We start from the raw sequence: 69611 nt of genomic DNA, 5'->3' as shown, positions 1-69611 counted from the left end.
CAAGTGCCGCTCAGAAAGTAAGCCCCTCGTAACTGAGCAAAACATTACTAGCCAAACAACACCTCCCTCTCTCTCTCTCTCTCTCTCTCTCTCTCTCTCTCTCTCTCTCTGAAACAGACGGGCAGGCATTCTCAAAGTACAACAACTCTCTCTCTCTCTTTCTCTCCTCCCCGGACAACAAGAGTGGTTATTTAAAGCTAGAGTCGCCCTGACACGAACATTAGCGCTCCCTCCTAAAGGGGAGGCAGGTAGGGAACCGAATCAGGAGCGAAGGCCGGTCCTCGAGAGACTCTAACCCAGGACCCGTTTTTACTTAATGGTCTGCTTTCTCGTCTCTCAGCGGCAATGGGAGAGCGACAGACCCACTAAAGGCACCTCTTAGCACTCATTACCGGTAATGTCCTCTTGTTCACCGGCACCCACGCACAGCAGCAGCCCCCGAATTTATCTCAAGTTGAGCGCACTAATGGCGTGTTACATAACGCGCTGCTGTCTAACTCAAAGTACGGGCCCAAATGGGTAATGGGAATAATCCTCTGTGCTATGTGGGCAATTTATACAGGAGCACGAGGTCTGAGTTTGCCGGAACGTGTCAGTTGTTAGATATTTTTTAATTGCTCAAAGTCTCGCAATGGGGATACAGTGAAGGTGGGCGCGTCTGAATAAAGTTAACATATTGAATCACTATACCGCTTTGTAGTTTTCCGTATATTTTCAAAAACACATTGAAAAAAAAAAAAGTGACATTTCCAAATCTAAACATGAAATACTCACTGTACCACTATTATGACTTCCGGTAGACTTTTGCGATATCATTTTGTAGTTTATTTGATTACATGATGTTAAATAAAATATCTATTAATATATATATATATTAGCAGACGCCCTTATCCAGGGCGATTTACAATTGTTACAAGATATCACATTATTTTTACATACAATTCCCCATTTATACAGTTGGGTTTTTACTGGAGCAATCTAGGTAAAGTACCTTGCTCAAGGGTACAGCAGCAGTGTCCCCCACCTGGGATTGAACCCACGACCCTCCGGTCAAGAGTCTAGAGCCCTAACCACTACTCCACACTATATATATATATATATATACATAATTTTTATATATATATATATATATATATATATATATATATATATATATATATATATATATATATGTCTCGATTCAAAATTCTAGGTGATGCTAAACACTTGTCGAGAGCTGTAGTGTTTTTTTTGTTGTCTGTTTGCCGCGCCTGTGTTCTCCCTTCTGAAACGAGTTGGGACAGATGGCACAGTTGGAGGAGCCAGACAGAAGCAGATGATTTCACATAGCAAGCCGGGGGGGGTGTGTGGGTGTGATCCATACAAACGGCTCAAGAGCTTTAATATCTTCATACGTTCAGATACACCGAGATTACAACAGCTGCTTTTGTGTAGGAAAAGAAAAAAAAAACTCAACGGAAATATGACAGACAAGCCTCAAGGTCAAGATTTTCAACAAATGATTTTCCTTTTTTTAAAAAAAAAATGTGTCTGTCTGTCTGTCTGTCTGTACCTACACTGTGAACTCGATAACTGCCTTGATTTTTCATCACTCTTCTTATCCTTTGCTCCTCTGCCCGTGTCGGATGGCATCTGGCTAGAATCCGATGGACTCTTAATTATTTACAGCTTGTGTTCTTAACTGACAACCCGAGCTGTCAACACATTTTCCATTAGAAATCGAGTTGTAAAATAGACCACTGATCTGTTTCCAGCAATTCAGTTGTCGACTAGAATTGACAATAGAAATTGCTCGTGTATCTCCGGCCTAAGGAATGGTATGTTAGGACTGTTATTTTTATTTTTTTAATTTTTTTATAAGCCCATTTTAAATGATTAAATCAAGTTTGTAGTTAATGAAAAACATTTGGATTGAGAGAATGTTCATTTTAAAAAAGCAGACCTCTAAAAAGCATTCTTTATTATTTAGCAGACGCCTTTATCCAAGGCGACTTACAGAGACTAGGGTGTGTGAACTATGCATCAGCTGCAGAGTCACTTACAACTACGCCTCACCCTCTGGCTTGCTCAGGGTCACACACAGTGAGTCACCGCAGCCTCCCTAAAGGTTTATAAATCGGCCCAAAATGTTTAAACTCCAATCAGGTTGAACAATTTTATTTAATCTATTCGTGCGGGCGATAGAAATCCGTCTTCATCGGTTTTAACTCTTAGATCAAAACCAGCTCCCTGCGAGTCATCTTTAACAAATAACAAATCCAAACGGCCGCTAGAGGTCAGCATTCGAGTCTGCAATCTGGCGCAAGGACCGCGATGCATGAATCAGATACGGCACAATGGGCTTGCAGCCAGCCCAGCGCTTCTAAAATGCCTTTGAACAGACGCTGTAGCTTCAAGCAGCAGGTGCAGAACTATTCACCACCCCTGCATTAATGACGCACTGTGTGCAGGAGCAGGCAAAGTGTTTGCGTGTAGCATCCTGGGGGCACTGACCCCTGGAACAAATTACACAGATTAAAACGTGCAGGGGTTGGAACGCGCTTGGGTACTGCAACCGCAACGGCACTTCCGTTTCATCTGAAACTAATCGCTTCGCAATCACGTGAGCTGCGATTAGTCGACTACCAGTTTCTGACGTCGACCGTCATGAACCAACCTATAACTTGCCTATAGCTAACTTCCTGGAGCGAGTGACATTTCCCAATGCCACGATGAATGAAAGCAAAAGACAGTCCGTCCCCTGAAAATAAACCTTGTTTGCCGTCTGAACAGATAAACAGACTAATGACAGGATCCCTGTTTATCTGAGCAGATAAACAGACTAATGACAGGATCCCTGTTTATCTGAACAGGGCAGCAGTGTGGAGTAGTGGTTAGGGCTCTGGACTCTTGACCGGAGGGTCGTGGGTTCAATCCCCAGTTGGGGACACTGCTGTTGTACCCTTGAGCAAGGTACTTTACCTAGATTGCTCCAGTAAAAACCCAACTGTATAAATGGGTAATTGTATGTAAAATAATGTGATATCTGTATAATGTGATATCTTGTAACAATTGTAAGTCGCCCTGGATAAGGGCGTCTGCTTAGAAATAAATAATAATAATAATAAACTGACTAATGACAGGATCCCTGTTTATCTGAACAGATAAACAGACTAATGACAGGATCCCAGCCTCCCTCTGTTACATATATATATATATATATATATATGTGTGTGTGTATTGAATGTAATTTTTCTTGACTTTGAAGTGATTGTAGAGATTGAACCGCGTTTATAAAGGTTTGAGTTTTGTTTTTTTAAAATATATTTTTGCTAGCAGCTGAAAAGCCTCGGAAATAGAGGCGAGAGTGTAAAAATGAGAGTGAGCAACCAACGCTCTGGGTTTTTGATCAGCGTAATTATCACCGCATAATTGAGTAGGCCTGTTGAAATGTAAAAGCGGACATTGGGGTCAGCTTAGAGGAGGAGAGAGAGGTCTGTGCAAAATAAACGTGGAAAGAGTGATATTTATAATGAACAAAACTGCAGGCTTACACGGGGTTTGAAACACGTGGGGTGGGGGGGATAAGGATGCGACAATATATCCTTTTATTCCTGCTTATCCCAGTTCCATTAAAGGCGACAGAACATCCGCAGTGCATGTTTTGGTCCGTACTATTAAAAGAAACGATTTCAGTGATGTATCTCCTGGAGACTTTTAATTTACCAGGTTGAGCTAATGTTCTTTTTTTTGACAGAGCCGGGTGATGATTTAGAGTCATCGGCAGACCAGGGGGGAGGTTTAACTCTTAGTAAAGATGTCCAGTCCATCTCACGCTAATCGATATAGCCATTCACTGTATTGACTCGACACACAAACCTCGAAGAGAACAATATGTCACCGATTATTTCCTTCTAAAAAAAAATAACTGCTGCCGCCGCAGTAGGCTGTGTGAACAATTGTCCTTAATAAATCTACAACAAAAATAGAGAGAACAACATTCCTACGTTATAAATTATAAATGGGCAGCAGTGTGGAGTAGCGGTGAGGGCTCTGGACTTTTGACCAGAGGGTCGTGGGTTCAATCCCAGGTGGGGGACACTGCTGCTGTACCCTTGAGCAAGGTACTTTACCTAGATTGCTCCAGTAAAAACCCAACTGTATAAATTGGGAATTGTATGTAGAAATAATGTGATATCTTGTAACAATTGTAAGTCGCCTGGATAAGGGCGTCTGCTAAGAGAGAACTAATAAATTAAGCAAAGCGGTGGTTCTGTCAGGGAACTCGCTTTGACCTCTGAACAAATCGTCCGTCGAATAGCTAGTATCTTATTTTTCCATAAACATTACGTCGAATGAGCGACAAGGAAGGGATTTATCGCTTGCCTCGATCCATTACGTCACCGCTGCGCGTCAGAGTTCGCCTCCTCTTCCCCAGCTTCCATCTGTGTTTTTTGTCTTCGTCTAACTGGGGAGGGCAGCTATCCTGTCCACCTGCCCATGGCCTTCCCTTCGGTCAGCCTCTCCACTTATCTGCGAGTTCATATATGGGTAGGGGAACCTCAAAGGCGAGACCAAAGAATACAGCGTCAAATAGTCTAGTCTGTGTTTTAATAAATAATCTATTGCACGGGTTTAGTAACTAAACTTTGAATACCATTGTGAAGATTGCGTTTCTGTTTTTTCTCCCAATTAAACATTGCATGGGGCAAAGACATATATTATTTATACTGCCTTTGGCCGAGGTCATAGACTCCGAGATTAATTTATAAAACAGTATTGTTATCTCTGTATATCTCTGAATGATTTGCCATCTCTATTACATATTGTATTTAAAATCTTGTTTGGCGTCAGATATTAAGGAGTGTAAATGCGAGCCCCAGTCATATGTCACCGTGTATTTTCCTTCATTCTGCAGACTATCCTGTGTTTTTTCCAGGGCTTCAATGATAAGAGTCTGATTTCCACATTGATTTTATCATTTAATTTCTGCTGGCAATTTCCAACTCTCTTACCCAGTTTGTTTCTAGTACCATATTTATCAGTTTAACTTAATATGCTTTACAATGCTTCCCTATGCTTTACCAGACCTCTCTGTGCTTTACAATGCTTCCCTATGCTTTACCAGACCTCTCTGTACTTTACAATGCTTCCCTATGCTTTACCAGACCTCTCTGTGCTTTACAATGCTTCCCTATGCTTTACCAGACCTCTCTGTGCTTTACAATGCTTCCCTATGCTTTACCAGACCTCTCTGTGCTTTACAATGCTTCCCTATGCTTTACCAGACCTCTCTGTGCTTTACAATGCTTCCCTATGGTTTACCAGACCTCCCTGTGCTTTACAATGCTTCCCTATGCTTTACCAGACCTCTCTGTGCTTTACAATGCTTCCCTATGCTTTACCAGACCTCTCTGTGCTTTACAATGCTTCCCTATGCTTTACCAGACCTCTCTGTGCTTTACAATGCTTCCCTATGCTTTACCAGACCTCTCTGTGCTTTACAATGCTTCCCTATGCTTTACCAGACCTCTCTGTGCTTTACAATGCTTCCCTATGCTTGACCAGACCTCTCTGTGCTTTACAATGCTTCCCTATGCTTTACCAGACCTCTCTGTGCTTTACAATGCTTCCCTATGCCTTACCAGACCTCTCTGTGCTTTACAATGCTTCCCTATGCTTTACCAGACCCCTCTGTGCTTTACAATGCTTCCCTATGCTTTACTCACACCTCTCTGTGCTTTACAATGCTTTCCTATGCCTTACCACACCTCTCTGTGCTTTACAATGCTTCCCTATGCTTGACCAGACCTCTCTGTGCTTTACAATGCTTCCCTATGCTTTACCAGACCTCTCTGTGCCTTACAATGCTTTCCTATGCTTTACCAGACCTCTCTGTGCTTTACAATGCTTGCCTATGCTTTACCACACCTCTCTGTGCTTTACAATGCTTCCCTATGCTTTACCAGACCTCTCTGTGCCTTACAATGCTTTCCTATGCTTTACCAGACCTCTCTGTGCTTTACAATGCTTCCCTATGCTTTACCAGACCTCTCTGTGCTTTACAATGCTTCCCTATGCTTTACCAGACCTCTCTGTGCTTTACAATGCTTCCCTATGCTTTACCAGACCTCTCTGTGCTTTACAATGCTTCCCTATGCTTTACCACACCTCTCTGTGCTTGACAATGCTTTCCCTGTGCTTTATTACACTTTCTCTCGACACCAGGATGATGCCAAAACTAATCTGCTAGTAGCCAGACAATATAGATTGATACATTCGTTTGAGATTTTAATTATGAATATAACCGCTGGGTTTTTATTCTAAAAAATGTATTCTGTTTTAATCATGTATTCCTTATTATGTATTTATGACGTAAAGCCCTTGAGTTTAATTATAACAATTCAACTGAAACAGAAGGGCTCTAATAATCGATTGAGTTCCTTTTAAAAAAATGCTGCTCAGATAGATAGATAGCGATTTCAGCCTCAACAGCATGGCTAGGCGGCCCATCCCATCCCCCTCACCGCTCTCTGTGTGAAGAAGTGTCTCCTTCCCTCTGTCCTAAGTCAGTCTCCAGCGAATTTCCTTCCTTTCCGAGCTATGGTCACTGTTGCAGAAGGCAATGTTATTGGGTTGGGAACTTGGCTGAGATCTGACTTCATGCAGCTACTCGTGTAAATGGTTAAGGATGATGTTTGATTGATTGAATTGCCCCCGCAGGTCCCTGTGAATTAAGACCGTCATTAGTATACCGTCACTATTAGTTCTGAGAACGCTTGAAATGAAACCGAGACAACACTAATGGCCATCAGGAAACAGCACCGGAGGGGAAACAGATTAGTAATCTCACGCACAGACAGATACAGCACACCTCCACGCTGTACAGAGACCACACAACGGATCTGCAAGAAACGCCAGAGACTATCATCATATAGTGGATGTATTATTAACAGTGGAATGGCTTATACAAAGAGTCTGAACTGCGTCGTATATAAGGCCAAGAGTGGTTAGCTGTATGTTATACGACAGCATCCATTTCAGCCTCAATTATTATTTTACCATTGTGTCCTATTCAGAGTTCAGGGTTGGTTTTTTTAAAATTTATTTACTGTTACCTTTTACCCATATATAATTCCAAGAGGCTCATTATTATTATTATTATTATTATTATTATTATTATTATTATTATTATTATTATTATTATTATCTTAGCAGAAAACCTTACCCAGTATTGTGTGTGTGTGTGTGTGTGTGTGTGTGTGTGTGTGTGTGTGTGTGTGTTTGTTTTTAATCGTTTTATATAGCTTTCAGCTCTGTCCAGGAGCTGTTCTTTAGTTCTGGATAGTTGCCATAGACAATACAGGCTAGATCAGACAAAAGTGTCTATGTTAGTAAACCGCAGCGCCATCTAGTGCACAACTATATATTGCCAGCAATACAAAAGGAAACTTCATACCAAAGTAAAGCGGGGGTGTGTCATTATGTACCGGGCAGACAGCTGGAACAGAAGAGCAATACAGTAGCTGCAATTAAAAAAAAAACTCTTAGAATGTTTACACGTCATAAAAGGGTAAGTAAAATCCCAATTCGAAGCTACTTCCATCCAGGGCTTAATCACTAAATACCAGACCACTCCAAATGTTAATTCGGATTGCCGTAAGCAGCGCGTAACTGGAGTCTGAAAGCGGCGCATGTCGGATTAGTGATGTAGCTGGCAGCGCAGGGATCGGAATATCCGCAGGTTACAATGCAATACTGCACGGTGCTGTGAGAGGATAACACAGTATGCGAAGAGACAGCGAGGCGGAGAGAGGGGAAGAGTCGTGAAAGAGGCGGCGCTGCAAAAAAAATATCTGGACTATAATAGAGAGAGAGAGAGAGAGAGAGAGAGAGAGAGAGAGAGAGAGAGAGAGAGAGAGAGAGAGAGAGAGAGAGAGAGAGAGAGAGAGAGAGAGAGAGAGAGAGAGAGAGAGAGAGAGCGTGACAAAGGAGGAGGAAGATGAATTGAAGTCAGTTTGCTGTAGGCGCAGCAGGAGTCCTTAATATTAATTACACTGTGAAATTGTATTGCTTACCATTAGTCTTACAGGTTCCAGCTTTACACACAACTCGCTCTCTCCCGATCCAGAACACAAAAGAGAAAGGCGTTTTGTTATTCTGATTTGGGTTGTGCTTGTGATTATACTGTTTTGTCTCTGCGCCGACAGATGTGATTCGGAAACACTGGTGCGGACCGTGGGCGAAACGGCAACCGACGTAGGAGACACCATCTCCGGCTAGAGCTTTTCTGAACACCCGGAGACGGACAATCTGCCGGGGCAAGTTTATAGAGACCAGCGGGCTATTATTGTGTTTAAAACTAACGGGAAACACCCAAGGACTGGACGACCGGCTCTTTTGTTCACGACGCGGACTTTAATACAACGTGTTTATATATATGTCCTATCCCAATAGCATATCTTAAAACTTAAACTCGCAATATAAAGTGAAATTCTCAAAAATATATATATATAAATGTTTTTCAACTTCCTTAGAAGGTCGTTTTTTTTTCTCTTCTCTATACCAGAGAGGCGTGGATATATCTGACTTATTCCATCATTAGTTCATAAATCAGCCTCTCGCGTCTGTTTTCACAGAAGCTATGCTGCAGAATATCGCCTGAGAAATAGGCACGCTTACGATTTGGAGAGCACGTCCATCATAAGGAAGCAGGTACAGTAAAGACTACATTACATGAATTGCATTATTATATGTGATATCGAGGTTTTGTGATGTGGGTGCAATGCGCGTGTTCATCATTTTGCATAGTTTGCTTTGTGAATATTTCACTGCGTACCCGAAACACCGCACTCTGTTGTCGGCAATGATCTGGAAATCGTTCCCCTGACTCGTGCGTCTCGCTCGGTGCTGTACTGAACGGGACGGCGGTACAGAGCCCGGAGCGGTAGCGCTCTGGTGTGTAGATGAGATCCACATGTTACAAACAGTGTTAATGTGTGATGATAAACTATGCGCACTGGCAATACTGTAGGGTCGCTGGACAAGCAATTAAGACGTAGATAGATAGATAGATAGATAGATAGATAGATAGATAGATAGATAGATAGATAGATAGATAGATAGATAGATAGATAGATAGATAGATAGTCAGTCAGTCAGAAAGGCGTTGAATTCGTGTACTGGAGATTAAACGTTTAGGTATTAAACATACATCTTATGCAATGGATTCTAAACATTTTTTTACATAGTAAAAAAAAGGGATTGATTAAATTATATATATATATATATATATATATATATATATATATATATATATATATATATATATATAACGGTATTACGCGTTATTGATGCGTTTAAAAGAAGAATGAAAATAAACTAAACTCCGAAATCTTTCGCCAGTAACCCACCTTGGTTGATGTTTGAAATTTCATGACCCATATATAATTTTTTTAACAAATTGTCTCCCAGCAAAACCACACTAATCTAGAAACAGTTAAACGCGGGTGAGATAAAAGTCTCCCTTCACGTCCGCTCTTTAATACGCGTTAATGTATTAGCTTGCCAACTCCGTGCGGCCTCGCATTATAAACTCATTATAATTTATTGTGAAACGGGGAGATGAAAGACAGGCTATTTATTTTGTTTAATCCGCTGTCTGCGCTTATTAAAGTCCTGCCCTGAAGACTCGCACCGGCATCTCCGGGACACGTTGTATATCATTTTAAAGATTTTTTTTTGTTTTTTTAATAGTTCAACTAATCATTTTTCATCTTGTGTTTAGAACATACAGCTTAAACCTCCTCTTATTTGAGAAATTTGTCATTTTTTGGCGTTTTTTTTTTTTTTTTAACTGGCATCTGCCTGTTATGATACCTTAGGCTAATTTTTTGTTAACCTGCAAAAGTTAAGTCTAAATGCTACCTCTGTTATTCTGCAAACGTACCCCTTTCAGATGCTTTTAAGACGCCTTAATATCAAATTAAGCGCAGGGGCGGTCAAAGTCAACCCTTCCAGACCTGGTCTTCGTTCCATCCGTGTTCTAAACGGTTTAATTGAACCAGTTCAGCCACCATCGAGACCCTGAACTCGTGCATGATCCCACTGTACCTGTTAAACAAGCCTGGGGTGGAGTAATGTCCCGCCAGGTCCGGGATTGATTGGGACACTCCTCTGCCTCGCGGGTGCGTGTCCATCACATTCTTTCTGTCTCAGTTGCAGAGTTCGGGAGGGTCCTGCACGCAGAGATGAGCAGCGTGAAGGGGTTCACGGGGCAGGGCGTGGAGAACCGCAGCGCGAAGCTGTCCAAGCACTGGGACGCCCCCAAGGAAAAGGTCAGCCTACAGTCCTGTGCACTGCCTCACCTCTCCGAATAGAAACCAGCTCCAGCCGTACCGAAAACTACCGAGACCGGCACTGCGCAGGTCACCATCGAGCGGTCTGTACGCTGCAGCTGCTGTAATAGCTCAGGGTGTGCAGCAGTGTAATAGAAAACAATGTTATCCAAATAAACCAAATTTAATTTAAATGGTAGAGAAATAAATCACTGGGCTGCAGTGTGGAAGGCAGAGAGTAGCTTAGTGGTGTGTATATATATATATATAATTTCTTAGTGGACGCCCTTATCCAGGGCAACTTACAATTGTTACAATATATTACATTACATACAATTACCCATTTATACAGTTGGGTTTTTACTGGAGCAATCTAGGTAAAGTACCTTGCTCAAGGGTACAGCAGCAGTGTCCCCCCACCTGGGATTGAACCCACGACCCTCCGATCAAGAGTCCAGAGCCCTAACCACTACTCCACACTGCTGCCCTGTAGCCTATATATACACATACGTACATGACAGCGCCCCCTGTCTGTGTTTCAGGTGCCCACGAGCCGCACGCTGGTGGTGGCGGGCAGCGGCGATCCCGGGAAGAAGCGGCGGCAGCGCTACGTGGAGAAGGACGGCAAGTGCAACGTGCACCACGGCAACGTGCGCGAGACCTACCGCTACCTGACCGACATCTTCACCACCCTGGTGGACCTGCGGTGGCGTTTGAACCTGCTGGTCTTCACCTTGGTCTACACCAGCACCTGGGTCTTCTTCGGCTTCATCTGGTGGCTCATCGCTTACATCCGTGGGGACCTGGATCACACCGAGGACCACGAGTGGACGCCGTGCGTGAACAACCTCAACGGCTTCGTCTCGGCTTTCCTGTTCTCCATCGAGACCGAAACCACCATCGGCTACGGCTACCGGGTCATCACGGACAAGTGCCCCGAAGGCATCGCCCTGCTGCTGGTCCAGGCCATCCTGGGCTCCATCGTGAACGCCTTCATGGTGGGATGCATGTTTGTGAAGATCTCCCAGCCCAACAAGAGGGCCGAGACGCTGATGTTCTCCCACAAGGCGGTGGTGTCTGTGCGGGACGGGAAGCTGTGTCTCATGTTCAGAGTGGGGGACCTGCGCAACTCTCACATCGTGGAGGCTTCCATCCGGGCCAAGCTCATCCGGTCCAAGCAGACCAAGGAAGGGGAGTTCATCCCTTTGAACCAGACGGACATCAACGTGGGCTTCGACACGGGAGACGACCGCCTCTTCCTGGTGTCGCCGCTCATCATCTCGCACGAGTTCAACGAGCTCAGCCCCTTTTGGGAGATCTCGCAGGCCCAGCTGGAGAAAGAGGAGTTTGAGATAGTCGTCATCCTGGAGGGGATGGTGGAGGCTACGGGTGAGTGAGAAACCATTACTGCTGTACCCGGGGACGGGAATAAGACTCCATTCGCGGAGCAGTTCGATCCATTCCTGGATTTACTGAAGACACACCCGAGCTTGTTATCTATACAGCTGTGAGCAAAAGTTTTGCATTGCCCTATAGAATTAACCAATGTTGCTTCATAAAGTCGAATGAAACCTGATGAATGATGTTAACATATTGAATTAATATTTTTAAAAAAAGCTAATTTAAGAGTGAAGAAACACTTTGAAAACTTGGCTCTGTGTGTCTCTAAAACGATCCTTAGCATGGATTTGTAAGAAAGAAAATCAATCGTGTCTGTTTCCTAACCCGTGTGCTGCGGGTTGTATACAGCATACTGAAGAAATTAAACTATTGATCACTAAGGTCTTGTAGTTTGGCGGGGGGTGGAGCGCTCCAGGGCTGTAATTAGACCTGACGAATCGATTCTAAGCATCTTTACGCAGGATTTCTGAACGGCTTTTTTATCGACCAGTTAAGTCTTTTTTTAAAACGGTTTGTTTTTTTCTCCCACGTGACAAGTTCTGGGTTTGACGTCTCATGAGACGCAGATCGGCACTGTGTTAACATTATTCACACTGGATTGATTACTGCTAATTAATCGTTCAGCACCACTAGTGTGTGAGAGTACACTAATAACAAGGGCGCTCAAAGGAGAGAGAAAAAAAACGCTGGGCTGCAGTGTGGAAGGCAGCGGGTTTGAGTAGCTCAGTGGTTAGAGAAAGAGCTGGGCTGCAGTGTGGAAGGCAGTGGGTTTGAGTAGCTCAGTGGTTAGAGAAAACGCTGGGCTGCAGTGTGGAAGGCAGTGGGTTTGAGTAGCTCAGTGGTTAGAGAAAGAGCTGGGCTGCAGTGTGGAAGGCAGTGGGTTTGAGTAGCTCAGTGGTTAGAGAAAGAGCTGGGCTGCAGTGTGGAAGGCAGTGGGTTTGATTTATATGGGGAAAGAACCTCATTATTTTCACATTTAGATTTCTGATTTAGCTGACTGCAGTTCTAAATAGAACCACAAGGTGGCACAAAGCGCCCACTCCTGCTACAGCATGTAATGTGGGGAATGGATTTTGATCTGCTGTTTGTCAAACTTTGAAAGCGTTGAGAGAGATTTACAGTCGAAACGTTTGTTTTGTTATTTATTTTAGTGTTTCTAAATTTAAAACTATTGGGAGTGTTCAATAGTTTGGATTGATTTAGTCAAATCTCCAGGGGCCGGTTTGTCAAAATTTGTAATCTGAATAACAAGTGATCCGGATTTTGTAAACCTATATTTTGTGGTTCAGATTACTTTTCAAAAACCGGATTTCGTAAATCGTAATTTATTTATAATCTGGATGCATGTAAAAAAAAAAAAAAATAACAAAACAAGACAAACAAATAAAATAAAAAACAATGATCCAGATAAAAATAAACTCTTTCACAAACTACATGATTACAAATTTTGAAAAACCGCCCCCTATTAAAATACAATTGGACCAAATAATAATAATAATAATAATAATAATAATAATAATAATAATATATGTTAAAGTATAGCATTTTTTTTAAGATATGAAATGTGCAGTTTTGAAAGAACCACATATACTAGGTAAAGCAAACATGTATTTTACATTTTAAAACATGAGATCTATTACTACAATAGGCTAAAAAAAAAATACTCCGTTTACGAGCCGTGCTTTCAGTTAGCGTGGCGCTTCCTCCTGGGTGACTGCCCCACCCCTTCAATCAGACGATTCCCCTCTTGACTGACATGCTTTGACCCAGGTGACACTGCTAAGGTTTGAAGACCCAGGAAGTGAAGCAGCAACAGAAGGCAAGGCTAGCAAATCTTGATCTCTTTAGCCTCGTGTAGTACCAGATGTCTGTTGCAATAACAGGTACGATTCGGGGGGAATTATTTTGTCGGCTACAATGGCTTTAAAGGGAAGGTTATTTTAGCCACACTCCAGTGCCAAAGCGCTCAGTCACTCATCTTCTACTCGTATAACCTGAAAGATCTTGTAATGCAGCTTTCTAAAGTAATTGGTTTTTGAGGCATCTTTCAAAGGGATTCCTGACGCCACTAAATTGGATTTGGAGATATCCTGCAGTCCATTTCCTCCATCTGTAAATGAATTGCAGTCATCTGGAATGGAAAGAAAAGTACTCTTGCTCAAATTATTTATGAAAGGAACATACAGCGAGTGATGTGCTGGAGTTGTATCTGTCTGTTCACATATGTGTGTTGGTTTGTATGTATCTAAAAGCTGCCAGCGTCCCACAGTTATGTTCTAAAATACATTGACAATTCTGTTTAAAATTCAGTATGACCCTTATAAAAGTTTTCCCATAGTTATACCTCTGCATTTACCATGCTTTACCAGACCTCTCTGTGCTTTACAATGCTTCCCTATGCTTCACCAGACATCTCTGTGCTTTACAATGCTTCCCTGTGCTTTACCAGACCTCTCTGTGCTTTACAATGCTTCCCTATGCTTTACCAGACCTCTCTATGCTTTACAATACTTCCCTATGCTTTACCAGACCTCTCTGTGCTTCACAATACTTCCCTATGCTTTACCAGACCTCTCTGTGCTTTACAATACTTCCCTATGCTTTACCAGACCTCTCTGTGCTTTACAATGCTTCCCTATGCTTTACCAGACCTCTCTGTGCTTTACAATGCTGATTAGTCAACTACCAGTTTCTGCCCTTAAAGCTAACCGCAGAATTTTTTGCGTAGTATTTTTGTAGTTCTCCCATGTGTGTACCGTAGTTTGCCCTGGTTTGCCCTGTTTATTAATATGCTTTACCACGCCTCGCTATTCTTTACCATGCTTTCACTGTGCTTGATTACACTTTGCTGTGCTTTTACTGTGGGGAAACTTTTTTGTTTATAAGGGTTAGTTTACCCCGGCTTGTTATTTTTTTTATTATGCTTTAGCATACCTCTGTGCTTTCACTGTGCTTGATTACACTTGGGCTGTGCGGAGGCTATGGTTGCTGTGTTTTGTTCTTGCCCTCGGTTATGTAACCCTCTGTGCGCGCTGTCGTTGACAGGGATGACTTGCCAGGCGCGCAGCTCCTACCTGAACTCGGAGGTGATGTGGGGGCAGCGTTTCATGCCTGTGCTGACCCTGGAGGAGGGCTTCTATGAGGTCGACTACGACACCTTCCACAGCACCTACGAGACCCCCACCCCCTCCTGCTCCGCCAAGGAGCTGTCCGAGCTGGACGCCCCCCCAGGGAACCCCCCTAGACTGCCCCGCAGCCAGGAGGAGGCAGAGAGGGGGGACACCCAGGACTTCATCAACGGAGACGTCAACAGAATGGAGAAAGGACACCCTGAATGAGACAATGCAATACAACACAGTATAGCACAAAACAATACAGTACAATGAAAATGTATTTTTATTCACCTCCATGGCATCCCATCACGCTGTACAAAAGAGCTCCTTTGCACAGTACACTCCGGCTGCAGCTGGTTATAGTAAAGCACATGTGAAATAAAAATGTTTTCGTAAATTAGTTTTAAAACAATCCAATGTTTCAACCTGCCTAACGATGTGAACCGGAATACTTCTCAACGGATATATGGAGTTGGTAGTACTTGGAGACAGGATGGCCCTAATCCAGGAAGACCCTGATCAGTTTTTACGTCAAAACACTCAAATCAGTTTGGTAGCTCTTTTGGTAACCCATGTAAGGGCCTGAGCACTGGAGCAGCGTGTTGAGAACGATAAGTGTGAGAAAGCAGTCTGGGAGCTGCCGTTGTGTTATATATCAGGGGTCTCCAGCCCTGGTCCTGGAGAGCTTACAGGGGCTTCTGCTTTTCATTTTCAACCAAGCTTTCAGTTACTTCATGAACCAGTTATTGGCTGAATCAGTCAAGATGAACAGGTGCTCCAGATCTTTAGCCATTGATGATGTAAAGACAGCTTGAAAACCTGCAGGACTGGGGCTCTCCAGGACCAGGACCGGTCACCCCTGCTGTACGGGAACACAAGAGATAATGTATAAACAAGAGGAGGCCGTCTGAACCGTCAGCGCTCGTCCGGGTCTGAGCAGCTGATCTGAAACAGGATTCCCAAGATTCGGAAGATACCTTAAGACTTCGGTCTAGTTTTATCCACAGGACTTTAAAGACCATTAAGGTGTGACGTAGTTGAAAGGTGATTAGGGTATCGTGTGCCTTTCTTATGATTGCCCTTATTAGAGTTGCTGTGCACATTTCTATACATTTCTGGACAACAGATGCAGCTTCCTGCGTTAGATGCTGCAACGTTATATTTAGTTTTATTGTGGTGACAGGCAAATCAAAGTTATCATTACATAAACACGCAGACTTCCATTGATTTTTTATAGCTTGCTGTACAGTACGAACTAAAACATGACTCAGACGTACCGGCAGTTTGACAAACTGTAATTTTCAATTTTCTTCTCTGTGGTAGTATTGTTTTACGGTGTGACAGTGTATTTTCTAACAGGGCTGTTCTGAAGCTAGTTTGTTTAGAGCGCTTCCCTTTAAGAAACGTCAGTTCACGGGGCCTCAGTACAGCAGCCAGAACGCCAGCGTCTCCGGGTGCGAGGAAAATTCGCTTCCACTTCGGCTTTAAAAAAAAAAAAAAAAAAAAAATCGCTCAATGCAGAAGTGACTTGTTCGTCGCCATTGCGTGGTACTCGATTGTAAAGGTGAGGGAAGGACAGGTTTTCTTCATTTTGAAATCCACATATTAAAAAAGCAGCATGTTTGGGTGTATTGAATACCTGCTGACAGTGCTGGTTAAGCCAGTCCATTTAAAAAAAAAAAAAAACCCTGAACTGTAAGGCTTGCAAAAAGCAGCTGTTTATTGTCCCAATTATTCTCGACTCCCCTGCTCGTCAGCGGTGGCTGGAATTGTCCGCAGGGATCGTTTTGAAGACATTTCCTTCTTAAATGAATAACAAATGAAAGCACTGTAAGAGCACAATGCTAATATCGGAGCACCGCTGAGGATGCTGCGAAAGCTAATAGGAGGTGAGAAAATGACTTGCCAAGCTTAGGTTAGTCCAATTGAAGTAGATTTAGTTTCCACTTCCTGCAGTCTCATCTGATGGTATAGCAGATTTTAATGGAGACCAAAAAAAAAAAAAACACCTTTGTTTTGACAAGTATTGTGCAGCATTTACCTGTGTGTGATTTTACAGCTGTGGTGTTCACTGCTCATTATATCAAGAGCTGTACTATAGGTCTGTAAATAAACTGTCCCATTAGCATCGAAAGACACTCTCTCATTGCGCGCTATGTTGTGTTTTTGTAGCTGTTTTTCTTTCTTTTTTTTAAATAAAAGGTCAGTGAAATGTGTCTCATTTATGTTCCTGGATGGATGTCAATGATGGCATAGTTGACCTCTGTCAATTACACTTGTAAAATAAGATCACCGTTGCCGACTGGATGGGGAGGGGGAGGAGACCCTGACACCGTGCAGAACTGCCCAACTGTCCATCAGTCTGTCCAACTGTCCATCAGTCTGTCCAACTGTCCATCAGTCTGCCCAACTGTCCATCAGGCTGGTTTTCATGGCGTTTCTTTGAGCGGCTCACACTACGTACAACATATAAACCCAGTTGCATCTCCACTAGGTACTCGTTGCTGGGGGAACAGGCGTCACCTGCCGCTGATAACGAAAGGACGCTCTTGAGTGTTCAACAACCAAGGTTTTCATAGAGAGAAAGAGAATTTCGACTTCAACAGCATCAGTCTATCTGGCTATTTCTACCACCTGAAGAACACAGTAGCTGAAATGGTGCAGCTCGTTAATAATATGGTGAGTCAGACAGTTTATCAATTACATTGTAGATATATAGATGATGATGATCTATCTATCTATACAAACTTAATTATAACATTTTAGAAGTAACTTGAAATCAGCAACTTTTTAAGAGCTGACAGCAATCACAAAAGGTCTAATTAAGCAAACGATCAGTTCAATTAAGGGTCTAGTTAAGTAATTGAGAGCTCAGTTGGAATGAAACCCAGGGTTGAGAACCACAGTCCCAGCTGATATGAAACCTGGGCTATGCCATCCACTCTCGTATAGTGATCTAGTCGTGTGCTGGTCTGCCACTCTGTACCAAGTGTTGCCTTGCTGACAATACACAGCGGGGCATGAGCTGGGACTGATGGATGCTTCTACAAGAGACACCTGGGCTGATTGAACCGCGGATCCAGCTGGAACTGAAGATCAACACCTGAACTTAGAATATATCAAAAAGTTACAAACATTTAAAATAACGAAATGACTGCAGATATAAAATAATAATAATTAGAAGCTGTAATTTGATGCTACTTAACACTTTAAGAAAATGTATAATTTACCACCTGTTACCAGTGGAGGGCACTGTCGGCCCTAAAGTAATTCAGTAAAAATACTTCAAATTGAAGCTTTAAAATGAACCCCCGAATTCCCCTCAACACACCTGGTGCTCCAGATTCCTTTACTTGCCGACTGTACCTGCTGCAGGCCAATCACAACACCTTGCTTTTTGTGGAAATGGCTTTTTTAAGAACATCACAGCTATTTAAAAATGAACAAGCACTTATTTTTTAACCCTGCACATTGATGACACGACAACACGGTGCTGGCTTGTGATGGATATCCTAGGTGGCACACACGCACGCTGACGCACACACGCACGCTGACGCACACACACTGACACGCACTTACAGCTGGCTCCCTGACTATTCTGCAATATATATTATATTATATATAGCTGTTGTTGATCAAGATTAACGGAAAAGGCTAAAGTCTTTGGGTTGCATGAAAAACTAATACAATGAATTAATACAAAATAAAACAGAAGGGAAATAAAAGGAAATATCAATAAAAAGTTCAGAATCAATACTATAGTGACTTTTTTTTTCTTTCCTTTAATTTTTTTCTGGGGAAAAACAAAACAAAAAAAAAACTACAAATAAAAGTTAAAATGGCTCTTGATGTAGCTCCCCCCTCCCTCCCTCTCTCTTCATCCAAATAAAATAAAAAATAAAAACAGCAGAACACGATTCGTTTTTTTTCTTCTTTTTTGTTAAATAGTAATAAATACATGAGATGCAGTGGTTGTTTTTGTTTTGTTTTTTTTTAAGCAGGAGGGTTACAAAGTTTTTTTTTTCTTTTGTCTAGCAGCAATCCCGACATTGTTGAGTGGAGTTAGCAGCTTGAGAGAAACTATATATATCAGAGAGAGAGAGAGAGAGAGAGAGAGAGAGAGAGAGAGGACTGAAACACTCTAGAAAGAAAGGGAAGAATGAACAAGAAGTATTTTTTTGTTGACAGACGACAAAAAGTGGGTTCTTACACCCCCAAAAGTGACAGCCAGGAGTGAGGCCTGTCAATCAATTTACTGTTAACCAGTCCGTCCGAGCAGGAGAGAGATGGCGGGAGAAGAGACAGAGAAAAAAGATAGAAAGAAAGAAAGAAAGAAAGAAAGAAAGAAAGAAAGAAAGAGAGAGACACAGACCGACAGACAATATAAACCGGAAGCATTTGGTTTTCTTCTTATGAGAAATGTTTTAGTTTTTTCTGAAGCGATTCATGATGACAGGTATCCCCCCTCCTTCCTTTAGTAGTTGTTTTTTTTTTTGTTTTGTTTTTTTATAAGCCAGTGTGTAGCGAGAAGTTAAAAAAAAAAAAAAAAAAATTGAAAAAAAAAAAAAAGGAAAAATATTAGAAGTCCAAGAGGTTATTTCTTCTTTCTGTATCAATAATAATAATAAAAAAAACACCCTGCTGTTTCTCCTTTAGTTTGTTTTCTTCTCCACACGCAGGTCTCGCACCTCATGTAGTGATTATTAATAAATTAACAATTTACAATTAAACACCTAGACTTCAGAAAAAAATAACATAATAATAATAATAATAATAATAATAATAATAATAATAAAACAAACAGGGTTCTTCCTCCTCTCACAGAAACCCATTTCCCACCCGCCACACGTCGTCCATTTAATTTAGACCCCACCCCCCCCCCTCCATTTGTCCTTCTTGAACAAAAAAAAATCTGAATAAAAAACAAACCTTAAAAACTCCCCTCCCGCCCCCGCCCTGCCCCGCCCATGCAAACAAACAACTTGCTAACTTTCTCGTCGTCTCTGTAGATCTGCGCGTGTCTCTGTTTGTTTTATTCCATCATTTTAAACTGTATGGCTTTATGCAGTTGTTCAAGAGTCATCAAGAGCTAGCGGACGTGCCCTGCGAGGGGGCGCCGCCCCCCCCGCACACTCCCACCATGGCCGATTCCTCCGAGTCGGAGCGGCTGTTTCGGGGCAGCCCCGTCAACGCGCTGCCAACTACGCCACCATGTGGAGGGTTGTTGTTGTTGCTGCTGCTGCTGCTGCTGCTGGAGCTGGAGTAAGGGGGGTAGCTCAGCCCGGAGGTGGCCACCACACTGTCCTGGGGAGGGGCTACTACTGTCCTAGTCCGGAAGGCGGAGAGACCCAGGTGCAGGTTGGAAGAGCCGTACTGGCTGGAGTCCAGGCTGGGGGGCAGGGTGGGCGGATGGTGGATGGAAGACGGGGCCAGGTGGTGGTGGTGATGATGAGCGAGGCTCAGCTCGATGGAGTCTGGGATCTGAGGGGAAGAGATGGGCATCAGCTGCTGCTGCTGCTGCTGCTGCTGCCGGTGCTGCTGGAGCTGGCGCCCGTTGCCGTGGTGCCCGTAGATGGGGTGCGGATGGTGAGGCTCGATGATGGTCAGTCCTCCTCCACCGCCACCCACCAGCACAGAGGGGTAGTGGCGAGGCTGCTGGGTGGCGGCTGGCTTGTGCAGGAGAAGCTGGGGGTAGGAGTCGCTGTTAGGGATTGGCCCGTCACCGCCCGGCCACAGCCTCATCTGCTGCTGAGAGGGAGCCTGAGAAACGAGAGCCAAGCAGGGCCATCAGCAAAAGCTGTACAATAATGTATACACAAGCTCTGTTCAAAAGGGTTAGCACCACCTTGTGGAATTAACTGCATTTTGCTTCGTAAAGTCGAACGAAACCTGCTGAACAATGTTACGTTAACATACAGAATTACATGCCGCTTTGTAGTTTTCTCCATATACTTCATGAAAACCTGACCAAAAAAAAAAAAAAAAAGTCTAAATCTAACATGAAATACTACTGTACTACTATTATGGCTTCCGGTAAACACTGGCGATATCATTTTTGTAGTTTCTTTGACTACATGATAAATAAAATACCTAAGTTATGTTCATATACTTGTTTGTTTTTATGTCTCAATCCTAAAATTCTAAGTGATGCAAAACACATATTGCTAGATCCAATTTTTTTTTAAAAAAGCCCTCTATTAAAAAGTGCTGTTACTTTTTATTATGAGGCACTGCAATATTAATGTGCAATTGAGTTACATCGTTTTGATGCCGCACCTAGGTCTTAATAGAGTGGCTTTGATGCATTTGAGGCTGCTGAGGGCAGCTTTATAATTATTATTATTTATTTATTTCTTAGCAGACGCCCTTATCCAGGGCGACTTAAGTGAATAGGAGGAATTGGCCTTAGTGAGGTTTGCTTTACTGGCCGTTTCCTTTGCCACCGATCCTGAACAGAACAGAGCAATGAAACCCAGATGAAGGGCAATAAGATTCTGGGACAAGCCACCACCGGTCAGGTAAGCAGCTGTCTCGCAGGGACACATCCTAATGGATTCATCTGACTATGGAAACTGAACTGCTTATTCAATACAAAATCTTCAGATTGATACACATGGAATTACATGCAGGAAAGGTATACTGGTACCTGTGGGCTCTGCATCTCATAGTCCGTGTGAGTGACAGCGCTGTTGTAGTATCGATTACTATACCGGTAATTCCGGTTATCATTGGAAGAGCCACTCGATCCACCTGCAACGAAAGCGGAATGAACTGAGGCGGTCAAGGGAAGCCACTTCACAGAAAGACTTACTGAGGGTAACTAATATTACATTGCTTCACATACAGAAGAATACACACATATTGCTATAATAGATTACTGGTGTTTTTCCAAGTCATCATTCCTATCTTTCAAGAGGGTCTCAAATTTCCAGTGGAGTTCTTTGCGATTTTGAAAAAGGGTTAAAGTTAGTTAGAGGCACTGGCCATTCTATATTCTGAAGCCTCAATTTGCTATATAGCGACTTACAATTGTTACAAGATATCGCATTATTTTTACATACAATTGCCCATTTATACAGTTGGGTTTTTACTGGAGCAATCTTGGTAAGGTACCTTGCTCAAGGGTACAGCAGCAGTGCCGCCCACCTGGGATTGAACCCACAACCCTCCGGTCAAGAGTCCAGAGCCTTAACCACTACTCCACACTGCTGCCCACATGCTGATTTATCAAAGCCTTTACACCAAATCGCTGTGAAAGAATTTGAGGAAAAAAAAAAAAAAAACTAGTAACACGCAACTCTGAAGTGTACTCTAGGGATGAAACCTGAACTAGCCCTGCACCCACTCCTCGGTTTCAGAAACTTCCTTGGTTAAGGTATTATTATTATTATTATTATTGAAATGTAGGGAGCCAGGCACCAGGTAAACTGATCATACTTATCACAGCAAGAATACATGGCACCTGAGCCTGTCTGCTTACCAATACAAGCTGTCTGTACAGCTATAAGGGGGAAGAACATTTCATTAAACAAAAAAAAAAAAAAAAAAACTCCTGCTCCTTTAAATGATATACCTAACTGAAGGGATTTCTGAAACCCAGGCCTGAGTTTCAAGCCGGGAGCCAATGATATTTTGATGGTTCCCGTGGTCTGCAGCATTGTTACCTGAGCTGGAGACTGAGCTGGTGGTACTGGTGGAGTGGCTGTGGTCCATGGCTGGACTGGTGGAGGTGCTGCTGCTAGTGTTCGTCCCTTCGTCGGTGGTCTTCTTGAAGAAGTTATGCTGCAGCGCGTAAAAGGGGGTGATGCGGGTCTTGGGGTCGTAGTCCAGCATGCGCAGGATGAGGTCCTTGAATTTCAGGTAGTCGCAGGGGGCGTGGCCCTGTTCCCCCGCCCGTCGGCCCCCAGGACCCCCAGTTTCCACACCCAGGATCTCGTGCAGCCTGCGAGTGGCTGGCGGCTTGTACTCCTGAAGAGAGAAAAAGAAAGAAAGAAAGAAGAGAAAGAAAGAAAAAGAGAGAAAGAAAGAAGAGAGAGAGAGAGAGCGAGAGAACTTGTTAAGACTGCAACACTACAGCTATGGCCAATGTTTTGCATTACCTAGAATTTTAGGACTGAGTATTACAAAAAGAAAAAAGACCTCTCTGTATATAGATGTGAATGAGATGTAATGAACACCAAACCACTATTAAAAAACTGAGACACATTTAGAAACATTAAAAGAGGCGCGATACATTTCTAGCGTTTCTGAATACCAAAACGCTCCCTCCTCCTTCGCTTCGCTCTTAATTTATAGCTCGGTATCTGTGTGACGCAGCGTTTATTTCAGTTGGCTTTAAGAGCAGATCTTTTTTTAGTTGACTTATCACCGCTACACAGCACGTCTCTAACATGCCATTTCTAACCTTCGTGAAATGAAGAGGAGTGTCGCTATATAAATACCTGAATTTATTTTGCGATACAGCAATAGCTGTTCATAAGAATTCATTTTCAACCCGGTAAAGGAGAACAAAAGAAAGGACACACAAATATACACATGATATAGAAACATGCATACAGACATACATACAGCTCTGGCCAAAAGTTTTGCATCGCCCTATAGAATTAACTAATTTTGCTTCACAAAGTCAGATGAAACCTGCTGAATGATGTTAACATACTGAATTACATCCCGCTTAGTAGTTTTCCATACACTGAACGAAAAACTGACAAATTGACAAGGTGTCTCAATCCTAAAATTCCAGGTGAAACTTTTGGCCACAGCTGTACATTCATACATACAGAAGGGTTCAAATGTTGCCAACGGATTCAACTGCCCCAGCTATGCCCTTATAATCCACTTAGTGCAAAGTGAATTAGACAGGCTGGGTCAGAACGATTGCAGCTCCTCTCCTAATCCCTGCAGGTATGAATTAAAACAGCGGTTTCTCCACCACAGGAGTCACAGCACCAAAGCAGTCATGCGAAACTGCTGGTCACCATTTGAACCCCTGCATGTAGATTTTTTTAACAGAACCACGACAAGTACGCACGGCATGAAAACTGCAATGATTATTGCAACCCTGCCCAGCAGAATATCAGGATCAATCCAGTTAGACAAAGGTCCGAATCTTGATCATGTGGTATACAAGCCCCAGGTATTGCATGAGGAGGCTAGTCCTGCTGGCATTTTGTAACAAACTGAAAACCATTTCCTTTCAATGGTTGCCTGGATCTTTTTCAGCAGACATGAACTGAACTTTTTTTTTTTTTTTTTTTTTTTTTTGTAAAATCACAAAATCGGGTCAGGATACAAGGTGGCAGTCTCCACTGCTGCTGAGGTTTCTGAGTGCAAAGGGTTATAATAATGCAACACTGGATCAGCAAAAATCAGCAGGCAGTTCATACATACCTGTGAGCGGGGGAAACAAAGAAGCAATCCCCCGGAGCAGCAGGAGCCTCCGTGAGGAATCTGCTTCCCTGTGCTCCACTTGGGAGTATGTATCATCTTTCAGAACAGACAGTACCGCTTCTCTTTGCACGCTGGCTCTGGTTTGCGATTTGAATTTCACGGATTTCAGCACAGCTTCGACGCGGTTTGTAAGTGCTTGGTGTGCAAGGTGGCTCTTCTTGTAGAACTGATGTCATCTCAGGCAATTCGGGCAAAGCTTCTCAATGCACACACGCAACGTATGAACCTACTATTACAGCGATGGAGGCTCCCGTTGCATAGCAGGTTTGATCCATTTTGTTTGATAAGACACACCCGAGCTTGTTACCTTTCCACTGGGGCTAATCAAGCTTGTAGTAAAACCTGGAATGGGTGAAACTGCTATGCAGTATGAGTCTTATTACCATCCCCGTTGTAAATCGCAAAAAACGATCTTGTACTCCACCGTCACCCTATTAAGAGGGAGGAAGCTGTGCACCCCTAATTCAATAATGATGGGATTCAGCGCCCTCACTGGGCCAAAGTAGAAATTGCGCAGTCTACCTATCAAAATTTCATGTTTGACCAATAACCTGTTGCTGTTTATTCATAGCCAAGCTGTACAACAACATACCGAGTCTATACACGAGTGCAGTTTCGCATATTCTCTGAAAGCAGCACAGCCAGAGCCAGGAGAACGATACTGTTTGTTACAGGAGAAAAGAACAAGGGGAGAGGTCTCCAGTGTGGTGATGAAAGGGGGGAGTGGGGGAGGAACGGAGAGGAGGAGGAGAAGAAGAAGCCTGAAGAAGTTACTCACGGAGGGCGACGGATAAAGTACCTTCTTTATGTCCTTATTCTTCTTGACCGTCCAGAGGCCTTCGGTCAGCTTGTCGAAGTACTTCCTGGCTTTGGGGGCCTGGTCGAGCATGTGGGAGGGAGGGACTCCCAGGACCTCCACTATCTTATTCATCTGATCCACCTGCGAGAGAGAGAAGGGAGATCAGATACACGCAAGGGGGCACCTAATACAAACTCACAACCAGCTGGCTCTACACAACACACTGAGGGCAAATTGTCCAGGTACTACATTTACTATGGATGGGGTGATTTGCCTAAAGGGAAAAATAGAGACCTGAAACATTTTAAAAGTATCCACGTATTGGTTTTCTTTGTACCTCGTTGGAACCACTAAAGAGGGGCTCCCCTGTGTGCATCTCCACCAGGATGCAGCCCAGAGACCACATGTCGATGGCCAGGTCATAGGGCATGCCCAGCAGGACCTCTGGAGAGCGGTAGAACCGGCTCTGGATGTACTGGTAGATCTAAGTGACAGAGACACACACAAGACAGAAGTCAGTCAGCACACTAATGCATCTATAACTAGATGGACAAACGTTTGTGACCTCTTCACTAAATTACAATCCTCATTGAATGTTTTGAAATTTTGGATGGGTTCACCTAAACAAAACCACCATTTGGGTAAAAACACAAACACCCATAAGCGACTACTGAAAAAGTTCTGTCCAAGACTAAAACGCATCCTAAGGAAACCCCCACACCACTAGATCTGATCAAAACGATTCTTAAAAAGACACAAGTAGGTCACAGACGGGATTCTCAAACCCCCCCCCCTGCCCAAGACGTTCCTCCTCACCCTCTGTCCGAGCTGGCAGGAGCTGCCGAAGTCGACGATTTTGATGGCGCTGCGCTTGGGGTTGCACAGCAGGATGTTTTCGGGCTTGAGGTCGCAGTGGATGATGCTGAGCTCGGGCGTGGCCAGGAACAGCAGGGCGGTGCACAGCTGCTGGGCGAACTTGCGCGTCAGGTTGAGGGAGACGCCGCGGAAGTTGGTGTTGCGCAGAAGGTCGTACAGGTTGTAGGAGAGCAGCTCAAACACCAGGCAGAGGTGGTTGCGAAACATGAAGTGCCTTTTCAAGTGGACTGCCAGGGAGAAAACAAAAAAAAAAAAAAACGCAATGAAAAAGGATTTCGGGAGGGGAGGGGAGGGGGGGGGGTTCAAAATTAGAAAGACTAGCGAGAAGTCGTTCTATATATAACACATATTCCGAAGCGTTAGTGCTCACTTAAGTGTGCAAAGCCAATGGTTGCTCATGTCTGGCATACTAAAGTGAGCGCGAGAAGATCAAGGCTTGTTTGTGAACATGGCTGTGCATCGAGCCCGCTGCAGGCTCCCTCACCGATGTAGTATTTCATCTCCGTGTCGTGTTTGTTCATGAGCTCCAGCAGACGCAGCTCGATCTGGGCTTGGTTCAGGAAGGCTTTCTTGTTCTTGATGATCTTGATGGCCACCCACTCCTGCTCGTGGTGGTCGTACGCCTTCACCACCTGAAACACACACACACAGTGTTAAACACCAACCCCAGGGTGGGGTTTCAGCTAGAAGACCATACAACCTGCCTTTAATACCAGCAGTTAAGCAGGAAAAATCTTAACAGCAAGCTTTTTTTTTGAAAGCATGGACTCTTTCCTGCAAAGATTGGCTTGCTATACTAAAGCACATTTAAAAATGTCAAAAATACAAATTAACAGAAAAGAAAAAGTTGAACAAACTATACATTCTTAATTTCTTCATCCCCTAACTTAAAATGAAAAAGAAAAAAAAAGAAAAAAAAAATAGTCCTGAATTTAAGGAGACATGGAATAAAATTTAAAAAACGACAAATGTTTTGGACTTGAGGACAATGAAAAAAGAAACTTGTGTCGTTTAATTAATTGATAAATTCTTTTAATTTCATATTTAGAACTTGTAAACTCCCGCTCCGATCTCCAGTGTCTGACCTGCCCGAAGGAGCCCTTGCCGATGAGCGAGTCGATCTCGTAGCGGTCCAGCCACTTCTCCCCGTTCTTCACAATGTAGTCGTAGTTGTCATCGTCGTAGCCGTCGTTGTACACCTTCCGCTCCTTCTTCGTGCTCGAGTCCTCCGGGGGCACATGCTGGGCACGCCGCTTCTTCTTTGTGTAGTACACCTGATACACAGACAATACAACTCATCTAACTGTAATACACCTGCCACACACAATACAGCACGCATCTAACTGTGTAATACACCTGCCACACACAATACAATACAATACAGCACGCATCTAACTGTGTAATACACCTGCCACACACAATACAATACAGCACGCATCTGACACACACAATACAATACAATACAGCACGCATCTGTGTAATACACCTGCCACACACAATACAATACAGCACGCATCTGTGTAATACACCTGACACACACAATACAATACAGCACGCATCTAACTGTGTAATACACCTGACACACACAATACAATACAGCACGCATCTAACTGTGTAATACACCTGCCACACACAAATACAATACAGCACGCATCTAACTGTGTAATACACCTGAGACACACACACACAATACAATACAGCACGCATCTAACTGTGTAATACACCTGAGACACACACACACACACACACACACAATACAATACAATACAGCACTCATCTTTTTTTTTTTTTAAATCGCTACGAATACAAATCCTGGGTTTTTACAAGTAAAGGAGATCCATCATTGTCGGTATGTGGGACGGGGGTAATCACCTCATTGATGTGCTTGTAAGTCTTTATGAGATCCACCGAGAGTTTTCGGAGGGGTGCAGAGGCCGGGTCACGAAAGGTTGGGGGGATCCTCCTCTGTAATATCGTCATGTCTGACAGCACCTGTCAAAACGGAAAGAAAGAAATAAAGAAAGAAGTTAACTCAGGACAGTCTAGAGCTCCGTCGTCTAAACCCAGCATCCGGGATTAGCACTGTGCAGATTCCTCACCCTGCTTAGAAAGCTTTATTAAGCTCTTAGAAACCATGAGGTCTTAAAAGATATGGCTGCAGTTGACCTTTTCATTTGTAATATTTTACTTTGCCCAGAACTCCCCTTAACACATCAATTCCAGCTTTTATTTTTTTTTCTTTTAAAATTTAGTAGTCGCCAATTATTTTATGTATTTTCTCCCAATTTAGAATATCCAATTATTTTTAGGCTCAGCTCACCGCTACCACCCCTACGCTGACTCGGGAGCGGTGAAGACGAACACACGCTGTCCTCCGAAGCGTGTGCTGTCAGCTGACCGCTTCTTTTCACACTGCAGAGTCACCATGCAGCCGCCTCAGAGCTAAAGCGTCGGAGGACAACGCAGCTCTGGGCAGCTTACAGGCAAGCCCGCAGGCATCTGGCCAGACCACAGGGGTCGCTGGTGCGCGGTGAGCCGAGGACACTCTGGCCGACCTAAGCCTGAACTAAACAAGAAGGAGGTGCACGCCCTTATTTGGTTTTTGATTTACAAGCAAAAAACCAAAAGTTTCAGGTACCAGCGGTTTAAAGCATGTAGCGTTAAAACGAACATTTCTATATTGTGTAAAGGAATGAGATTGGAAAGACACAACGATTCAACAGGGGTGCACTGTTAAGAGTGGAGAAGGAAACACAGGTCTCCTATGGTAAAATGGCATGCTATGTATTTGAAAGAGCTGTCTCATCATCATTAGGAGATGTTTTAGAATACAGAACCTGTGAGGGACTACATAAAGGTTAACGGAGACAACAACCAAATGAATTGCTAGTGTCTTCACTGGAAGAAACATCTCCTCTATAACCTGTCTGAAAAGGGCATTCCCAGTTAGAAAGGGAACACGGCTAAATACTATTTTGACTGCAAGTTAGGGGACTACCCGTTGTAATTCGAATAAATCTATCAAGAGTAGAATTGTCCGATTCATTCTCATAAATAACACAGTTACCACAATCCCCTACAAGCACATCGAGGAAGGCTCCCCCCGAGCAGAGGGGTGCCGTTACCTGCTGCTGGTCGGCCATGGAGTGGATGTTGCTGAAGGAGGGGAGGCTCTGCTGGCTCGACATGGTTGCCTCAGCGGGCGAGAAGCCCAAGGCAGCAGGCAGGCAGAGGGAGGAGGAGGAGGAGGAGGAGGAGGGCTTGCATCCTGAGCTGCTTCCACCTGGGAACCCCACAAAGACAGAGAGAAGGCAAGGTGAGCGACACTGGTATTGCAGGCTGCGGACAGAATACACAGTTTACTGGAAGTCAGGTTAGGAGTCCCATTAATGCTTTGGTGGGTTAATGATGAATACATTAAAATTAGTCACACTTGAGGTTGTATTTTAAGAGGCTTCAGGACTTGGGTCTAAGTGAAAATTCAGATAACTTGCCCTGCATTATCCATTAGGGGTGGTAATGATTCATATTACATATTACATACTTTTTCACACATCATTTCTTACAAGTTATGTATCGGTATGTACGATACAAGACCAAAAGCAAAACGTAGCTCACTGCAGTTCACCTAATGGTCCTTAAATGACGAATAAGTGTGTTATATATAGTTGGATACATATTCATATTCTCCTTATCTAATTTAAAATTTGTCTTTGAACAAAAACAGCCCATCATTAAAATGACTGTTTGGTAATATAAAAAGAGCCTTGCTTATAAAGTTTTTGAACAATTGGAAACATATTTGACGCAGCCATTGTTTATGCTGGACACACTGTACACCCGACACATCCCTTTTCATTATATCTGCAACGAAACTGAAGTTATTCCCAAAGGACCGACGTGGTAAAACTGAAACTTGTACCACTTACAGTAGGAACTCGTATTAAAACAGCTAGAGGAAAATGATGTATCATTACAAAACTTTAATCACCAGCGTTAACCATTCCAGATGAAGAGGGTCAAACGGGGTCAGGTATTGTATTAGATCAACTCCATCCCCCCCCCCATGCTGTATATCCCTGACCCTGGATTGGTGGAGCCCCCCTCCTGCTGATCCAATCGGCTGCCGGTATCCAGGGCTGGCTGTGGGGCCTCTATAAATAAACCTTGCTGGTGTCCTGCTGTCTCAGCAGCCCTTCCCACCATGCACCTCTCCCGCCCATGCACACAGCTGACTAAACTAAACACAGCTGCCAGCAGCCACTCACCACCGGTCGCCCGGACAACCAGCAAGCTCCACCCAATCAGGTGCTCTGGCCGACAGCTGAGCAGCAGCCAGGAGCCTCAAACCGCACCCCCCTCCCCCTCTCGCTCTCCTGCAAAAAGTGCTGAAGCTGTCCCGTGCAAGTCCCTGTAAGGACAAAACACGCAGCCCAGCAAGCCCCTTGCAGACTTCCTGCCCAAAGTTGGGTATCCGTCTCTATGCAGAGAGCGATACAGGGACAGAGGCAGGCAAACAATAGATTCACACCACAAAGAAAGGGAGAGGGGAAACGGTGAGGTCATTCACGTGCAGGTCTGCCTCCAAGAGCAGATTTATTAATTTTTTTTTATGGAAACTGTGCGAGTTAAACAGCTTGGGTACAAAAAGGAAGGAAGGAATAAATAAAAATAAATAAATAAAGGAACAATCATGTCAGCTTTTATTGTTCTATTATAGCATGACTTTTAAAAGAATGTGTCTGCCCCTTAATGTTAGATAAATCCATATCCGTATGGCAACTTTCTTTTCAGGTTTTCTGATAAGTTTTGGCAAGTTTAATTGATTATTAAATGAAAACGTGGTCTAGTCTAAAGGTTTAATAACACACACACACACACACACACATATATATATATATATAAAGGAATAGTAGATTGTTACATCATTAACTATGTAGTACATGAATAGACTTGCAGCTAACCATGGCATCAGAAGCACCTCCACTGCTTGTTTTCAAACACACTTCCCCTTGACAAAGGTATGTTAAGCATACCGAAACGTGGGGAAGCTGGCTCTTGTGAGCATATCTAAATATACAGTAATTTCAAATGCTGTACAGTGTATCAGGATGCAATAGGCCCTTCATTTACACCCTCTTAGATGGCGGGGCCCAGAGACTGGAGAGTTCAGAAGGTCAGTGCCTGGGTCAACCGAGGACATGGCAGAAGCGGCATCCAATCAGAGCACTGCCTTCCCTGCCCACACGAGGGCTGCTGCTGTGGGGGTGTCGCGTCAGGACACGATATAAAACCACACCACACCGTCCACCGACAGGATCCTCTTCAGATCGCCAGTACACTACATTGTACAACTGAAAACTGCACGTTACTATTTCAGTGTAATGTCTGCAGATAGTAGTGCTGTACTGCCCTAAAACCCTGCTGTATTGCGCAACTCTTTCCACTGTATGAAGGCATCACCAAGCTGGGACAAACACACCCCAGGATTCATACAGCAATTACAAGGTGGCAGTTATAGAGACCTTTCATCTCATTTCGAGGAGCTCTCAGGTTATTCATTTTCAGCCCAAAAACCCAATCTGTGAAAAAAACCTCTGGGATGCTGTCAGATCAGGTTTGGGAACATGTCTAGAGATCCTAGCGGAGTAAACAGAACAGCCTGGACAGCGCCTTTCTGTACAACGCAGACACAAACACAGGAGGAGTCGAGCAACGTGAAAACCGATGGTTTAATGCAGGGGTTCTGAACCCCGGTCCTGGGGGACCCCCCCCCCCCCCCCCGAGTCTGCTGGTTTTCATTCCACCTGAGCTCTCAATTACTCAACTAGACCCTTCATTGAACTGACCATTTGCTCAATTAGACCTTTGTAATGGTTTTCAGCTCTTAAACAAGTTCAAGTTACCTATACCTTCCTTCCTGCAGGTCCCTTACTAAGCCGTAGATAAGATGTACACTTTTTTTTTTTTTAACCCCCTTTCCCTTCGTGTTTGGGGCAGTCCATTTTGAATCTTTCTCTTGCACCGCACCCAGTCCCTGTTTTCAGAACTGAAGATGCCGGTTGTGTGGTTTAGGCACATTAAGGTACAGACACCGCAAATATCATAATTTCTCTAGACAAACTGTTAAAGCTGCGTTTGTGTTCCTGTCAACATCCTGTACTTCACAGCTTGTCTGATCTTTACCATGGCATTTTTTTTTTTTTGGATTATCAAACCGTGGAACTTTTATACCCAGCCCTATTCAGAACTACCTTCAAAATTAGGTAGCTTACTGAAATAATCAGGAGGCTGACGTTACATTGTTCCTCCCTAGTCGCGGCACGAACAGTTATAACTGGGTGTGCGACTTACTCATGCTGTGATAATAGGTGTGATCCATTCCAATTATATTCAGCATGGTCATTTTAATAACATACCTAAACAAGAGAACATCTCAAACCCAGGACTGGGTGCAGGGCTAGTGAGAGTTTCAAGCCCTGTCAAAGATTCACTTCTGGTGCAGCAGATAATAGGACCCCCCACCCCCACATCCTGAGCTTCTCTGTGGGGTCCGAATACCCCGCTGCACAGGAACTAAACGAATCCAGACAGGAAACAAAGTGAAAATAAAGTCTAGATAACCAAAACTATCTGCAGAAAACCGATAATTTGTAATGAGAAGCAATAAACAAAAGAGAAGGAGAGGGGATGCCTTTTATTTGACTAACTAAACAACAAAACGTAGTTATAATTAAAAGCATTGTTTAGTTGGTAAGGAGGTGTTTAAAATGACTTGCCCTTGTAATGCAGGGAGCAGCTCAATGCATGCAGGTCTGGAGAGGATTAATGATCACAAAACTGATGGATCAAAACAGCTGGGTGGTGCTGATCCAACACCACACAGGGCTGTTCTGTGGACCTGGCGCCACGGCAGACCCCTGCACATGTTTCATTTGTACAACGCTGGGGGACGGCATAAAAACGCCACTATATATAAATTCAAAACACATCTGAAAAAACAGAAAGCACCAAATGACATTAAGCACGCCAGAATGGGGCAGGAAAATGGATTTCAAAAGACTTGTCATTCCTTTAAAAACAACAAGTCTTGTACAGTATGCGATGCTGTGTGGATAAACAGTATCCCTTCGTTTATGGCATCTAAATAAATAAGACTAGCCAAGGCCCTTGTTTCTCCCTGCAGCAAACGCCAGCACTGGCAAGCGCCCACACCGACTGAACTTTAGACTGCAAGTTCAAAGCTGAGTCAGACACTGGTTATTAATAAAGACCATCTGGGTTTGTCCTGCGTCGAACAGCAACAGAGATCTAATTCAAGCCCTGGCACATTTCACTGGGCTTCCAGGCGATAGGCCACGAGGGCCAAACGAGCAGTCCTCTGCTCTAATCACAAAACCACACCGCCTCTCTCCCAGTCCCCCTGCTCCAGCCAATTCGATCTCAGAGCTGCCCTGCACTTAAAAAAAAAAAAAAAAAAACCTGGAGGTTCACTGTTAATATGAAACCAGCTTACTGAAATTGCAGCAGCCAAATCAGCAACAGGAAACGAAACACCTGAATCTTCTGTCTCGTCCAACCGCTGCCTGAGAAGCATGTTGGAATCTGAAGTCCCGTCCCGTCCCCCCCAAGCACAAACCTGTGCGTCAAACTTGCTGAAAAGACAGTTTTCACTTTTGTTTTCTTTAAAAGATCAAAAAAGAAAGTTACACACTTATTCTGCGGCCAAGTTTAAGGCAACACCCTCTCGCGCGCACACACACACACACACACACACACACACACACACACACACACACACAGTCCGATTCCTGGCGTCCGTTGGCATATCAAGTAAAGAACAGAAGCGGCGTTCGTGTTCCTGGAAAGCACCGGAAAACCAAAGTCAGCATTGCTCAAACACTTCTACTTTCTCATTCCAGGAGAGCAAGCGCTCTCCCGTCGAGACTCTGATTGTCTGGAAGTCGAAACAGAACGGAACTTCAGCGTCCCAAAATCAAATTAAAATACATTCTATTCTGTATATTTCCATTCTGTACAATTCTCATGACAAGCACAGCATGCCTTATGAACCATGCAGTTTGTGCCCATCACAAAGCTCTCCCTCCCTCTAAAAAACACTTTTAAATGCTTACTTCCTGCAGTCACTAAGCAGGTCCTAACAGTATGGTGAAACCCATTTTAAAACAGGCCCTCGGGCCAAGCCCCTGTCCCCAATATCTGATCTAAACCAGCAGGATATTGCATCTCATCCCAGACCACTTACTAAAAGAGATAAAATCCAGGCACTGAAATAACAACACCGCCAGGGCCTTGTCTTACCAGACATCGGTTTCCGTACTAGCTCCCCTCCAATTGAAAACTGCCTGTCTTGACGTCACGTTTCAGATTTAGAGCGTCTCCACTGATCACATGTCTTTCTGCACTGGGTACCGTCTCTGTGTGCCAGAGACTTGGGGGTGGGGGGGGGAGGGTCTGGAGGTCCAATTGAAGAAATAACTGCTTCACTGAAAGCATACAGTTAAAGGGCTGAAACACAGGAAATTAAGAGTGCATGAGTGGAAAGTATATTAGGGGGATTTGCTCTGTGTGTGTGTGTGTTTTAAATGGGAAGGGATATGGCGTTTTCTGTTTGTGTTTCAAAACCATTTGTCCAGCAAATTAAACTGCTTGAAAACAAACTCCCATAACCCAATGACCGCCAGCTCCGAGGTGATCAGAGAAAAGGGACTACAGAGGAGAGGCTGGCAGGCTCTTGGGTACAAGACATTAACACCACAACTAAAAGGACACTTGCAAAATAAACATCTCAAAACAGATTTCATCACTGTCAAATGTTGTGCAACGCAAAAGACCATTTTCTTGTCAAAACAAGCATTATTTTTGTTTGAGCTACTGGTTCCTATATATACACTGTCCAGCACACAGACACCACCTGTTTTTTTTTTTGTAGCTCATTAGATTGGGGCTTAACACCACATTGGGCTGTCCCTTGATTTTCACATAAACACTCCACCCTTCTCTCTCAGAAAGAGGACTGCCTTTATATACTGTAAAAAAATAACACGAAAATACAGAGCATGTTTACTGTTTAACTTTCCAGCAGATGGTGGATTTCTGCAACATCCTTCCCTATACAGGGATGGGAATAAGACTCCCATTGCATGGCAGTCCATTCCTGGTTTTACCAGTTTAATGAGACGCACCCAAGCTAGTTACCTAGAACACTGTGGCTAATCAAGCTTGTATTAAAACCTGGAGTCTTTTTTCAATCCCTGCTATGGAACTATAAAATCAATGCAACTTTATTTTTTTCCTTTAACGGGCTTTGATATTAAATCTTTATTTTAAATGATTAAAAACTGCTAGTGCGCTCATAAAAGCTTTTTTTTTTTTTTCTGTTTGCCCACAGAAAGCAAGAACTTTACCTGAACCGCACAGAAAGGAACTGAGCCTTGGCACACAGCACCGCAGGCAGACCTGGAAAGCCAGGTCAAGTTTCACTATGATGAGATGACGTGTCGTTTTCTGATTTCGTAACTGGTGTTGCAAGTGCACCCAAAACCGCGCGTGACTAAATGTTTATTTACTTTCTCCGCAGCGGCACGGCTTTTCATGTGAGGAAAACATCAGGGTTCATCAGCAGCGTCGGGAGGCTCCCCCCTCAAGGTTATCAAGACTTGAGCTTTGACCCGAACATGAGGAGCCAACATGACGGGAAGGCATCTGTGCACACACTGTCGCAAGCAACGGGATATTCAGATCTACTTTTACAACAACTGGGATTAGTCAAAGAGAAACAAAACCAGTGCTCCACAAGGACACAAGTCCACGGTCCAATTTAAAAGTAAGAAAACTTGAGAACAGCTACAGCCAGACTCAATGGTAAAAGACTGAGACAGGCAGCAATAAATCAGCAGGAGGTGGTATTAAACATAAAAAAGGGGAAGGAAAATTAAGATTAATAGGGACTTAAAAGCTACAAAGCAGTGGGGAAAGTTCTTCAGTTCAGTTTTCAAGTGACTGAACCTGGAGCGTGTTAAAAAGCTAAGGTCACAGCCCCGAAAATCCATTGCAGTGCGAGTCCCAGCACAAGGTGTAGTGTGGCAGCTACAAAATACTCTGCAACTTGGAGGACTGCCGCCAACATGTGCAAATGAACTGAGCCCAGAGTCAAATGCTGCCACTCGGTGTGCGCTTGCAGCTGGCTACTGGTATCCAACACAGGCCAGTAACAGGAGTCATTGCAGCCCCCGCTGTGGCAAGAGGTCTGCGTCACACCAAACAAAGCATGTTGCACCCGGAGCAGTGTCCACAGGGTCCGGAAACTACAATGACACATCGCTTCTGAACTGCACGTGTCAGGGTCCTGTATACACTCAGTGTCAAGACTCTGAATGCACAGCAGCATGAGCCACTCTGAGTTTTACAAGACCGATTCGTCACTTTCCATTGTTTAACCAGTCTGTAAAACTCTACAAACCACTAGATCTTTGTGTAGAAAAACAGCTGAATGTTTTCTGTACAATTCCCCATCTATAAATGTTTTTTTTTTTTAATCTACCTCAAACATTTCCCTGATCTCATAAGTTTTGCTATTTTGTTCCCCCCCTCCCCTCCAAACCATGATACCCACCCCTATTATCCCATGTATTGACCACACCTCAGGTCACTTCCTAGAGCAACTGTAACTGGGGCTGACTGGGTCCCGATATCTCAGATGGCAAACCCCAAGCTGCTGGCTGTAGAGTCCTATCAGATGGTGACACGTTCAGACTGTCCCACATTCAAGCAATGCTGACCAATCCTGAACACAAAACTACAGCCCAGTAAAGTTTGGTCACTGAAAAACTCAATGTAAACATTTCCTAAACAGCAACCTCCTATCCCAGCATTTACAATCTCATTTCCTTAAATCAGCACACAGTATCGTGTTTGGGGGGGGGGGGGGGGCGGGGGCACAACACTGTGAATACGATCCCAATAAAGATAAGAAGTTTGCATAGTTTGTCAAATTTGCAAACCACAAAAATCATTAAATCTTTAGCTGCCCAGGGATAAAAAGTTAATTGATAAAAAAAAAATAAAACAGAAGGCAGTTTGGAGCTGGGACCAGGTGAAAACATCTACTGTGAAAAGCGGCCGTGCTGTAGCTGCGTTTTACTGGACAAGGCAGTAAAAAGCACAGATCAGGACGACAGCAACGGTTTCAAACCCTCGCCGATGTAACCCAGCAATCAGACTACACCAAAGCCAACGCTTCACCACTAACAAGCCTGGCTGCATCCTGTCCTCGAAAGCCGTGGGGAGGAGGGCGTTCTCAGCACCTCTGAACTTAGGGAGACAAACACGAAGGGCACAGAGATGGGGCAGCTGCCGTTTCGCTGGCTTAACTTAGCTTCCCTTTATTTTGCTCCGCCAAAAGGTTTTGCAGCAGCACCCTATAGAATGAACTCATTTTGCTTAAAAAGGTGGAACGAAGCCTGCTGAGTCACAATGTTAGGTTAACATACTGAATTGCATACTGCCACTTTGTAGTTGTTTTCCCCATGTACTTAAAGAAAAATTGAACAATTTGACATTTTGAAATCGAACGTGAAATACTGTGCTACTATTCTGGCTTCCGGTGGACTTTTGCAATACAATTTTGTAGTTTCTTTGATTACATGTTAAATAAAGGCTCTAAATTATATTCATTTATTTGAATGTCTCAATCCTAAAATTCTAGGCGAGTTCAGTTAAAGCTATTGGCCACAGCTTGTCAGAAAGGGCCACTCTACAGGACTGTACCTCCAATAGGAACTCATTGTAAATATCCCAATAGATTACTACACGATCAATCTGAAAGTCAACCAAAACCCACATTAAACACTAATAAACTGAACAGTTTTCACACCGTACAGCTACGTGGTTTCTTGGAACAGATCACTGCATAACCTCCTACTGCTGCACGTAACACCAGACGCAGGTCTGTTTGGCTAACAAGCGATGACGTGACAGGTTTCCAGGGGAGCACAAAACAAAATGACGTCATTAATGAACAAGTTAAAAGGCTTAAAAAAAAAAAAATGTATACTAACTTCTCGAGTTCTTCCTAAGCAGATGGGACTGGGGGAGATAGCGGCTGGGCTCGTGGTTGCTGGTCCATTCCGTCTGTAGCATTGCCAGCCTTCTCTGTGAAGACGGAGGCTCCTCTTCCACACTAGAGGTGATCACCATTGCAACCGTTTATTGTAGATAGAATCCCGACACACACACACACAAAATAAAATGCAAATCCAGCTACACTCCTCGGGAGACCGTTTAATACAGTATCGAACAGAACTGTGCAGTCCAGCGGTGAAAAAAGTCTTCTGAACAAAAATAAAAAAAACCGTGCAACTACAGTATATCCGCTGGAAATGAGAAAGAAAGGCAGTTTAGGCGAGTTTGAAAAGTTTTCCCCAATCTGAACGGATGTCTTCTCTCCTGAGTTGAGCAGCGGTGGCAAACAGAAAAGAAATTAATTAAAAAAAAAAGGCACCAAAATTTCAGCTTCTTCGTTTCGTTCGTGTTTAGGAACTCTAAGGCAAATGATGACGTAGTTCAGGCAACAACAGCGCTTGCTTTGTATGTATGTGCGTTGAAAAAATAAATATATATTCTATGGGTTTTTCTTTATTTGGTTGCTCACATCGAAAGCAGAACTTCATTCACAGTTTAGCGTACAAGCAGTACTATGTGCTTCGTCTACACAATACAGTTTAATGGATGCGGCTTATACGGTTTCCGAGTCCTGCGTTGCGGTGATGGGGAGATGGGTAGCAGAAAGTGGCAGAAAAAACGTTGGCCGGGGTTTGTGAATTTTTTCTGAAATGCACCGACCCACCCTGTCACTTCTAACGCATATATATATAAAAACAGAGAACTGATGGAGTTCGTTTTCTGGCAGATAAACTTTTAACACACACACTAAAAAAAATCTTGCGGAGTCTGTAATCCGCTTAGATAGTCCTTCACATTAGATGCTTATTTTAAATACAGTTTTAGGAGTCCTGGTCTTTATAACGGCGGTCCAGGCATTAGTACACTAAAGGGTGGTACGGTGAGCAGAAATCCACTCGCCTTTATTAGTTTTTTTCTTTCGTCGTTTGTTCTTGGATGAGAGGGGTATGTCAACAGATGTCCACTGTTGACCTTAGACCCCTTTTTAAAAGATCAGTCAGATGTTGTAGTCCGAATGACAAGCTCTCCTCCTCCCTTTCCTTGATCGATAACAAACAACACGCACTATCTCTGCTCCAGCGATGAAGGAACAGGAAGCGAGCAGACATAAACACACACACACACCTCTCCGCTCGCTCGTCTTGCTAGCGAGGATTCAGTTACAGTAACCGAGGCACAACGACAGAAACCATTAGAAATCCACGGCAGTGTAAGCAAAACACCACTCCCACTCGCAAAGAAAAATAGAAAACTAATGGAATTAATGCACCGGTGGTGGTTTTAAATGCTATTTTTGTTTTGCATTGAAAAAGGTAAAAGCGCTTGAAACTGGCTTGAAAGATGAGACTCCACTCCTCCGTCTTCGAGTTTGGTTTAGCTCATTAAAAAAAAAATGGGGAAATAGTTTGCACACAGCAAAATATATACCGTATATATTCTTAAAATCCAGTTAACATTACAGCATTTCTAGTTATTGCACATTTGACGTTTTCAATAATAATAATAATAATAATAATAATAATAATAATAATAATAAATAAAGCAAGCGGTTTCTGTTTTCTAATAAATTGGTTTTAAGCAGTGCAGGGGAAGCCCGGCCTGTGTCTTATTCAGTTGTGCTTGTCCTTCTGAACGTGTTTCCTAAATAAATCCTCTCTGTATTTTTCACAGCCGGTTTCCACAACTCTCCGTTTTAAATCCACGGCATTGCAGCTCTCGGCGGTCCCGAGAAGCGTCTGCTTCTGCCCCAGCCGGTCCCCGCAGTTCAGTCGGCCTCTCTCCAGTTTCCGCCCCACTGAGAGCTTACTCCTTTCCGATATATCCTTCTGCCCCTTTCCAGGCCCTCCTCTCTCTCTCTCTCTCTCTCTCCCTCCTGCCTTCCCTTCCTTCCTTCCTTCTCGGTTTATTGTTAATGTTTCCTCCGACACTAGCTCATATTCGCCGCGTTACCCGCGTATTCACTCCCCGGGTTTGACTCGCTCTGCCCGGCTGTGATCCACACCCTGCGCGCAGGAACGCTCCACCGTTCGAGGAAAGGAAGGGGGGGGTGGAAGGGGGTTGCGCTTTTGAGTTATAAAATATTTAAAAACGCTTCCTTTCGCATAACTCCCGCGTCATGGCACATAATAACAAAACTGAAAAAAACTGAAACTTTATGCTAAGAAAGTACGTCAGCTTCGTGATGCACGATTTGGAAAGGTTTTTATTTTATTGTAAACCTTGCTTAAACCCCACCCCCCGTCAAGTACAGTCGCGCCGCCCATCCGCTCTTCTCCATTTATAGTAACCTAGCAGATATATATATAGATAGAGAGGAGGCTCGTTCCCGAGCGCGCGTTCACGACACCGAGCTCGTGCTCGCGAGGGTACCCCCGTCGCACTAAATCCAAGTTTTTGTTTTTTTTTGTTTTCATTTTTTTTTTAGTTTATTTTTTATTTTATATATATTATTATTATTATTATTGTTAATCAGATAGTCTAAAAAAAATTGCTGCAGGAACCGATTATTCGGATCGCGCTCTCCACAGAAAGCAGGTGCTGAGGGTCATCGGGGTTGACTGGGCATCTGAATGCAAGAGGGAACCATAGCAAAATAAATAAATAAATAAATAAATAAATAAAGCAAGCAAGCAAGCGTTTTTCACACCATTATTTCTCACGACCACATGCGAGTCGCTGAACTAACCGTACACTCAATACACGGCAGCTACTCCGCCAAGGTTAGGTCACGGGCAGGCTTGATAACACTGTCGCGCTTTGACAGGGCGATGCACGTCACACAAATTCAGTCACACAGTTTTGTGATCATTATTAAATGCAATTAAACCCCCTTCTATAGCCCGGAAAACGTCACTAATGTGTAAAAAAAAACACTTAGGGCCATTTTCAATAGGCCTTGAAATATTCCCCATCAAGCACGCAGCATCTATATTAGAAAATAATGCAAGGACTGTACTAAAAAGCACCAGGCTTTGATTCCGTGGGCTGCTGTTGCTGAAATTAGTCACCTTGTGGGGTTTGCTACACAGTGGAGCACATTTTACCAGCTGCAGTCTTCCCGTGGCTTAGATCATGTTGGACTAGCTAGCATCCTAACGCAGGTACCGTGTATTTAACGTCTCCATTATATTAGGTGCTCTTGTGCTAAAGCGCGTCTCTCGTTTCTTTCTGCGCGGGCTCGTCACTTCAATGTCACCGCCCACCGCTTTGCGCGTCCCCGCAGCTGTTGCTACCCGACGCCAAGGCAACTTCTTCCCGATTGGCGGACTCTGCCGCAAGCCGGTGGCACGGATTGGCTATTGGGGGGGAGGTGGGCGGAGAGAAGCGGTACATACACGCCCCTCCACCCCACCCCCCGAAACACAGCCCAGGGGAGAGTGACGTGCCCGCGGGAAGGGGATAGAGTTCAGGTATGAGGATTTGGAAATGGGACACGAGAAAACCGGGTATTAACAAGCAAAATAAAATTCAACACTGACTCGAAGCAATTGAATGACTGGACAAAAACTGCGAGAGAGCAATGATGTTGCCTGTTATTTAATACTGCTCAACCAGGACAGTACACCGTTCTTATTTAATATGATGATGTCAAACTCTGCTTTTTAAAATAGCATTGGATTAAAAAAAAAACACACACACCTCAGAGCAAAATCAATTCAGATTTCAGCACCATAAAAATATTGTTTCTGTACAAATTAAGGTCATTAGATTTAATTATATAACTTAAGTTATCAAAACTGACACACACTGCACCTGTCTCTCAATGCATCACAAAAAGTTTATTTCAGTTAAGGAGGGGCCCGGCATAACTGTTTTAAAGAGCTTCTTGACTGCAGAAAATAAAACTGACTTCTTCTAATAATGTCACGCTTATGTTCTGCTTTGTAAATAAATACAATGTGTTACTTTGGTGCTGTAGGTACTATCAAACGCTCCCCTCCCCCCATCGTTTTAGTTTATTATTGACATTAAAAACACGCCGTTGGGATAATATTATCAATGGTTATGAGCTACAAACAAAGTTTTGAACTTTAGGGCATATTTTATCTCAACACAAACTTTTTTAAAAAAAACGTCTCTGCATTACTAATAAATGCAGATGCTTCTTTCAAAAGTTTTATTGTCCAAATATCATTAGATTCTTCATTCTTTGTCTCTCTTTTAAAAAATAAATGGGATTACCGTATCCCCTAGCACAGTTCAAAGACATGAGCGGCATGACGTAATGGTTTGCGAATTCCGCACCACTCGTGGAATGTCTGAAAATACATTCTGTGCGACACAGACACGCACAGGAGACAAGACAAAACCACGACTGAACCCTGAACCACAAATCCTGTTGAAGTTGAAACTGACATTATATATATATTTCTCGCTCCCTCACGTTTATTAATAGAAGGAGAGAGAGGGGGGGGGGAGCGGGTACAAACCGGGATTAACCCAGCCACGCTCCCCTGGCGGCGGCTGATCCCATTTGGATCCGGCGCTGGGTTTATTTCGTGGTATATCCTCGTCTCACTTGCCTCATAAACTCGTGTAACAGCATTAAGGGGTATACAGTGCTATAATGAACTAGCAGTTCAACTAGCTACATCTGTATTAATCCCACCAATAGCGTTGCTATTGCATAAACTAGGAAGGGGAAGGAGGGAGTCAGCGATGATGAAGGTTTAACATCAATTAAAAACACGTACAAAGCGTTTTGCAAAGTTACGTGTTACTGTTGGCACACTTCCAAACTTGACACCTATCCCAGAGCTCAAAGCTTTTGTTCTTTTTGGTTGTTGGGGGGGTCGGGTGGGGTGTATATCTGCCTCCGTGGTTTGCACGCTACCTGCACACAGAAGACGTGGTTCGCACGTCAGTTTGCTTTTAATTCCTACCTGTACTGGACACTACACCTTTAAAAAAAAAAAGTACGTGCTATCTTATACTGCGTGTGATCTGTATGCGTCTTTGCTTGTAATGTAACCTGCTGGATATCTATGCTATGCGCGCCGCTGGTTTTCCCTATCTGTGTGACTCGGTTCCAGTAAATCACGTTTGCAGCTTCCAGACACTCGGATTAAAAGAAGCAAGAATCCAGGGCTCACGTGCCTGCAGCAAATTCCACCCGGCAACACAACACTCTGCCATGGCAACAGGCCCGCGATTGGCCGAGGCCGCGGTTTGAAAATGACCAATGGGAGGGCCAGCAGCGGGTGATGTGTGTTGCTAGGTGAACGTGATGCAGAGGGAAGATAAAGCGAGCTAACCGGAGAGAGAAAGAAAAAAAAAAAGAGGGAATGATAAAAACGCTACTGGGAGGTTTGGGGAATGTTATATTAGAAGGGCAAACTTTGTTGGATGATTTAAAGTCATAACTACACCCCCCCTCCCTTCCAGTAACAGACAAGTACAAATACACGGCAGAACTGCTCCATTTCACCCGGCTATTCCCAGGCAGAAAATCCAAATATATATTCACAGTACACGCCGCCAACATTTTCCACTGGCACGCCGCCAATTCATAGGCAAAGAAAACTCGTCAACTAAATAAGGTTACACAGCGCCGTTTGACCCATGACCAGTACAAAAAATGTCTTAAATACATGCCTAACGTGGAATAAGAACACATTTTTAAGTTCACAACACTTATTTATAAATTTGCCCCGTTTTTTTTAATTATTTTGTGTGTGTGAAGTTTAAACAAAATCACAATCCATCAAGTCTAAAACTTTTTTACCAAAGTACTCAAAATAAGTTGCTCATAAACATTTAAGAATGGGCACTGCTTACCATAGCTTTTAATTTGCTTCATACAATGGCAGAGAAAAGTCATTTGCTCAGACTAACAAGTGTCCTTCACAAAACCTGTTTATTTTATAAAGTTGGAAGGGACCCCACGATAATTTAGATGAAATTAATTAAGGGGGTAATCTTAAAAGATTCTCTCTTAATTAAATCTGGTGTTAACACAATTAAAAAAAATCAGTCAGGAGTTGGGTAAACATCGCTGTGTCACCCAAGACAACGTGTTGTAGGAAAACCAAGAGTCGTGTTCAAGTGAAGGCCTCTCTCAAAATCACTGTTCACGTATCAAATTCTCCCCTTACATTCTCAAAGTCTGGATGTTTAAATCTCATCCGAAGGCTTGCTTTAAACATTTTGGGTATCTCACACTCGTCTTACAAAAACAAAATGGTTCTGAAGCATGAACTCCACGGTTCTAGGCTGAAGGCCAAGGTCTTCAAGCAGGCAAGGCATGTTTGAAGGCCCGCGGCTAGTGTGTCGCCTCCATTGGGTTACTAGGGTCACCGCCAACCCCAGTATGAAAATAAATGAAAAAATAAAATCCATGACAAGTTTTTATAATTTCACCTATTCAAGGTTTTTTCTTGAATGGGGGGTGGTCTTTTTTTGTATGTCTTTACAAACACTTGTTTAACTTAAAAAAGAAATGCGTTTAAAGATCATTTGAAAAGTAGTGGTATTATATGGATTACGACACTGAATGCATTCTTAGTAAACATAAGAAACCGTGCTTAATTAAAAGTTATGTAAACAATTTTAAAAATCACTGTGATAAGCTGATCTGAAGAGGAGGAAAAAGTCTCATTATCTCTGCTCGATAATGAGATAATTCTCTCAATAACAGTGTGCATTTCAGTAACTGCTCAAATCACGCCATCTTCCACGAGAGTTGCCATCTTGAACAAATCACACGATGACACAGGATCAATTTCTCCCAATTGGCCAAAGGCAAAAAGGTATCAAGGAACACATTGTTTTCAAATGTTACAACAGGCTTTCGTGTTTCCAGAACGCGCAAGTAAGCAAGCTGTTTCTTGTGTATGCTGGGGTTTGCATTCATACGAAACTTTAATCCATCCCAACACAAACATTCTTTAAATGCCTGAAATAGTTCAGGGTTTGTGAATTCAGAAGTGGCAGAGGCCCGTCCTCTGAGCCAGCAATGAAATATGAAAAGCATATTGATGTCATGTGGCTATTGAGGATGCGTGTTCATCCTACCTGCTCCATACTCAAGTGGAAGCTAACAATAAAGAGTTCTACCTCTGGTAAAAAAAAAAAAAAAAAAGTCTTCTGATAAGGACTATGATGTTTAAAAGCTGTTCGCTGATTTACAAAGTATATATTTTTTTATTTTAAAAATTCAAGTAATAATTAAAATGTTACCATCACTAATATATATATATATCCGATAACAAACGCCCAAGTACAGTCGTCAATACCAATAGGCTTCAACACCTCAGCAAATCAAGTGTCGCTTTACAGTGAAGAAGTAGGTCATCATGGCCTGCATTCACACCATGGGAAAGAGCTGCTAGTGTCATTGAATGTGTTCAAGCTTCCTCAAACCTGGACCTTTATAAGCCCAACCAACCAAGAGGCCAGAACCAAAAGGAGGTCACCAGGACGCTCAGAACAGATGGCGAAAACTAGTAACATCTAAAAGCATATTGTTTTAATATATATATTTTTGATTCTGATGGAGGTACAGGTAAATGGTGTGTTACCAATGGATAAGCATCGATTTTCCAAACTGCTTCTTCCCATTCCCAGCATTTCCTATGTGTGTTCTTATCCCGGTCTCTGGGTTTATTTCAAGTGGGATAATAAAAGGAGGGCCGATGTCTGTCTGTCTGTCTGTCTGTCTGTCTGTCTGTCTGGGCTGGGGTTACCTGGGGCCAGCGAATGGAAACTAAAATAGCTGCAGTATAAATGATGATGGAGCAACATGTCGAAGAACGTCTATTTTTAACAAAACACATTAAAAGTAAGGTTATAATTACCAGGTCCATCTCGCTGCTAATAAAAGTCCTTGTGTATTTTCACTGTGTGCACTTCCACCAGATGAGATTATTCATCTTTTCATTGGATAGATTTCCCCCCTCTTCACCACCCGTGGTTGTTTAATCCACATCATGTTGATACTTGATGCGTGTTGATGCCAGATTGTGGCATCTTTATAAATCAATCCCCACGCAGGGGTTGTCTGAAGGGGAAAAACGGTTACAGGACAAAAAAAAAAAGTTTACTAACTGTGCAGTTATCCTAGAAGGCAGGCTTGTCCCGTCCCCAGCACTTTGAAATGTGCGACTAAAAACAAATCAGGTGCCAGCGACCACACCCACGCTAACGCTGGTTAAACGGTTACATTATTCATCCCTCCATGGTTGCCTCGATCTCACCCAACTTGAAACCAATAAAAAAAGACTCACTCAGGTCAGGCAAGACTAAACGAGTTGGTTAACTCCTGTAGTAAGCCTGACGATTTCAAAAGGCAGATTATTTAGGAGGAGACCGACACCTGGCACCTGCTTTATATTACAAGAAATTGCAGGACAGCTGTGGGACTGCAGAACCTCCAACATGAGTAAACGTTTCTGAGCTACACTGCAGGTACTGTACTCTCTCTCGCTGTAAGACTACAGCAGTCCGTAGCCATACAATTGGCATTTTGTTACCTTTAATAATGCCTTATCTTTTAATAATCTGCTTCCGTGGTCATTCGGAGTGGTTTCTGTGGACTCCAAGTTGCAGGACAGGGCACTAGGAACACTAGGAAACAATAAAGGGATTCACTTTAATCAACCGGGACTCGAAGCAGGTGAACTAGCATTGAAAATCAGGGCCAGCTACAGCTCCTGCTGCTTCACCGCTAGGACCGCACTGCCTCCTGGCGTGTGCTACGCATCTCGCCTGGGTATAAACTCCTACTATCACTTGAGCAACAGTGCCTCCCATGTACTTTGAATCCCGAGCAGAGCGAGAGACGGCTGGCTGATCTTGCGCAACAGCAGCAACTTAACCCAGACGTCAGCCACTGAGGGCGAGACCCAAGCGACATACAGGGCAATTCAGTGCCCCCCCCAAAATAGGATACGCTCATAATAAAGTGTGTAATTTCCGGTGTTAAAGCAGCTTTCAATACCCCCGCAATAAACTGCTGAAAGTTTATACAGAGTTTTGCCTCTTTATATTAGCAGTTTCAAAATATCGTGTTTAAAATACGACACGTCTGCTTATTATGATGTTATGTGGTTTTGAACCTGCTTGCCACTACTCTGCCCAGATCCAAATAGGCTAACTTGAGCTACTAATTATTAACAAGTTACATTTTTTTTTTCTCTTATTAGGACTGAAGTCATTGTATTTTGTATCTTGCCCTTAAATTGTACTGTAATTCTTGATATGTATTTTTTGTATACAAATGTAAATCGCCCTAGGTAAGGGTGTCTGCTAAGAAATAATAATAATAATAATAATAATAATAATAATAATAATATAGATGGTCAATATAGTGTTTAAAAAGGAACAACTTTTCCAAATATGCAATTATAAGTTGCACTACACAATTAAATACAAAATAAATCTCAATGGCGACTCAGGATTAAATATTACTCATCTACAAAAGTCTTTCTTCATCAGGAGTTTATTAATGAAACTGGATAGAATGTGGAGCCCAAGCTGCCAGTAGATGAAATTTAAATCCTAATTTTATTTTATTTTTTTCTAGAACACATTCATCCTATATGCACGTCACAGTGTATGATTAATCATTTTTAAGCCTGGCATAATCTCTCGCAGCCTTGCTATCTAATTGTCACCGTACCGTTTTTAACTTTCACAGCAGAGCGGAGGTACAGAAGAGCTGGAGTTGCCTCCCCCTCCTCTCCTTCTTCAGGGCTAGGATCCCAAAGCCTATTTGCTTATACTGCATGCTATATGTTAAATTCTCACGTTCAAGCTTTGCAAAGTTTTTTCCTCAAATTCGTCTCATGCATGCAAAAACCTGAGCGAACTTCAATGCAAACCACTGCAGATGCTCAAAGAGTAAAGCAGCTTCAAATATTACTTACAGCTGTTGCCAAAAGTTTTGCATCACCTAGAATTTTAGGATTGAGACAATTAAAAAAAAACCTGATACATAATTTTATTTATCATGTAATCAACGAAACTACAAAATGATATCGCAAAAGTCTGATACAGGAAACCGTAATAGTAGTATTTCATGTTAGATTTCGAAATGTCGCATTTTTCAATGTGTCAGTTTTTTGTTAAGTATATGTGGGGGGGGGGGGGGGGGGGGGACTACGAAGCGTTAGGTAATTCAATAAGTGAACGTAACATTATTCAGCAGGTTTCACTCGACATGTTATGAAGCAAAATGAGTTAGTTCTACTATTATTATTATTAGTTTATTTAGCAGACGCCTTTATCCAAGGCAACTTACAGACTAGGGTGTGTGAACGATGCATCAGCTGCAGAGTCACTTACAATTACGTCTCATCCGAAAGACGGAGCACAAGGAGGTTAAGTGACTTGCTCAGGGTCACACAATGAGTCAGTGGCTGAGGTGGGATTTGAACCGGGGACCTCCTGGTTACAAGCCCTTTTCTTTAACCACTGGACCACACAGCCTCCTAATGCAAATCTTTTGGCCATCGCTGTAGACGGAGGACGTTCGTTTCTGGAATTTGTGACTGACCCAGCCCTTCTTTTGAGTCGGGGGGTGGCAGAGAGAACCCAAGTCACGCCTGGCAGAGCTCCCCTCAAGTCTGCAGGTTTTAAACTACAGCCTCATCATTACTGTCCAATGCTGCTGCTTCCCAAGCAGGCATCAGTGACCCACTTAGAGCTCCTGTGAGCAGCCTGTGGAGTGGGGACCCATTCATGCGAGTTGCTACTCAGTGCTGGCTGGGTGTGTGCATTCATTTCCACACCGAGTTCATTATATGGAAGCTGTGTGGATTTGTCCAAGCTGCCCATGATAAAAGTGTCTTCAGCTTTCCGTCTACTTGCTCCCAGCACCGTTTTTTATTCTACTTTGTGCCGCCTCTTGTTTATTCTGCTGAAAACAATCATTGCTGGAGTGATCCAGTTAGTAATAAAAGGTACCCGGTCTGTAGATCTTTCTATCTGCTGGAAGAGAAGATCTATGCAACTGCTTTCCTTTAGCCTTGCTTTGGAGGTCACTGACCAAGCTCTTAAGAATTGCTTCTGGGATCTGACAAGATCAGGCTCCAAGTCAAGGTGGGGTACGGCTGAAGAACGCATCCAAAACACAGCAGCCTTGGTTCAGAAAGACCACAGGGAAAAAACCAACCTGGAAAAGGAGCGAAAACAACCATGCAGTTTGAAGATAATAAGTAGAAAATGGGTATAGGGTTTTCCACAACAATGTACATTAGAGCTACCTGGGTCTAGAGTTATATCAAAACTGCTGTAACTTTTCTACAGCTCTGCGGGTGGCTGGTATCATCACTTTGTGTACTGCGGATCACATGGTCTGACTGTAGCTCGACTACTGGAGTCAATGTGACCTACAAACACAGGAAGCTCAGCGGCATTTCATTCTTCACAGTGTATGTAAAAAAAAAAAAAATGAAGTAAAAATCCACACCGCAGTAAAGCATTCCTTAAAAACGGAGACGCAGAAATTCCACGGAAAACAGGAAAAGCATGTCAAATAAAAAACGACAGCAGCAGCAAATAACCCAGTGCTTCACATCATCCTTTTTTCAAGTTACCTCTGTTTCAGCACATTGAACCTGCCTAAAATCAGCCTTCGTACTCTGCTGGTCTGTGTTGCTGTTTAGTAGGCTGTAGTTTGGCCCAGCGACAAGACAGCGAGTAATTCCATGAAGTGGCTTTCACTCCTATTGGTGCATTTTAACCTATAATAATAATAATAATAATAACAATAACAATAATAATAATAACAACAACAGTCATTTGAATTCCATTATTAATCTTATCTCTGCTTCAAGCAGGCTTAAATGTGTTCTTGGCTGCTGGAACAGTGAGATATAAACACAGCACCAAGGATAGCACCCTATAGCACTGAGGCCAGCAGTCCACATACCTGAACACGTAAGGCAGTGGGTGAGTGAAGGGAGATTATTAGGGCTTGGTACCTCAGCACACACACACACACACACTACAAAAACCCACGCCTGCCATTTTACCCAATTACAGTACATGCAAGCTAAGATAACACTGTCAATTAAGTTGCTTCAATTACAAGTCAGTGGCCGAAATGAGATTCCCATTCTATACAGTACTAACTTTTTTTTTTTTTTTTTTTTCATCCAAGCTGAACTTGTTGAACCCTTGGAAAAAAATGGTTTAAAATGTGCAATGCATAAACCCCAAATCAGAAAGCAGAAAACATTCTAACTTTTTTTTTTTTTTTTTGTTCTAAACGGGGGAAATAAATCTCCTACCCAGCCCACCGTATATCCTAAAAGTTTAGTAGCATCACTGTGAAGTGCAAAAACAATATTTATGAAAAGGGCTGATGGGATGCATTTTAAAATGAACAAGGGTTTGATTTCAAAGCCGTTAGATAGCTCAAACTTTTACTGTGGGAAAATTCTCCTCCCCATCATTCTAGGAGGTCAAACAGCAGAGCAGCAGTGTGGAGTAGTGGTTAGGGCTCTGGACTCTTGACCTGAGAGTCGTGGGTTCAATCCCAGGTGGGGGGACACTGCTGTTGTACCCTTGAGCAAGGTACTTTACCTAGATTGCTCTAGTAAAAACCCAACTGTATAAATGGGTAATTGTATGTAAAAATAATGTGATATCTTGTAACAATTGTAAGTCGCCCTGGATAAGGGCGTCTGCTAAGAAATAAATAATAATAACTTGGGAATATCAGCCCATTGTCAAAAGGGAAAAATGACACATGAAACGATATTATAATTATATAATATGAACAATCAGGCCTAATTTCTCCATTCTAAAGCATGGGGAATGGATCCCTTTTGAGTATGTAGATTATAATGGGAGAAAGATGTTTGTAAAAAACTAAAAAAGAGTTTCTTTGACTCTCTGATCTCTTTTTCATATGTCAAATGATCGTGCAATTTAAAAAAAAACACAGTTGTAAACCCCCTACTCCACTGGCCACAAGCCTGCCAGAGTCTACAGGCAAATTAGCACAAAAAGTTAATTTGCCTGTATAAGTTAACTTTGCCATTGGCGCTGTTGGCTCACAAAAAAAAGTGGCAGGAGATTTGTCAATCTTCCTTCAGCACTAAAACCAGTTTTTAAAGCCTGTAGGTTTGTGTGCAGCAAGTTCCACCAAACACTAATTTTCCCAGAAAGGTGGCACTTTGATAATCACTTTACAGATGGGTATAAAACGGGTTAAGATCAAAACCTTTGCCAAAAGAAAAAAAAAAACAACTTCCTCCCACATCTTGAAGATGTTGAACTGTTTTCAGATACAATGAATCTCTGTCCAGTCTCACTTGTGCTAAACTGTGTCAGGCACAACCCTCACTAAAGAGAATTCACAGCACTGGTAGTTACACATGCTTCTTACAAACTAAAAAAAAAAAACACAACCATGCAGTCAGAGGTTCAAACCGAGAAATGGCACAAGTCTGAAATAATATTTCACATTCTAAGATGCGTGGCAATTCCCTTGCAATCGTCGTCCACCAAATTTTACACACACCAGTTCGTGTCTTAGTTATTTAGTAAGGTTTGATAAATGTGTCCCGAAGTGGACTCTGTGTGTGGGGAGTGGGCGACTTGAAGTTGGAAAATAAGTTCAGGCGGGATAGGAGGAGCAGGGAGTCATGATCAGGCATGAATGTCCATTTTGAAAGGGCTTGCTTTATTTCAGCACCACAACAAGCCGATCTCATACTGCAACTTATTTTATTAAAATAATTTAAAAGAAAAGACGCACAACATATTCACCAGGCCCATTCACAGAAGTAGGTCTTACCTGTTAACAACGCTGATAAATACACATCACATCCCCACATCGATTTTTTCTTTTATTTCTCCCAACACCTCACTAAACTCAACCGATTACTATTATTTGTTTGTTTTGAAAATAAAACAAGAATGCGTCAGGGATTTCATCCTTTACCAGTACGTAACCAGATCTATGGGGTTTAGTTTTGAATTCATCACTCGCTAAAAATTAAAACAGGGGGGGGGTCATTTAAAAACAGAGATATCTCTCACACCCCCCCCAACGATTGGATTACTGGTCAGTCAATAGTAGAAGTGATATTAGCACAGTAGTTAGTTTGAAATTAATTAGAATCGGTGCAGGGCTGAACCCATTGGCGCTGCTGTGTAGGAAATTACTACAGTTATAATGCATGGGTTATGTGTCCCATTCACTGCACACGTATATCCATCTTTCTTTCTCCCTTTTAACCGGTTATTTTGCACCGGTACTCTGGGAGTGACAGCGCCGGTCTCTCTCCCAGCACGGCCTGTGCAAACCCCCATTGAAACACACTGAAAACAGGCAGGAAAGGGGAGACAGCGATAAACCCGGCTGGGAAACACATTAAATAAATCAGGTCTGCTTACTCACCTCAGGCGGCGATTCGGTTCGGGCGGCCCGGACCGGCCATCATTATTCCTGCCTCACCACCGGCACCGGGTGGGTCCCGGTTTGAAACTCACACTTATTGGGTTGCTTTTTAAAAAATATATATTTATTTTAAAACGGTCCTCCTAAATTCCCTCCCAAACAGTTATCCTGACCTGACGCAGCGGCAACACTCTCAACCGGCGCGGCACGGACAGCGGTGGCAGGCGGAGGCAGGGGAGCTGCAGTAGCCGCGTTTTCTCTCCCCGGGAACCTCTCTTGCCTCCTCACGGGGGTATCGGTATCGAAGGAGGGGTTGTTAGAGGGGGGATTGTCGCGATATACAATAGTTAGCCCCCCCCCGATAATCTCGTTCACAAGGCTGGCGGGGTCTGCCCGGCTAGCGCGCTCCCGGGCTCAGGCTCGCTCCTGTTTTCAGTAGTAGAGTTGTGTCACACAAAATGGCTGCCAAAACAAACCGATGGCGGCAAGCAACGGCAACTCGCCGTCACTACAGCCGGAGAAACAACAACAAAGTGCAGCTTTAAAAGCTGGAAAAGAATCAAGACTGACATTTAAAAAAATAAATAAATAACAATCTCAAATACACATCTCTATTTTAATGAAACTAAACAAAAATAAGTATGTATTATATTTAATCGTGTACGTATATTTAACGCCAGAATCGTATCCTTTCTTTCTTTTTTTTTTTGTTATCTTTGAATTTATTACATCAGCTGAACTCAATTAAAAAAAGTATGTTAATTTTTTTTTTTTTTTAACGGTTTTATGTTATTTCTTTTTTTTTTTTTTATAATGTTTTAATAAAATGTGTGTGGGTGTTTGTTAAGTTGTTCCTTTTTTTTTGTTCTGGGTGGTAAACAATTAATTTAAAAACATTTTTTTATTATTATTTTTTTTATTTGCATTTCGTTTTAGAAGTTTGTGTTTTAAATTTCCCGCCGCCAGAGCGCGCGCGGTGCGTGACAGCGAAGCCCCGGCTCGTTCACCTTCACAAAATGGCGTCTGCTTCTGAGGTTTGTGGTTTAGAAACCTTAAAACTGTCGGTATTACTTTATGAAAATTAGATTACATACGAAACATTTTGGCGAATTAAAACCGTAATCACGAACACACACACCATACGCTTCTGATGCGAATACGTTGGGAGGTTGTTGTTAAAGAAATATGTATTTTATTAACACTTTTATTTCTGGCGCCGCGGTTTTGAGTGCGCAGCACAGCGCGTTCACTTTCTAAAATGGCGCAGTGAAGTTGTATGCTGCTCGGCTCGGCTTCTTTATTATTATTATTTAACGAGGAAAGCATATTTATTAAGCTGTACATATCACGATGACAGATAAACTAAGTAACTTACGTCCACACCGCATTTGGATCCAGCTTTACATACATTAACACAGTCCAGAGTAAGCACTGCCTTTTTTATTTATTTATTTTTAATCGCCAAGGAAACACAAATATCCTACTGATTGAAAATCTCTGCTACACATGGAGAAACGAAATAAACTGGCATTTTCATAAGTAACATTAAATAGGAGATACAGCCATCTATCTGTCTGTATATATCCCCAAATTGTTACTTTCAAGAATGTCCCTACCAAGTTTCATTGCAACCCCCAGATATCAGTAAATTGAGCTGAAGAATACAAACACTTTTTTTTTTTTTTGCAATTGGTAAGAGGTTCTGATCACTAAAACTGTGTGACATAGATCTCTTCAATATCCTAGTCTCTAGGAATTAAATACCAAAAATAAAAAAATACAGAACTGCATCCTATTTTATTATTTATTGCATTCTTTGGTAGTTTGTGTACTTATCAATTAAAACACTTTGTTGGGTTGCTAGTTCCACAGATTTTTTATAGTACACACTGACTGCAGCAGTTGCGTTGGGTACTCTTAAGTATTGCACCCCCACACAAGGCAAGCAGCAGTTTGCAGTCCCCTTCATTACTGCAAGTTACAGATTTACACCCAGCAATGTATTTTTTTCAATGGAATTGCACTTTGATGAATTGCATCAATCTGGCGATTTTGTCATTGTATTTTTGTATTTAGCACTATTGAACACTCTGTGGTAAATTTAGAAACACTACACAAGTAACTAACTTCAATGACCAAATGCTTCAACTATATAAATCAGCTCAAGACAGACTGAAACACGAGACTTTGAAATGTTTGTCATTTGAATTTCAGTTAAGCATTTCTAAAATGACTAGACAGGAGCGCAGAGGACTCGTTCCAAAAACCGACAGAGCTGCCTTGCGAGTTGAAAAGCCTGAACTGTCCCCAAGAAAATGGGGTCATATGGTAACCCCATTTCAAACCATGTTTGTTTGAATATTCAAGTATTTGTCCTGGCACTAGTGAATCAATGTCAGTTTCCCATGCAGACAGAAAAATCAAAATACTCAGTTTAATTATTTTAATAAAAAATAAACAAAAGAAAACACTACTACAGCATATTAAATGATGAGAACGTGTCGCAAAATCCCAATTCTTTCCTCATTTCAGTCATTCACCTTGCCAGTTTCCTTAATCTGTAGCTCAAACTGAACTTGTCATTCTCAGTACTAATTGAGGAATAAAGTCCTGTCAAAAGCAGACACATGGGCCTGGGTTTAATCAATATTATGGCACCCGCCATAATTACAAAAGTACAGCACCGCCATCAACTTTGATTGAATTCAGGCCCTGGTAGCCAAAGCATGGAAAAAAGAAACCAGTTTTAAAATCACTTACAATGAAAGACACACAAAAGCAGTCCACTGAATCTAACTTGCAGAACATTTCTTAAGTATACAAAAGGTATTTTTAGTGGCTTTCCTTAAAGCTAAGAAATATCTAATCAGTCCTAAATGTTTGTTTTATACAAGAGAAAAAGAAAATGGGCGGCAGGGAAGACACCGCTAGCCCTGAAAACGGTCCTTTTTTTTTGGCACGTCCGAATTTCCAAACGGGGGGTCAGTGATGCCGCCCCTCCCTCCTCCACGCTCTCCGTGCCAGGGGAACACTGGCAGTGCCAGGGAAAAAAAAAAGAGTCAAAGTTTATAACGTTTTTTTCAGGAGCTTCATTTCTTCTGCTTAGGTGGAGGCCTACAAAACAGAAGAAAAAAAAAAAAATTAGTCAACTAAGCCGCAGGCGTAATTCACACATTTCAGAGCGGATTTCATGACTAGTTCTTGCTCAGTCCGACTTCACGCACTCCACGGTTAAACTCCGAAAAACAGCGGGATGTGGACACGAAAGCCTGGGAGTGCCTACCTGTAGACTCCCACAACCACGGCGTGGTCCCTCTCGTAGGGCTCCAGCGTGAGCTGCTCCTGGGGCTTCATGTTCTCCTGCGTCATCTTCTTCACCTCCGCTGCAAACACAGCCTCCGGGGCCGCCGTGGAGTCGATACAGTTCGCCTGGGGGGGGGGGGGGGAGAAAGCCGTGTCAGGAGAGAGAGGGTCCTCGACTCAGAACACAGACCGAAATCACCATGCAAGAGGTTTTGCTGCAGTACAAGGGTGTCCAATCCCCGGTCCTGGAGGGCTGTGCCACTCCAGGTTTAAACAGTCAATGATATTACTAAACTAGTTTGGAAGGAGGGTTAATTAAACTAATTTAGACTAGGGTGTGTGAACTATGCATCAGCTGCAGAGTCACTTACAACTACGTCTCACCCGAAAGACGGAGCACAAGGCGGTTAAGTGACTTGCTCAGGGTCTCAGTGGCTGAGGTGGGATTTGAACCGGGGACCTCCTGGTTACAAGCCATTTTCTTTAACCACTGGACCACACAGCCTCCTTTAGTTATCAATATCTTAGTTGCTGACCCTTGCAAATGTAGATAGATAGATAGACAGACAGACAGACAGACAGATTGATTACAGGTATAGATATATTAAACTGCAGCAGCTCCCAGTACCTTGATGGAGATGACAAAGTGTCCTCCGTTCTTCAGGAAGTTGTGTGCATTGAGGGCGACGATCCTGGTCTGGTCAGGCTGAGCAACGTCAGCGAAGATGACGTCCACCATGCCTGGAGGAGGAGAGGGACAGCGCCGTTACTGACCCACACACGAGACACCAGCGGCGCACCGCGAGACCAGAGGGGTGCAAGGAGAGGGGCTGCTTGCCTGACGCACAGCACGATCAAAAACGATACATTTAAAAAATAAAAAAAAACGACAAGACGAACTGGAGAATTAGAAGAGACAGGAGACAAGTGCTTGTGTTCGATTGCTTTCATTGGAAGCCAAATTTTTAAAAAAAATTGCCAAACAAAACCTCTGATTGACGTAATTTGCTGCCGCTATCAGAAGCTCGTTTTAAAACAGGAACGCTGCCAATCAAACAGGTGGTGGAACGGATTAAAAAAGGGGGATGAGAATTTGAACCTCTACGCTCCCCTCCCTTTCAGCCTCTTACCCACGAGCATCCTGTACTTGTGCGGGTGCCGGGCATCTTCAATGATGGGGATGATGTTCGTTCTCTTCTTCGCCACGTTGAGGAGGTCTCTGCCAGACCTGTGAGAGAACTCCACTGCGTACACCAGCCCCTCCTACCAGAGGAGAGATCACCCGTCACACACAGCTGCAACAAAACCACGTGCGCCTACTGAACGCAAGAGGGACTTGCAAAAAATAAAAAATTCAGACTGTTCCCCCTAAAGTCCACATACAATTATTTTCATACTGTTTATCCCGGACTTCCAGCATGGTGTTAAACCGGACATAAACCAGGAGGACACAGCCGGAAACGAAACAGACTTCAGTGAGAAAGGGAGACTACAAATCACGCAGAGTGCGGAGGCTATGGAAACAGGTTATGACGCTGAATCACTGGGAGCCTTTAAAAAACTTTCTAGGTTTTACCAGGCTACTCGGAACTGGACGATCAACGCGTTGGCCAGACAGCCTCCTGCCGTTCGTAAATTGTTCTCGAATGCAGAAAACTGCATTTCTTATCCATTAACATATCCCTTCTAAAAAGCTGGGCAATCAAAAACTGAAGGGAAAAGGTTTACTTTCAAAATTATTCATTATGGTTTATCCGAAGCGACTTGGAGAGACTAGGGGGGGGAGCTATGCATCATCAACAACTGCTGCAGAGTCACTAACAGGACCTCGTTTGTTTTACATCTCATCCGAAGGACGGAGCACAAGGAGGTTCAGTGAATTGCTCAGGGTCACATACACACTGGCTTAACTGGGATTTGAAGCTCCTGGTATCAAGCCCCTTTCTCTAGCCACTGGGACCAGCAAGCCCCTGAAAGATTTTTTTTAAACGCAGACGAAGGTCACTCACCGGTCCTACGATGTCGGAGACGTGCGACACCGTGGTGCCCGAGGCGGCTCCGAGGTACATGACGCGAGCCCCGGGTTTGATGTGAATCTGATCCACTCCTCCCAGGATCGCGGCGGCCAGCTTAGAACGGAACGGGTTCCACGCTCTGTACTCGATCTTCGTCTCTCCTTCCTGCAATTTCAACGCATTGTGTTTACAGAGCGTCTCTCTCTCTCTCTCCAGAGCGCTTTACATGAGAACGGGAAAGCACTCTGCAACATCAGGAAGCGTCAATAACAAAGCAATAATAAATCGATAAAAACATCTAAATAAATCATAATTATTATTATTATTTATTTCTTAGCAGACGCCCTTATCCAGGGTGACTTACAATTGTTACAAGATATCACATTATTTTTACATACAACTACCCATTTATACAGTTGGGTTTTTACTGGAGCAATCTAGGTAAAGTACCTTGCTCAAGGGTACAGCAGCAGTGTCCCCCCACCTGGGATTGAACCCACAACCCTCCGGTCAAGAGTCCAGAGCCCTAACCACTACTCCACACTGCTGCCCTTACATTACAAATAACATGCAAATAGATAAAACAATTGTTTGTAGATCAAGCTTTTAAAAAAAGAAAAAGGCTAAACTATAAAACTAGGGAGTTAAAAACGTGCCAAAGAGGAATTGAAATCAGCCCCCAAGCCTGCTAGGGTGTTTGTGCAGGAGTGCGATCTCAATGCAACACCGAGCACAGAAGCTAGCCGCGTCACTCCTCACCCTCGGCTCACCTCCACATTGATCCTCTTCTCTCCGTACACAGAGTCCCCCACCACCATGTTCTTCGTGACCAGAGCATCCTCCTTCCCTCGGCAGATGAAGACTCCTGCGAACATTTAATCCAAAAGGGGATTCGATCAAACCAAGAAGGTCCTGGCGGGCCAGTCGGGTTTAACAGGCGAGACACGAGGTTTGCAATATCAGCCATGGCTCTATGAAATCGGTATCCCTCTACTAGAGCGGTGCTGCGTACAGCTGTTCTCACCTTCGTGTCTGTGGGGCTCCACTGTGACCCTCTTTCCTCCTCTGAAGCCCCCACGACCCCCTCTTCCTCCACGGGGCCCCCCGCGACCCCCCCGAAAACCTCCTTCACCTCCCGGGGACCTGAAGCCACCTGGGGAGAAAGGAGCACCACCTCAAATACATCGCAGGGGTAGGAAAGAGACTCCTATTGCACAGCAGTGTCACCCATTCCAGGTTTTACTAACAGCTTGATCAGCCCCCAGGGATGGATTGAACTGCTATGCAATGGGAGTCTTATTTCTATCCCTGATGAGTTTTTTATTATAATAATAATAATAATAATAATAATAATAATAATACTACTCGCTCACATACCTCTACTACCTCCCCGGAATCCTCCTCGGCCGCGACCCCCCCGGTCTCCAAATCCTCCACGGCCCCCCCTATCTCCGAACCCTCCTCGCCCTCCACGATCTCCGAACCCACCGCGGCCTCTGTTCCCAAATCCTCCTCCTCGAGGGCTGAATCCTGGACAACGAGAGAGAGAGAGACATGGACAGTGAACCGGGTGCTTCAAACACAGGGGCGTGTTCTGCCAGAGAAGCAGGGCTGCAGAATCACTGCACACACACACACACAATGTGCGCCCAAGGCCTGGGTCGGGACCCGAAGATTTTATTCCACCTGTAATAGAATATCTTACCAGATTGCAAAGCAAAACAGAAATATGAAGCCTAGCCTGTAACTTGTTAATTATAAAATAGAATGCTTTGGTTCCGGAAGGTTTGGAGTCTATGCCGCAAAAACTTTGGACAGAGGAGTCTAGAGGGGGTCTCAATTCCAATTTGAAAATCAGTTCCATCTAAGGGATTGAAATGGATATTTTCGAGACACTGCGATTGGCTTCAAACGAAGGCAGCTGAACGCTTCCATCGACTAACACGCGAACAGTGCCTTGAAAGTAAACGTGTTGCCACTGGTTTCAACAACACTGCGGCTTGCAACTGTGTACATTGAAATGGGAACGAGAATTGGAAATGGGTCTAGAATTTAAACACAGTCATTTATCCGAACCCTGTTTACAGGCTGTATTCTAAACGCTGAGCTATCCGATCCTGTGATGCTGTGGAATTAAACACCACAATATAGGACGCATTGCAACATATCTTACAGGCGTGTCTTGTTTTTACACACTATCTCGGACTGTAGCAAGCACACGCAGCTCTAAACGTGAAACACCCGACCACGTTTATTGAAACAAGACTCCCACACGTGAGCTGGAGAATTCAACAGCAGGCTACGGGCTAGGATATACGGTTCTGTTTATTTGTCAACACACGGGCCTTACACCCAGTGTTAGTTTCGGGTAGTCAAATTAAACGATACATCCTGGCAACAAACGACAGAAGTAGACGTACGAACATTAGATACACCGATATATCAAACATGCAACTCCGAACGCGTTTGTTTGATTCTGTTTCCGGTAAACCTTCCTCGTGTCACGTTGGTGGCCACATGGCTCCGCTTAGAGGAAAAAAAACGACGCATTTATGGAGTTGCAAACTTATCTGTTTTCAAAATAAAATAAACACACTCCTGCAAACAAAAGTAATCAGATTGTATTATATTATATCAGTGCTGAAAAAAAAAAACAGACAGCAATGATCGATTAAGGCAATGCGATGTTTAACCTTGCCATGGTCTGTTAGTAACCCAGCGTAAAAAGTTAGCATTGGTTACTAAACACGACTTAATGATGCAGTAGCCAGTATTAGCAGCTACGGCTTACACTTATTAAATTGCTTTAATATGTATTTAAAAACCGGGGCCCGAGGCTTTACAATGCGCCGCGTTACAAACACTACGGTCAAAACCCAACCCCCGATTTCACATTTAGCTTATGAAATAAACTTAATTAACAGACTTTTAATTAATTTGACTTTTGCACACGGTGCACGTTTTAACCCCCATTACCGTACTTCCAACAATCCGTGTCGATTCTGTATTTACGGTTAAAAACAGACACCAGACCGCTTATGTGAAAGTCGTCGTTATGTGGTTTAAATGCCCCAGTCTGCGCTGCATTTACCTGGCCTCATGTTGCTGCTGTTTTTAAAGTCCCTGCGAGCTCTTCTGTTAATGGTCTCCCTGCAGCTCGCTGTCCGGTTTCAATGCAAGCCGCTCTGCTCCCTTCCACCTTCCACACACGTGGACTCCTCCCGCCCACAATGCACCGCGCCGCGACACCCCCGATTCTGCCGCTGCTGCCCCCTAGCCTGGAAGACATGCAATTACACATGGGCGTCAGTAAATGGGACTGATGATAAACTCGTTTATTCTTCATCTTCAGGTTAGTCTGAAGGGCGCGTTTCACCTGTCTTTATTAGATGATTAGCGCTCTCTATCTGTAGTCATTAGTCTTAGCTGGTTTATTCATGGGTCGGATCCATAGATTGGATCCGAGGTGACAAAACGCCATAGTGTCAATATTGTGTAAGATAGATATTCCTTTAGTTATATTCAAAATATAAACACCGAAAGGAAAATCTCTCTCTCTCTCTCTCTCTCTCTCTCTCTCTCTCTCTCTCTCTCTCTCTCTCTCTCTCTCTCTCTCTCTCTCTCTCAAATTCAAAGGTGCTTTATTGGCATGACCATTATTCACAGTATTGCCAAAGCAATGCATACACAGCACATCATCTGAACATTAAATAGACAATAACACTGATGAGAATAATAATGATAATAATAATGGTAAACAAATATAAATAATAACCACGTTATTAATAATTTAACAATAACAACAATCTCTCTCTCTCTCTCTCTCTCTCTCTCTCTCTCTCTCTCTCTCTCTCTCTCTCTCTCTCTCTCAAAATGTGTGCTTGTTAATTTTATCCTTGGTCAAGCGAAGTTAGCCATTTATAAATCTCGAAAAAACAAGATTTTAGCCACTGGTTTCACTGATGCCTGGAGTGTTTTTAGAGTCCTGCTTGTTAGCAGGATTCAGGTAGATTTTCTTTATTACCGTTTGGTAAAGGACTTGGACAAGTTTAAACAGAGGTGGTGTGAGGGGGGTGGGCTGTGTGATGTGAGTGAGGAGGGGGGGCTCATTTTGTTATTTTAACCTTGTCACGCTAAAAGATTTATATTGTAACTTTTGTTGGTTTTTTTTTTGACTGCTTAATTGTTGGTTTTTTGCTGTGATGGTTTCCTTTTGTGGCTGTCTTGTTTTATGTATTTTGTTTTTTTGTTTCAATAAAGGGATTTAAAACTCTCTCTCTCTCTCTCTCTCTCTCTCATTAGTAGTCTTAGTCCTCGGAGTAGTGTGAGATAGTTGCAATACATAAATACATACATACATACATACATACATACATATATATATATATATATATATATATATATATATATATATATATATTTAACTCTTGTAATTCAAACACACATACACACACAAAGTTGAACACATTAAGAAAGACACCTAATTTTCCTAACGAGAGTAACTTGGCGCCCCGTTCTTAACACAACTATGTTATTTTTTATTTAACCAGTAGACTACCCTCTTTGCCTGATAACAACATTTGGTCAACATGGATTAATAGTCTTTATTGGGCAAATACAGTAAAAAAAAAACAAACTCAAAATCCGAAATCCGCTTCAAACACTGCGCGGAACGCGTTACGTGCAGGCAGCTGTTACAGGACGGTCTGTAAACGATGTTACACCATTTCAGCGGCCCTTTTGGGTGCAAAAAAAATAAATACAAATTTTAAAAAGTGTCAACAAAACAAAACATAATTAAACATTTACTGTGGCGTTATAAACATTGTGCTGGCGGCAGTTTTGAAAGGTAAGTTACATTAATAACACTGTCTTTCTATCGATATAATATCTATCTATATATAAACTATATTGACCACAGTGACGCCAGTTCAAAATACATTACCCTTTTATACAGTGTTTGAGGGACGGTTGAAGTTTTCTTCGCTAAGCGGTTACTGTTGAATTTTTAGGATGACGTAGTTTGTACTTTTAACACCTGTCTCACCTGGCGTGACCAAAAGCCACGCAAAACACGCGTGACGTCATTGTTTGGTTGTCGTTTTTATTTATTTAAGTGTTCTTAACGTTGTTCAGCCGTCTCCTCCACGTCATAATGTTTATTTGAATTGCCACAGATCTGCAGAACTGTATGCAAAAAAAATATTTAAGTATCATCATATTTTGCAGAATTATGTTAACTGGATGCGCCTTATTTACACAATGGGGTGAATTTACAACTCCTACACTGGATTGGAAATAAGACTCCAATTGCACAGCAGCTTCCCCCAGTCCAGGTTTTACTACGAGCTCGATCAGCCCCAGTGTATCGGTAACAAGCTCAGGTGTGTCTCATTAAACTCGTAGCGAAACCAGGAATGGATCACACTGCTATGCAATGGGAGCCTAGGTGGGCTCAGTTCTCTCCCTTTGTGGTTTGAACACAGAGCAGATCAGCGATGCTGTAATTCTGAGGATCTGCGTTTTCAATGTTGCTCCTTATTGGCAGCTTTCCCTTCTTTTTCTTCAGCGCACAGATGCTGCAGTGAGAACGGTTTCGCTTCGTGCCAAAAAAAAAACAGCCATGGAACCCCTTTCCATCGCCTCCAATAACGGGGTCGTCTCTGAAGAGGAGGGGAGAGACTCGGGCAGCGACCGAGCCCAGGAGCGGGCTCCACGGTCTGGGCTTTCAAACAGTGGAGAAGGGGAGGCGGAAACGGGCGACCCGAGAAAGCTCTGCGCTGCAGAGGGCAGCGCGAACGACAGAGAGAGAGGCGCCAGCGTCTCCACAGAGAGCGCCCCTGCCCGCGTTAAAGACGAGGTTCCGGAACTAAAATCCGGGGTTCCGGAACTGGAATCCGAGGTTCCGGAACTGGAATCCGTCACCATTAAGGAAGAGGTCTGTAACGGTGAAGAGGAGGAGACTGAAGTTGAGTCCCTGGAGGTAGCTTGCATGAAAGATGAAAGGTTTGCAGAGGACCACTCTGACTCTAATGAGGGCGATAGGTCTTCCACAGCCAGCAGAGCTGGTAAGTGTCGGACTGGTTCTTAAACAGAAGTTTGTTATAATCAGTGTCCAATGGCAAGATGTTGATTGTCTTAATACCCAGGAGTTTGATCAGCAACGTGATACCACCGATGATCAGATGTGACAGATGTCACGGAAGTTATTATATCTGTGGTGTAATTGTAAAACACTAATGCTAACTGCATGCTAAACCAGATTGCAGTTTATTCAGGTGTTGACTTGATTTAGTTTCCTTTAGTGTGTGTTTCGCTGCAGTGCTTAGTCTCTGCTCAAGGCACGTTTGGGTAAAGCTAGCTAAAAAGATTGATATGGATCCCTTCTGTGGAGGAAAGTGAACTCTTTAGTAATAAAGAAAACTCAAAGCCACGGACTGTTTAACAAACCTAATAATGAAATCTTTGTCCCTTTTTTTAATTTTTTTTAAATTTTTTTTTAACACAGAGCCATGCAAGGATCGCGTGGATAGCATCGAGGCTGCAAACTTAAACACACAGCAGGGCACCAGTACCGAAAACGCAAAATGTGGGGGACAAGACGCTCTCAAAAAAACTTTGCCGCCTCGTCTACAGACAGAGGAAAAAGACGGGGCGCGAGTGAAGAATCGCCGGGAGTGCAAGGAACGCGAGCAAAGCACCCGGGTTCAGAGGCATCTCCGAGTTAAAATAAGAGTGCCGGGAGGAGGAGGAGGAGGCAGAGAGCGAGCGTACGAGTGCACGGAATGCCAGCAGAGCTTCGAGACCCGCAGGACCTTCAACCTGCACAAGAAGAGCACTCACCAAGCGGAGTTCATCTGCAGCGAATGCGGCGAGACCTTCGGCAAAATCAGCGCCCTTCAAAAACACCAGCGGATCCACGCAGCCGAGAAGCCCTACCCCTGCCCGGAGTGTGGGAAAAACTTCCGTCACTCCCGAGCTCTGAAACGGCACGTGGAGATCCACAGGAGAGTGCGCCGCTACCCCTGCAACGACTGCTCCAAGAGCTTCAGCCGACCGGACAGCCTGGAGACCCACAAGCTGGTCCACTCGGGGACAAAGCAGCACCGCTGCCCCGAGTGCGCCAAGGGCTTCAGCGATCCGGGGAACCTGAGGCGGCACCAGCGGATCCACACGGAGGACAAGCCGCACCGCTGCTCCGAGTGCGGGAAGAGCTTCAGCCGGATCGGCAACCTGGAGATCCACCGGCGGATCCACACGGGAGAGAAGCCCTATCGGTGCTCCGAGTGCGGGAAGTGCTTCAACCACTCGCAGCACCTCAAGACGCACCTGCGCCTGCACAGCGGGGAGAAGCCTTACCCCTGCCCGGACTGCGAGAAGCGCTTCATCAACTCGGGGGCCCTGAAGACCCACCGGAGGATCCACACGGGAGAGAAGCCCTACCTGTGCTCCGAGTGCGGGAAGAGCTTCAACCAGTCGGAAAACCTGAAGACGCACCTGCGGATCCACTCCGGAGAGAAGCCGCACGCCTGCCCGGAGTGCGGGAAGAGCTTCGCTCAGCTGGAGAACCTGAAGACCCACCGGAGGGTTCACACGGGAGAGAAACCCTACCGCTGCCCCGACTGCAGGAGGAGCTTCAGCCAGTCCTGCCACCTGAAGAGACACAAGTGCGGGGGGGCGACGAGGAGGAGGAGGAGGAGGAGGAGGGAGGGGCCGGCAGAGGAACCCAGGGCCAGCCAATCGGCGGTCTGACATGAACTTTAAATCCGAAAGAACTAGACAGGCACGTTTCTGCAGCGATCCAGCGGGGTTTGTAGGTAACCCTTAATCGCCCATTTCTAAAGACTCGATTTCATTTCGACGCGTGAAGCCGCAGGGGCTCGGTTGGAAGGTGCTTCCGTTTCTTCCGTCACGAGTCCTACTCCCTTATTGATAGTGTTATGGCAGGTTTTTCCAAGCCCTGCCGATCGTATTTGGGGATCAAAGTGTTAGACTGCAGTACAGTCATGTTATTATTGATTTGGCAGGCACCTTTATGAACAGGGGTCACAGGGCAGTACAAGGTTACAATGCAAGCTTCATATTTAAACACAGTGCAGTTTACAGTGAGTGCAAATAATACTGCTGCTAGAATACAATATACACCAGGATGCAGCAAGTTATATCTGCAGTGACATGTTAGCAGGACAACAGTGCAAGGATAGTGCATCAGCTGGGGGTCCAGTAACGCGGTGCTGAGCTCAGGCAAGTCCAGTACCTAGTTTTGGGGGGGGGGTACATCAAGAGATCTACAAGTGCAGTTTAGACAGGGGGTGGGGGTCTGGAGGAGGCAGGGGAATGACATCATCATGCAGGCTCTTGTATAAACCGCGCGTTTCGTTTTTGTACCAAGCTTCTCCATGTATCAGCAGGTATAAATAAAGGCTCCCATTGGAAGTGGGAATATATTGGTCCTGTTTTTTGAATGCCAGAAGATGCGGGTGTTTTAATGCGTGTATTTCGTCGAAGCCTCTTGTCTGTAGAACACACTGTGCAGTATTAGATTCTGTTACAATAAACGACTGTGCTTTGCAAAGAGACTGGATTGTTTTGTTGCCCTGCTTATCTGTGCATTGCTGTGTAGCGTCACCGCCCTGCTCTTTACTGGTGGGGGGGATGTATTTTTTATGGTGTTATGTTGCCACCTGCTGGACACTTCTGAGAATTGCAGCGGTAGGTTTATTTCTTTTCCCCATAGCCTTGTATGGTATTTTTTTATTTTTTTATTTAATAAACAAAAATGTTCCGACACCTTAACATTTAAGTGCTGACATCTTCTCTTCACGACTCAGTATTATCAGCCCGCCCCGTCCTGTTTATCACAGTTATTACTTTCGCTGCGGGCAAGCGAAAATCAGTACACGCTCACTTACTGTTGGCTGTGTTAGCGAGGCGATACTGTCTACAAACAGAGCCAGCTGTCAGCGACTGCTCCTGATACCCTCTCTGTCATGACTGGTGTGGGTGTCGGAGCATTCCTCCACTTTGTGTGGGAGGAAGCCCAGCCTGCTGTCTCTCTCCTGGGAAGTGTTTTCTAAACAGCGCTGGCAATGCATTAAAACACCTCCCCTGTTCATTCAAGCAGCTGTGGGCTCCCTGTTGTTGTTCCACCTCGCTTTTCGACCTCGACGTTTCTCCGAAGCTGCGTGGCTCAGCATTTTATGGCCAACGGATTTGCATCACCCTATAGGCTTAGGGCAGCAGTGTGTAGTAGTGGTCAGGGCTTTGGACTCTTGACCGGAGGGTCGTGGGTTCAATCCCAGGTGGGGGACACTGTTGCTGTACCCTTGAGCAAGGTACTTTACCTAGATTGCTCCAGTAAAAACCCCACTGTATAAATGGGTAATTGTATGTAAAAATAATGTGATATCTTGTAACAATTGTAAGTCACCCTGGATAAGGGCGTCTGCTAAGAAATAAATAATAATAATAATAATAATAACTCATTGTGCTGCTTAAAGTCGAATGAAACCTTCTGAATAATGTTACATTAATCGAATTACGTCGTTTTCTCCATATGCTTGACAGAAAAAAAAAAAAAAAATCTTGACAAAAATGAAAAATTTCAAACATCTAATATGAAATACTGTTATGGCTTCCGGCAGATTTGCGATATCATTTTGTAGTTTCTTTTGATTACATGATGTTAAATAAAAGATCTAAATTACGTTCATCTAGGTGTTTTTTCTCTATTGCATTTAATGATGTGTCAGTCCTAAAAGTCTAGGTGATTCAAAACTCTTCCGCTAGAACTGTAGATAGAGTGTGCTCCATACGGGTGCACAGAGCAATGTAATTATCCCACCATCGAGGTCAGCTGGGTGGACAGTCCTCATTGCCAGGAGGATGCTGTCGATTCTCTAAAGACACTTCGAGTGACCCCACCTCCAGCTGAAGATCAGCTCCTGAACTCAGAGTCAAAGCACTTAAACACAGAGAGGCTCGAATCCCAGAGAGGTTCAAATCCCACCTCAGCCGCTGACTCACTGTGTGCGACCCTGAGCAGTCACTGAACCTCCTTGTGCTCCATCCTTCGAAGGAGACGTAAAACAAACAAGGTCCTATTGGAAGTGACTCTGCAGCAGCAGCTGTTGTTGAGGCATAGTTCACCCCCTAGTCTCTGTGAGTCGATTTGGATAAAAGTGTCTGCTAAATGACTAATTCATAATAATAATAATAATAATAATAATAATAATAATAATTGCTCTAAGAACCACTCACAGTGATTGAAAAAAAAAAAAGTAATCTATTCTTGAATACCATTTCATATGTAATGATTTTGTGAACATCCTCCAGTTAGTGTTATTAGCTCTGTCTTCACAGGCAGTCTCTCTCTCTCTCTCCCCCCTCGCTGTAGCCCGGCTGTGCTGTAGCGCCTTGATATGTGAGCCTCATTACGCTGGGTCTTATTGAAGATGACCTCATCATAACACTCCCATTAACACCAGTCCTTAGGTGGCTCTTACTAAAACATACATTAGCAACTGCTGGCAGTGGCAGCTGGCAGGAGCTACGAGGAAGCAAAGAGGGGACACGATGTGGAAAATGGTATGCCAAGGTGCGGGGGCAACGTGATCAACAGGGCTGTATATAAGACCCAGAGCTGTTAGCTGTAAAATAGGTAAATAGATGGATGCATCACTGGTGCCCAAGATGAGACACGTTACTGCAAGGGAAGAGTAATGAAAAGATGATAAGTACAGAAACTACGAGCGAGGGTGCAAGCAAGCCGTTATGTCGGCAGTGTGTGCTGCTGCAGGGTTTTACTGCCTGAGAAAGGGGGGCATAAATCGAGCAGACCTGCCCTCGATCTGACCTGTGCAAGCAAGAGCTCTCTGTCTAAATATTGAATGAATGTTAAGGTTATATATTGGAGAATATGTTTGTATTGTAAGATTGTATGTGTGTTATTTGAAAATGTAGTACACACACGCACACACACACACATATATATATATATATATATTATATAAGATTGCAGTTCATTTTGGCTTGGTATTCCCTAACCCCCTGTGTATCGTGCAGTGCTGCATGAGAGCTAATTACACAGCTGACATAGAGAGAGCTCAGGTCAGGATCCAGCCCACACAAACACACGCTATCTCTCTCTCAGCTCACACAGTCTCCTGTAACTCAAACTAACACAGTGTTTGACAACAGCCCGCAGCGGAAGGGTTATCCACTCTGCCCTGGCAATGCAGCCTGAACTCCCAGCAGAGCCTCCGTGCACACAAACAAAGACACGTGACACAAAAATCCAATTAGCCAGGAAGACGAAGAACATGCACAGAATTTTAAACCACCGACACCAAATACATGCCAAGTCCGGATGGATTGGATAGAAGTAATTATAAAGGCTCTCAGCTGAGTCTCGTTATTAATACCATGGGGATTTTTTTGTATAAGGGTTTGCATCTGCTTTTCAGTTCCTGCCATTACTGCACACAGGCCCTGTGGCAGAGTGTGTGCTGGTAGCTTAGACAACGCGCTCTGTCACTTTGCATAAAGTATTTGTTTCGTTGTGAGCACCAGACCGCAGCGCGTCGAGTTCAACACAGAAGAGTTATGCGTTGTAAACTTTGGGTACATTAGACTTCTTGTGATACGTCTGAAATTCTCCTAAGATTGATTCCAGCAATGTTTCAGGCGAGGAGAAGTGACAGCGCTATTTGTATTCATGGTCTGCTTATTGTTTATTTATGTAAAGTCTTTCCAAAAAAAAAAAAAGCCCTGCACTTCATT

General features: G+C 43.5%; 4 protein-coding genes across 8 annotated transcripts; 2 read left to right on the top strand and 2 right to left on the bottom strand.

The window, feature by feature from the left end:
• The first annotated feature begins 7792 nt into the window (after positions 1-7792).
• LOC117433554 (G protein-activated inward rectifier potassium channel 4-like) lies at positions 7793-16847 on the top strand. The gene is made up of 4 exons (XM_059010805.1): positions 7793-8694; positions 10198-10316; positions 10859-11705; positions 14763-16847. Exons 2-4 carry the CDS (start codon positions 10230-10232, stop codon positions 15053-15055), a joined length of 1227 nt encoding a protein of 408 aa, XP_058866788.1. The 5' UTR covers positions 7793-8694; positions 10198-10229; the 3' UTR covers positions 15056-16847.
• A 2922-nt stretch (positions 16848-19769) lies between these two features.
• On the bottom strand, positions 19770-53035 carry LOC117433775 (dual specificity tyrosine-phosphorylation-regulated kinase 1B-like). 4 transcript variants are annotated; one of them, XM_059010803.1, is made up of 11 exons: positions 52513-53035; positions 29081-29238; positions 27828-27947; positions 27041-27229; positions 26440-26587; positions 25896-26182; positions 25417-25563; positions 25059-25220; positions 22495-22798; positions 21477-21580; positions 19770-20590 (listed from the first exon to the last, which is right to left on the bottom strand). In XM_059010803.1, the coding sequence occupies exons 2-11, from the start codon at positions 29141-29143 to the stop codon at positions 19913-19915; spliced, it is 2202 nt and encodes a 733-aa protein (XP_058866786.1). In that variant the 5' UTR covers positions 29144-29238; positions 52513-53035; the 3' UTR covers positions 19770-19912. The 4 variants fall into 4 exon arrangements, with proteins under 4 accessions (XP_058866786.1, XP_058866787.1, XP_058866784.1 ...); XM_059010804.1 differs by having other exon boundaries at positions 52686-53035; XM_059010801.1 differs by lacking the exon at positions 52513-53035 and adding an exon at positions 38036-40403.
• Positions 53036-54941: 1906 nt separating this feature from the next.
• LOC117433926 (rRNA 2'-O-methyltransferase fibrillarin-like) lies at positions 54942-61106 on the bottom strand. Its single transcript, XM_059010806.1, has 9 exons — positions 60922-61106; positions 59208-59360; positions 58855-58983; positions 58601-58695; positions 57825-57995; positions 56946-57078; positions 56444-56556; positions 55796-55941; positions 54942-55626 (listed from the first exon to the last, which is right to left on the bottom strand). The coding sequence occupies exons 1-9, from the start codon at positions 60929-60931 to the stop codon at positions 55602-55604; spliced, it is 975 nt and encodes a 324-aa protein (XP_058866789.1). The 5' UTR covers positions 60932-61106; the 3' UTR covers positions 54942-55601.
• Positions 61107-62506: 1400 nt separating this feature from the next.
• Positions 62507-66113, top strand: LOC117433943 (zinc finger protein 436-like). Of its 2 annotated transcripts, XR_009311379.1 has the most exons (4): positions 62507-62679; positions 63400-63898; positions 64339-65647; positions 65722-66113. XR_009311379.1 is itself a non-coding variant. In XM_034056393.3 (3 exons), the coding sequence occupies exons 2-3, from the start codon at positions 63454-63456 to the stop codon at positions 65580-65582; spliced, it is 1689 nt and encodes a 562-aa protein (XP_033912284.3). In that variant the 5' UTR covers positions 62507-62679; positions 63400-63453; the 3' UTR covers positions 65583-66113. The 2 variants fall into 2 exon arrangements, 1 of the variants encoding a protein (XP_033912284.3); XM_034056393.3 differs by having other exon boundaries at positions 64339-66113.
• Positions 66114-69611: the final 3498 nt, after the last annotated feature.

Source organism: Acipenser ruthenus, chromosome 41 (assembly GCF_902713425.1).
Source record: "Acipenser ruthenus chromosome 41, fAciRut3.2 maternal haplotype, whole genome shotgun sequence".
Lineage (NCBI taxonomy): Eukaryota > Metazoa > Chordata > Actinopteri > Acipenseriformes > Acipenseridae > Acipenser > Acipenser ruthenus.
This window is presented reverse-complemented; position numbering and strand designations above follow the sequence as displayed.

Excerpts from the sequence above, each read along its gene's own strand:
- LOC117433554 (XM_059010805.1), top strand. The coding sequence starts at position 10,230 with ATGAGCAGCGTGAAGGGGTTCACGGGGCAGGGCGTGGAGAACCGCAGC. Across the intron at positions 10,317-10,858 it reads GGGACGCCCCCAAGGAAAAG|GTGCCCACGAGCCGCACGCT; the intron begins GTCAGCCTACAG and ends TCTGTGTTTCAG. Across the intron at positions 11,706-14,762 it reads GGGGATGGTGGAGGCTACGG|GGATGACTTGCCAGGCGCGC; the intron begins GTGAGTGAGAAA and ends TGTCGTTGACAG.
- LOC117433775 (XM_059010801.1), bottom strand. The coding sequence starts at position 38,174 with ATGGTGATCACCTCTAGTGTGGAAGAGGAGCCTCCGTCTTCACAGAGA. Across the intron at positions 27,948-29,080 it reads CCATGGCCGACCAGCAGCAG|GTGCTGTCAGACATGACGAT; the intron begins GTAACGGCACCC and ends CCGTTTTGACAG. Across the intron at positions 25,564-25,895 it reads CCTGCCAGCTCGGACAGAGG|ATCTACCAGTACATCCAGAG; the intron begins GTGAGGAGGAAC and ends TCTGTCACTTAG.
- LOC117433926 (XM_059010806.1), bottom strand. Across the intron at positions 58,696-58,854 it reads GGAGCCCCACAGACACGAAG|GAGTCTTCATCTGCCGAGGG; the intron begins GTGAGAACAGCT and ends AAATGTTCGCAG. Across the intron at positions 57,079-57,824 it reads TCTCCGACATCGTAGGACCG|GAGGGGCTGGTGTACGCAGT; the intron begins GTGAGTGACCTT and ends CTCCTCTGGTAG.
- LOC117433943 (XM_034056393.3), top strand. The coding sequence starts at position 63,454 with ATGGAACCCCTTTCCATCGCCTCCAATAACGGGGTCGTCTCTGAAGAG. Across the intron at positions 63,899-64,338 it reads TTCCACAGCCAGCAGAGCTG|AGCCATGCAAGGATCGCGTG; the intron begins GTAAGTGTCGGA and ends TTTTTAACACAG.